At 47.7% G+C, this 72,089-nt stretch overlaps 1 protein-coding gene across 2 annotated transcripts; it reads left to right on the forward strand.

Moving 5' to 3' along the window:
- The first annotated feature begins 19,599 nt into the window (after positions 1-19,599).
- On the forward strand, positions 19,600-42,692 carry LOC144155095 (uncharacterized). Of its 2 annotated transcripts, none has more exons than XM_077686343.1 (2): positions 19,600-19,934; positions 40,584-42,692. In XM_077686343.1, the coding sequence occupies exon 2, from the start codon at positions 40,601-40,603 to the stop codon at positions 40,868-40,870; it is 270 nt and encodes an 89-aa protein (XP_077542469.1). In that variant the 5' UTR covers positions 19,600-19,934; positions 40,584-40,600; the 3' UTR covers positions 40,871-42,692. The 2 variants fall into 2 exon arrangements, with proteins under 2 accessions (XP_077542469.1, XP_077542470.1); XM_077686344.1 differs by lacking the exon at positions 19,600-19,934 and adding an exon at positions 19,955-20,141.
- Positions 42,693-72,089: the final 29,397 nt, after the last annotated feature.

Below are 72,089 nucleotides of genomic sequence, written 5' to 3' on the forward strand. Positions count from 1 at the left end.
GGCCTCCAGGTCCTTTTACACAAGGCCCGCTTCGGCACAGCGGTCACTCCTGACGTCCGCGACCGATGTACCTGGTACCGACGTTTCGGCAGAAAGAGACCAGATGGCTCCACACCTGTTCCCCCTCCTACCCTTCCCTGCCCCCTGTGCGATGCCAACCGACCCACCATACACCACCTTCTCTGGGACTGTGCCGGACTCTCCGAGGAACGCCGTATATAGGTGCCTACCTCCTCACGTCACGTCCCTTCAAGAATGGATAACGCCTTCGAGCGACATGAACGAAACTTTAATGACCCTGTGGACATTTGCTGGACGTAGACGTCTGGTTAAAATGACCTAAATCGAGTGGTCTGTGTGCGGGGCGGTCACGTGTTCTAAGTGAACCACACCCCCGCTGGTTTATTTCCCCTCCTCTTCTTCCCCTTCCCCCGCACGAGGCGTTCGACCTCTCCCTTCTAAATAAATTCATTCATTTATTCATTTGCTTCTTCTTCGTCGTTGTAGCAACAATGATGGAGTAAAGGTCGCTGCGGCAGCGAAGAAGAAGCAAATAAGGCTGCAATCGTGGACTTTAACCGTCGCGATGGCCATGAAGGTTGCGTGTACCTTCGCTACCTTCAAGTCTTAAGCGGTAACGTGAGCTTCCTTCATTTTTCTTCGCCTTTCTTAGCCTCCATTTTATGTTCTGATGTGGCTACATGCAACTACCACGCCTGATGCTTGCAATCATTATCAGCAATACTTCTGATGCGAAGGAGCAAACAGGTCATATATACTATGTGTATGTACTGTGACTACGACATGAGGGGAAGGATATAGTATCCTCTCCAAGGTGAGTTGAGCAGCGGTCGGCACAACCTGCATTTTTATTCAATTAACAGCCAAAACAATGATTTAGCTATACCACAAGAACTGTATTCGATCTCGCATCGGTTAATAAGCAGTACAGTTTCTTTTCGAACGAAAGAAATCCCGCCGTCGTTCCAACGTATTGCATTAACAGCCAAAACAATGGTTTAGCTGTATCACAAGAACAGAATACGATCTCACATCGGTTAATACGCAGTACAGTTTTTATTGAATAAAATAAATGCCGCTGTGTTTCCAATGTATTGAATTACCAGCCGAAACAATGATTTAGCTATCACAAGAACTGTATACGATCTCGTATCGGTTAATATGCAGTACAGTTTTTCGAATGAAAAAAATTCCCACTTCGTTTCCAAACCCTATCAGCACTACTGCATCCACCTTAGCACTCTCTTTCCTCTTCCCATCCTCGTCTCTCTCATCTATTCCCGTCATTCCCTTCTCCTACTCTCCCTCCTCCCCTTGCTCTCCCGCCACGCTTCTCTTTCCCTCTTCCTCTCCGCCGTAACATCTGTCTCCCTCTATGCTACTCCCTGTCCCTTCCCAGCCCCGCTCCCTTGCCCCCATTGCGTGATACTGCCTTTACCTAACAGGCCACTGCCTGAAATCGCCACGGGCTCCTTTTTTTCATAACGTTTACATAGTCTGATATTGGCCCACGACAGCGCAAGAGAATTAAAGTTTCGGACGAACTGTTGTTAGGTATGCTAAATCTTCTACAGAAGGAGGAGCAACGTGTGGTTTACTCAACGCTTTGAAATTCATGGCTGCCCATACCACCGCTCTTCCCACTCCACAAAGATAGTCTCGATCGACTAAACCTACGAGTCAAAGACCCACAGTCTACAAGCTTTCCTCAGAACACTCGTAACACTCGGGAAGAAAAGTCAAATCACTCACACACCCGCCGCTGTGGCTCAGTGGCTAAGGCGTTGTACTGCCGAGCCCGAGGACGCGGGTTCGATTCCCGGCCACTGCGGCCGCTTTTCTGGTGGAAGCGAAAAGCAAAAATGCCCGTGTGTACGAGATTTCGGCGCACGTTAAATATCCCCAGGTGGTCAAAATTAATCCGGAGCCCTCCACTACGCCGCGCCTCATCGCCTGCGCTGCGTCGGTGCGTTAAACCCTACAATCAATCAATCAATCAATCAATCAATCAATCAATCAATCAATCAATCAATCAATCAATCAATCAATCAATCAATCAATCAATCAATCAATCAATCAATCAATCAATCAATCAATCAATCAAATCACTCACACTCGATACAGTCGTCACGTCCGCGAAGTTCATTCCGCCTGGGCCGACCAGGTTGCGACTGGACATTCGATGTTGGCCCGCATCTAGTAGCGTTAGTGGCGAGCATCCTGCGAGCGAAAATTGTTTCCCTTGGGACTTCAAGCAGCCTGAGGAAAACTTTTCACTCTATAGGGTTGCGACAAAGGTTACAAAATGAGTACAAAGTACAGAAGCATAGCAGCTCTCAAGCTCTGTCTAAAATTCACTGGCACTCTGCTCACAGCCTCGCCAGTATTTACAGGCGCAAATCCAACCGCCACAGTTTGCAGACGGCAGAAGAGAATTCAAACTGCATTTAAGTAAAATGCATTATGGAACTCCCAGCCGCGTTAGAAAAGCGCGGTTATTCACGCGCCATGACTGCGCGCATGTGTAAGACATCCTCTGGGCGCCACCATCTCCGCATGCCCTTGGTCGTAGTAAAATGTCCAATGAATGAATCTATAAACTTTTATTCAAACGGAGGAATTTTGTTGTCGCTGATGGGTTGCGTCTCTACTCTTAGTCCAGGACAGCACACCCGGACCAGGTTGACCACATGTCGCTGGTATTCCAGCCTCTATCTGGACAGGGCTGCCTCCCATAGGTAAACTTTTAACTGGATAGCGTTATTAGGCTCATTGTTCAATTTTCCTGTCGCTGCCAACCATAGGCCGTGCTCATCAATGCTACGTCGTCGCTGCCAACCGAAAATTACGACTGAGGCAGCCAAATGCGCGGACTCGCCTGAATCTGAAATACGATGCTGCGGGAAGCGGAGTGTGGAAAGGATGACAATTATGACAATACTACGGTGGCGACGAAAGCAAGGGTATACACCCATCGTGGTGGCTCAGTGGCTATGGCGTTGTGCTGCTGATCACAAGGACGCGGGATCGATTCCCGGTCGTGGCGGCCGCTTTTCTGATGGAGGCGAAACGCGACAACGCCCGTGTGTACGAGATTTCGGCGCACGATAAAGATTCTCAGGTGGTTAAAATTAATTCCGAGCCCTCCACTACGGCCCGCCTCGTCATCTGTGAAGCGTCGACTCGTTCAACCCTACAATAAATAAAAGCAGGGATACGGGATTTCAGATGGCGCTGCGCCTGCGTAGTGAGGCAAAAAGTAAAAAAAGGGTAACAATATCAACGCCAATATATGAAAACCAAGGATGTCGTAGATTATGAGCAGAAACAAACTAAAATGCCTCCTTATTAGAACTAAAGTCGAGTATATAGCGTCTAATTACACGAATGTTCAAATTACATTTTCGAATTTCCCGCGGCTCTGTCACCACCGCAAGCTCTCTCTGGCAGATGATGGATGGCACCACATTGCCAAGTACTACTACTAAGGAAAATCACCCCAAAATAGGTTTGGACATCATTACTAGAGACCGGAACTTTAAGCACGAAAAAATGCAGGTTTTAGGCGCCTTAATTGGCACTAAAAAGGGCTATTTAGGCATTTGCACCAAATACTGTCGCTTAGGCACATGGCACATATAGGCTCAATTCCTCTTTACTCGAGCAGCATATTTTAAGCCATTTTTTTATATACAGTAACAAAAGCGCACTTGTCGTTTACGATTGGAAAGTAATTTTTTATTATTCGTGAAAATTAGCCACACAAGAGTTGCTCCTTTAACAGATTTACGTGAAATGCGGAACGACTTCAGGCGAACAGTCGTCGAACATTTCAAGTCCTTGGGAGAGCCCAATCATCAGCCTTGCGTCACAAAGGGACTTACGAGATCGGAGGCAACATTGCTGTACCGCATCCGAGCGGTTTCAGCGAAGACCCCAGCATTGCTATTCAGGGTTGGCCTCGTGCGATCGCCTCTGTGTTCATCATGTGCAGTTATAGGGGATGTACACCATATATGCAATGTGTTGCCCAGTGCATGATGTAGAGCGGACTGCAATGCTCTCAGCGATTCGAAAGTTGGCAGCCCCACACAACACCCTGGACCACATCGTCTTCTCAAGGGGTCATTGGATGCTGCGCGGAGTCGTGTCGCGCCTTCTACCAAGCATCCTTCAGGAGACAGAACTGGCAAACTCGTGGTGAAAGGACACTACCATTGACTAATTAGGAGGAGCTTGGGCGGAGCAATTGCCGGCATATCCAGCCAGGCTAACCCCGCCTGATCCTACACAACAACAACCACCACCACCACCACCACGGGGTGCTTCAACAACAAAAGGAAAGCTTAAAAACAATGATAAGCGAGACCCATCTCAATGATTTGCGGCTGGAAGTTGTACCTCAATTCAGTCGATAACTCTATGCGAAAAAAAAAACAACACTCAACGTTCACTGAAGTTCGGGGAGCGTGCTTGTACTTCAGGACGCTCCATGATCTGATTCCATCTGGCATATCAGAATATTTCGTGCGCGCAACCTTCGGCAGTTCTTTTAGCACAGAGAATCCAGTAATTTTATGTCAGACAGAATGGCAAATTGTCAGACAGGAATGGCTCTATGGGGAACCGGACCTTTGGGTATGGCGGCGGAACTGTCCTGGACCTTCGAAATCAGCCCATCATTCTAAGTCAGAGCAGCGCCCAAGCTCTTAGCGGCGGAAATGCTTTCTGGTAAGCTTGTGAAATAAGCCCACGGATGTGTGAAGTCACGCTGAAGTGTATGGTGGTGTAAATAATTTCGTCTGCGACGCTTTTGTCGTCTGCAATGCTGTTAGTACCACCGGTGAGTGTATTTGCAGAAGTTTTCCAACCTTATCCGAGTTTTTTCAGGGGTAACAACGGGCTCTGGCTCGAAGAGGCACAAACGGTAACTACTGCTTGAAGACGCAATTGCAGACGGAAAAAGATCTTAACTGCAGATATTATACAGGCCCGATGAATCACATGGATAGTAGTGGGAAGTGCAATAATTCTGTACAAATTACTGAGCTATTCTGTTCTTCAGAAGCAGATGACAAGGGAAGCTGCGGGAATAACACCATTCAGAAACTATGTCTATACACTGATTATCAATATTACACAGCGCGCAACATTCTTTGCAACTAATTTTCTTGTTGCTAGGTTTCCAAATCCCTTGAACGTTACCGGGCACGGCAAATGCCGCGGCAGGCTGTCACGACTGGATAACTTCAAAAGTGCCCAGATACCCGCCGCGGTGGCTCAGTGGCTAAGGCGTTGCGCTGCTGAGCACGAGGTCGCGGGTTCGATTCCCGGCCGCGGCGGCCGCTTTTCTGATGGAGGCGAAAAGCAAAAACGCCCGTGTGTACGAGATTTCAGCGCACGTTAAAGATCCCCAGGTGGTCAAAATTAATCCGGAGCCCTCCACTACGGCGCGCCTCATCGCCTGCGTTGCTTCGGCGCGTTAAACCCTACAATCAATCAAAAGTGCCCAGATGCTCATCCCTACAAGCTGCGCTTCTCGTTGCTTGTTCACCCTGCACGTGCTTCATTTTGCCGTCCGGCGGTGTACCCGTGATCGGCGGATGACTCTGCACCACGGTGTAGTGCTCTGCGCGTGTTCGTAGCGTCACCTTAAACAATTGACGTGTGAGATTTGCACGTCGTTTTCACCTAGGAGGCGTCTTTGACTTTGAGTGGCATGTACGCGGCCGTGTCACGTTCATTTTTTTTTTTTTCATTTTTTATTGCGTTATTAATGAATAGGGCACATGGGCAAACGTTTTCGCCGTTAGTCCGCGGACACAGCGCGTCAGAAGGACATAGAACAGAACCGCTCGTGTGGACAGGGGTGACATCGGGGAGGTTGGCTGCGGTGTCGCTGCGTAGGGGACTCTGGAGGCTCGCCCGATGTGGCGAGGTCGATGTGGTGGTGGCTCGTGCATGGTTTGCGTTTCTCGGCTTGTTTGGCACGGCTGGCGGATTTTTCTTGCCAACGGGGTGCGACGAACAACCCGATGCGGGCTTCTGAAGCGAGAACAGTCCTTGCAGACCATCGACTCGAAAAACCAAAAACGACATATCGAACACAAAAAGTCATTTTTAGGGGCTAAAAAGCCCATATAGGCCCATATAGCCAAATTAGGCCATAAAAAGACCATATAGTCAACATAGGCATATATGGACACAATAAACTATTGCTTAGAATGCCATGCTCCCTTCCCTTAGTTCATGCTTATATGTTAAATATGCTTGATAGGAACTCAAGGGAAAAATAGGTGTTTTGCCTAAATTTCCGGTCTCTAATCATCCCACAGAACAGTTACGTAAGAATCCTCGCAACAACCCAGCATAGAAGCGACAGAGCCGATATCACTACCGCCAAATTACAGAAAATCTTTAAGCGATTCGCCTACATTTTAAATACCTAACTAAGGGAAGGAAAGGAATGAGAAAAGAACAAATGATAAGGCTCGTGCAGGCACTCATCATGAGCCTCATATAGCACGGACTGCCGTGCGATATGACTCACACACGCACTGACTCACACACGCACAAAAAAAACCATAAATAATCACCATCACCAAGACAAACTCCCGATTTCCACGGTCAACGAAAAGGTCCTCAAAGTGGGTCTTTATAGCGCCTCTAAAAAATCAGATAAATCAGTCTTCTAGCACAAAGGGTGCAGCTTGGGACAACAAAATGGGGATGTACCATCGTACGGACGATAGGAACCCTCTGGAGAAGAAACTACTGGGCGACATGCTGGGCATGTCAGCTACGCAGTGACTCCTGTTACATTCGGGAACGCGTTCGCGAACAGGGTTCCGATGCGTGGTAGCGTGATGGCGTGGTGGTCGAGCGTGGTAGCGTGGTGGTCGAACGGCCCGCTAAAGTTGCTGCCTTGGTGATGACGACAATTACGAAGCCGAAGGCAAACTCATGCGTGGTAGCGTGGTGGTCGAGCGACCAGCTAAAGTTGCTGCCTTGGTGATGACGACAAGAAGCCGACGGCAAACTCAACCGGTTTACTGCATGGCGGAAGATTAGCCGAAGCAAAACAGTAACAATGCCCTTCCCGGCGAGCTTACAGCATGTCTCGACAAGGCGACAGCATGGATTCGCGGCTGCAAAACGAACTGAATCTATCCACCAAGAGGGTGGGTTTTATACACAGAAGCCGTAATGGCTGTGGGCCTATCCCAGTGCTTCTGCTTACACGGCCCGAAAATAATGCAGACACACACAACACTCTTTCCCGAGTTCGTGACGGCCGGCAGTAGCGGCGCCCGTTGAGTCTGAGAGAGAGGGGAGAGATCTCAGCTGCGGCGCCCGCTTTGCAGGTGCACGTCTGGAAACGAAGAACAGTGTGTTTTGGGTTTTGCAACAGCCGCGGCTGGCGTTATCGCTGGCGGGGCCTGTGTCAACACGTTTTTTTGTGGAATGCGGGCTTTCCGCAAGGCACAGGTGCACTACACGAAGCTTGCAGCGCGCGTGAAAAGGGTAGCGGCGCACTGGATTGTAACATTCCCCATAAAAACTCTCCCGAACAGAAAAACATTCAGAAGCGTAAGCGGAAAGCCAGGATGAAATTCCTTCAAGGGAAGTTTCAAAACCATTGAAACACAGTATGCAGAAGACGCTGGGACCTACTTATTCAGTAGCAAGGCAAGCAATGGGGCTGGCGATTACGACACTCCCTAATGCGAAATTTGTGAGCCTTACTTAGCAAGCGAACTGAGTCTTAGGAAGCGAACGCACATCATCGCTGAGGCAGCACTAACTCGCGGGTTCTCTCGACGACAGCGCTTGTGAGCCTCTGCGTAAGCGGCGCGAAGTGCGACTCAGGAAGGGACCGTGAACTGCGTCTTAGGAAATGAACGCACGTCATCGTCACGCGTACGCCTCCCCTTCACCCTTTCGCCAAGCGTCGCACAGACAAGCGTCTCATGCGAGCACAGCATACTGGCCTCCTTCGAACCCTTTCGACACACTTTCCTTTGCAGTTCTCTTTCTGTCGTCGCTCGCTCGGTTACAACGCCGTCGCCGTGCCCGTGCCCGTGGCCGTGTCCGCCGCCATCGCCACCACCAACCTGCAGTAGCGGCGGCCAAAATCCTGCGCACTGGAATTGTAGTTGACTACTCTGGCAATCTTCGCGCCTGCGTGACCCTCTTACACACTGGAACGGAAGAAGTAAAGTTACAGTCATCCTTTAGGCAATTCAACTAGCGGGACTATCCACTAGAAGCATAAACATCATTACAGACCCTCAAAAGGTCAGACTGTTGGCTGCAGGCAGAATATCTAAAAGTTCCACAAAGATTCTCCCAACCACAATGAAGAAAGTTCACAGGGTCACATAGACACCGGGACACTATGGTGTTGAAGGAAACGAAGCAGCCGAACAAGAAGCACGCGAACTCACATACCGTGCTAACTGCAGCCGCAACTACCACAAGATTTTCTTTCTCAGTGCTTCTAAAGCGGGCGTCCCCGTGTATGTGTCACGAGGTGAAGTGAAAACGATAATGAAGATGCCCTCTACGGGATATGCTCCAAACTCCCCGAACATCATCATCGGCGTCTCCAACATCATCATCGTCGTCTTGCCAAGCATCGAATGAGAAGATGTCAGCAACTACGGAGGGGATGCGGTGACGGGGAAGAAGAAGAGGTGTGTGGGATGCTGCGGAGATACATGGCTGTCGGGCGTTCGGACCCGAGCGTGTAGCGGCGAGCATCGACGAGTGACATCCGCACCTACCATCCGCCTGTCATCAACTCCAGCATCGGGAGGGGTCGACCGTGCGTCCACGAGGGCCGCGTTCTCTTCAACCGCGAGAGCCTGGAACACGGTGCACCACAGGGGGCGTCCATACGTGATCGGGCCCCCACCAACAACCCATGCCGCGACTGGCCCACACCGACGCCGCCACGCCTTACCCGGACTGACCGTGCGACGGGACTCATGAAACTGTAAGCCGTGCGCTGTGTTCGAACTTTTGTATAGTCTCTTCCGGATGGTTAAGCTGTGCTCTTTTTGGTGATACGTGTCTTTGTTCCGTGTGTCTGCCGTCGGTTGACCGGTACGTAAACGCAGTTATTCCTGGTCCTTTTCTCTATTACTTCGCTTCGACTAAGAACCTGACAGTATGCTTGACCACGCTCCCCCCGTCCCCTGATAAATTTTGAGAACGGTCCAAAACGGTCCTTCCCCGTGCTAAAACGGAGTCTCAATGCCGAAGAATCGCAAACCCTGCGCAAGATAAACCAGCACGTATGTCTACAAATCTCATCGGGCGAAGATGTTTGGTGGTAAAAATCACGTTAACTTGAAAACGTGCTGAATGCGGTGGAAAATCCACCCTCATCCACGCAAGCTCACCATCTCCAAGGGTATACTTAGGGAGAACAACCTAAACATTACACATTCCCCTTCTATAGAGACATGGGAGGCAGATTTTAACAGCTCGGTACGTCAAGATCAGCGTGACCTGATTGAGAGGGCAAGAAAAAGAGCTGCACATCTGGGGCCCTGGACCTTTCGTTACACCTTTGAGCTCCCTACCATGTGTTTACCCCTTTTTCCAAACTCCCCCTATTTGTCACTCGACAAAGGTATCGCTCTCTCTGCTGGTATTCAGTGCTTAGAAAGCGAAAATAGCAAATGCAGCAAGCGGCATCTCCATTCCAAAGACTCCCTGGGCGTCGAAGTAACGTAGATTTTTTTTCTTGCGCTCTCAATCAGCTCTGGTCGTCTGGTGCTTTGTATGTATGCCAGTTTCTGTAACCCTCCCATATGATGTGGTATAGTGTATAGTGGAGGACTGCTGCTGGGCGTTGAACATTTTAACCTTCTAAGCAGACGTTTCCAGGGTACATGAGGATATATATCTCTGGAGGTTTTGGGAAGTATTTGTATCTGTCTTCAAGATGCATTTGTGTGAAGGATGCGGATGTGTGTAGAATGGCTTCCATTGCGTTTAGTTCGTTGTGAAGGGACGAGTATAGTGCCCTGGCTGACCTGGGCGCTTCTAAGTCTTTCCCCGCAGCCATCGAGAAGTCGGGAGCAAGAGAGAGAGAGAGAGAGAGAGAGAGAGAGAGGAAATACCTTACTCTGATTGGAAACGGAAAGGGAAAGTGGGTGGCCGTAGGCTTAAGAGCCTCCTCATTACAGGCATCTCATGGTGGCCGTCATGATGAGGCGCGCCAGGCTCCTGCTTCTCCAAATTGCTTGCAGGTTTTGCCAAAACCAGCAAGCAACTTGGTCAGCCACTCTCTAGTGTGGTGTGCTCTAAATGGCTAGCTGTTTGGGCAGTCAACAGAATATGGGTTTGATCCTGCGGTACTGCACAGCATGCACAGTTTGGGAGGGGTGTCTTTATTGTTTCTTGATTGATTGTGGGGTTTAATGCGCCGACGCTACACAGGCGATGAAGCGCGATGTAGTTGAGGGCTCCGGATTAATTTTCACCATCTGGGCATCTTTAACGTGCGCCGCAATCTCGGAACACACGGGTGTTTTCTCTTTTCGCCTCCTTCGGAAAAGCGGCCGCCGCAGCCGGGAATCCAACCCGCGTCCTTGGTCTCAGCAGCAGAACGCCTTAGCCACTGGGCCACAGCGGCGGGTCTTTATTGTTTCTGCTGTTATGAAGTCTAACTGGCATTAGGAGCGTGTTTGTCTGTGTTTGTCGAAGGGCTCCTTGTTCCTTCCGGGTCAGTCTGGGGTGAAGTGACGACAAAGCCTCGTATCGTATAAATGGGTCCTGAATGTGAGGGAAGCAGGATTAGGGTCCTGGACTTGCTGAATGATGTCGGGAGCCTGAAGAAGTGCTTCGTGGGCGAACAGGTCAACTCCTGTATTCCACGAATATCAGTGTGCCCAGGAATACAGTGCGCCCTAACTGGTTCTTTGATGGCAGAAGAAAGCGGTAGGGCGCTTGGATGGCTGGTGTTTTGGCCCAAAAGAAGGCGTGCTTTTTTCTAATCGGTGTAAATATTGGTGACTCTACTAGGGTAGATTCTGCGATGGCTATGGCGAGAATGTCTGTCTTCTCCATTGTGTGGCAGTTCTGGAGATCAGTGTTTTCTTCGCCTTTGGTGGTCACGTTAGCAATCCCACATGTGTTGCCGTTCTTGGCTGCGTCGATGAAAACATGCTTCTTGTCCGGTTCCCTTGCGATCTTTTCGCAATAACAGCGGGGTTAGAATTTTTCGGCATGTGAGGTTCTTTTCCACGTCAATTTGCCGTGGGATGACAAGTCGGGTGACGAGCTGCGTGGTGTCACCCGCCCGGTTTGCCAACTTACAGGCAGGGGTGTTAGCCGCTTCGTTTCCCACAAGTTCTCCGTGCCCGGGAGTCCAGATCAACCAGCGGGTTTAATCAGGTCTTCCCTTGACCTTGTTCCGCAAGTTTGCTGCCATTCGTGGTATTCTTACTGTAACGAAGTCGTAGCGTGCTTGTTTAGACTCCGTAATTATGTGTAGACTCTATTTTTGCATCTCTACTAAAGCAAAGCTGGGGCTATTGTTCCGGCCTCCGCTTCCTGGGAATTCGTGTGCTTGATAGTCGAACAATCTATTATGTTATCCATGTTAGAGTCTATGACAGTTGTCCAAGCATTGCGGTTGTTTTCCTGCATTGCTGCGTCAGTGTAGACTGTGTTAGGGTCTTATTGAAGTTTTCTTTCTAGATATCCAATTCTTGCTTTTCTTCTTCTTTGGTAGGCTGCCTTGTCCACGTGTCTTGGTACTGGTGATTAAATATCTTTCTGTATATTTATTTGTCCAGGTACACTTAGCTTCTGATGTTGGTTTTACCAGCGGGCATACCTACTCTGTCCGCTTCTTGGTCGCAGGTGGAGAGGCGTTGTTTCCGCCGCTGCGCAACAATAATCACTTTGCGCTCGAACGCGTGAATCAGCGGCGCGTAAATGAGGCACATAACAGCTGATTTGTAGTAATACCTAAAGGAACAGTCAAAATGTTTTGGGGGCACATAAGGTTTCTTTCATGTGAGAGTGTGTGAGTTGTGAAAGCGAATGTGTACGTGTGGGTATTTTGACTTTGCAACCAATGGGAATTGCGGAATCGACCACGAACCTCTGACAACTGCTCTCATCATCACTGGCCGATCCCCCTGAGTGTGTAAATGAGAAATGTTTGTTGGCATCTTAACGTCGCAGCCAAATTAAAACTGTGAATTGGCTGTTATATTTTCAAAGCAGTTGTCATTGACCAATTCCCTTGAGTATGGTGCATATGAGAATTGTTGTTGGATATATTGTTGATGTCACATCAAAATGGGAATTGATGAATTGGCCATGAGCTTCTTATGGCTGCTGTCGTCGTCGCTGACAAATCCAGCGTAATGTTCCTGTTTTAGGCCTATATTTAGCATTAACGTCGGTGACCTTACGTGTTGAGCCAAACAGCGTGCTAAGCAACTTCAGACCAATTGCACGTCAAGCTGCGGGCACCGGCTAGCAACGTTAGACCTGATGGCGTGACGTTAGGCTCAAAGGAGCCATGAAGAGAAAACAAAAGTTTGTTTTATTCGAAAGATTAGGTGTTTCATAGTACCCTAAGCGCTTTCCCGGAAGCAAATCATGCTTTATTCACTGAGAAATAAGGCAATTTAATCCAAAATTTTAAATCTCCCGCTAAATTGCACATTTCGTGACGTGAACAATGGCGTCATACGAGCCGGTCCATGAAACAGATACTTAGTATGTCGACTCCATACAGCACCCACACGCGGGAATCAAACAGGAACCGGAAACCGAGACGGCGGTCATTTTAAAAATACTAGTAAAACCTAGTGCACCCGCAGCCCTAGTCATGGAATCGCCTGATCCGGACAACAAAACTCTCGCCGAGAAGCTCGGGCTTGCATTTAACAACCTCACACCACTTGAACGCTCAATGCTTCTAAGTGCACGAGCGGCAGGAGTTGTGGGATACGCGGATGGACCGGAAAGCGACCATTCCGCGATAGCCACAACAGACGAACGCCCAGCCGTCGGCACCGCTGCCTCGTCAGCCCCGTCGCGACGGACGAATACAGACTGGTACGTATGTGCCGTATTTTTATTACGGTTAATAATAGTTCAATTTCAGTAGCAGTATCGCTTATGCCAGTTGGCCGGTGTCGTGTATGGAAAGCCGTTCGCGCGAGCTCTCTGCTCCGACCAGAAAGATACGAGCGTCAATGCGCGGTGTGTACGGCATTTTTTCCCCCAAGGTCAGAGCGCTTTGACGGCGATTTGACGAAGTCGGCTACGAGCGCCAGCATGTCCCAGGAGTGAGCTAACGTAAGGGTCCCTGCCGTAATCACTTCTTCGGAAATGAAGCGAGCACACTCGTACTTCCTTTAGCTCTCTTTCTCCTCCGTTTCCAAATTCACAAAACGTAGCCACTTGCTTCGCCGAGGTTCGTCGTTGGGCAGCACATGAAAGGAGATCTCCTCAACGGCGGGGATGTCGCTCTCCCTCGACGATTTCCCCGTACTACATGGGCATTTCAAAACGCAGCAACTAAATTTCATTGTAAAGTACTCGAACAAACTGAAGTTTTCAGTGGTTGTAAACTGGAAACGAGCTCGTAACGACAGCAGCAAGCCAACACCATTCCGAAACTTCTGCGACGACTGTGACTATCTCGTCGCTGCTTGCGGTTCCTTACTCCCCTCGTTTCTATTTTTACCTTTGCTGGCTGGCGATATGACGGCCAACCTCCTGTGAAGGGATTACGATACCAAGCAAGGTCGCGGCTGTGCGTGCTGGGACGGTTCGTTGGCCCCGAAGAGCCTCGAACCCGGAAATTCGTCTGCGCGACGGTGGCGACCATAGAGTTTCTCACTAGAAACTCTATGGCGGCGACCGCGAGATGTCGAGTTCGGCTAGCGGTAGTTTTGTACGCATTGGCATACACGCTTGCGTTTTTATTCGGAACTTCAACCGTTTACTCCACCGTTCTTAGTGTCATAAAAGGAATGTGCAGTATGTTTAACGGGCATATAGCTCACTATGCAAACTGGTAAGCCGTGCCTAACTTGCGTTTGCTTTTGCCGGCCTCCGCCAATCGCAGAGCATTCTCGTGTGACATCATAGGTTCTGTTGCGGGAAATGAGCTGGTGGGTCGCATGGTCATTCCCTTTTTTCCTAATTATGTAGCTCATTTGAGCGAAGTTTGTGTTAAAAGTGGTGTCAGTATGGTTCTAACGAGGCAATCTTTCGAATGAACCAAACTTGTGTTTTCTCTTCATGGCTCCTTTAACGACGGGGTTTTGCGTACACAATTGAGACGTCATGCCGTCGCACGCCGTTCGGAACGTCAGGCCACCGCATATCCCTGCTCGCAGGCACTGGGTATTTCTGGGAACAAGTTTCTGGCTGCATGCAGCCAATTCTAATTTTGATGACAGGTACCTGGCTACATGCACGCAATTGGAATTTTCTTAACAGATTCTGGCCAAGTGAGCCAAGTAATGCGTGGGTGATGCTCACACGCTAAAAATTGTAACTTTTTGAATACTTTGTGCTGAGGTGAGATGAGTGCGTAACTGCTTTATAAGCACAACTAATATTACCCAAAGATTCCTTTCGGAAACATTGTATTACTTTATGAGTACAGCCTGGTAACCGCAGTACCACCTGCAAATAAGCAAGAACAAATTTCAGTGTTGTTGAATCCTTTCAGCAGTATTGCTTAATGTCATACCTTTACCGCGAGCACTGGTTTATGTGGATCATTATTGGTTTATTAACAATAAAGCTAACCGATCATCGTACCGATTCGTACCGATTCGACAATCGTTCAGTTATCAATTTCTAGTGGTTAATTTCGCCTTCCCCAATAGGATGAAAACCTTGCAACCTCTGGCAGCGCCTCTGTTGGCAAGACGACATGCAGCGGTGGTGAACATGCAATGTTCCGTTTAAAATAATTTGGTCATCAACTGTAGCGGCGAGACAGACAGGGGCAAAACATGTTTATTAAGAGTATGCGAAGGGGGAGGCACTCCCTGTCTTCTCCCGTTCCTACGGTACCAAATGATAAGGACTCCATACATTCGACACCTATAGAAACCTAAGGCGACATGAATCTCATTATAGTTTATAAGTTCCGGGTGTGGCCTAGTCGTCTTTCTTCCCTGTTATTTTTTCTGCCGAATAAACTTGTTTATTGTAACCACGAAATTTGGCCAATAACTGCCGCTACGGTAGCATAATGGTCGAGCGGTGAAGCAGCCGAGACGTTGAAGAAGTTTTAAGGTTAACTGATTTAATTTACTGATGACATTGGCAGATCTTTAACACATACAAATTTGAACGAATACATTTATTACATCAAATAAGAAAAAAAAAAGAAGAAACCTCAGCTGGCGTCGCCTAAAGGGCAGCGCGCTACAGCGCCACACGCGAGGAGATTAGAAATGAACTTCACTATTTTCAATTATTCTATTCATTCAAACTATACCATTTGGCCCTCCCAAGCTTCTTGTGTCTATGTACAAAAACATCCCCCTCGCGAGGGGCACGGTCAAATGCAGAGCATTTTCGGGGGGCGCACATACCCGATTTTATCTGGTTCGAAAGAAATTGACAGCGAGAGCGAACGCCGAGAACCGCCCCATCACGGCACGACCGCGCCACGACCACGTCACGACTACGTCACGATCACGCCACAACTGTTGTTGCTCCCGCGCCAAACTACGACGCATGCGCGCCCCACCTTTGGCTGAACGCGATCCGAGCACGCAGAGAACACGCGAGGAGCAGCGGAGAGCAGGCGAGGAGGAGTGGGGGAGAGGGCGCACCTGGAACGGCTGTTGCGGACGCCGAGGCACGCCAACGCCGGGTGACATCGTGAGTTAAAGAAATGCTCTGCATTTAAAATAAAGAAAACAAGAATACTTAACGGGGCATGGCTGACTGGATCGCAGTCTCCCGGCGAAAGGGCCTGAGACAGGCGGCAGCGTTTCTCGAGTGAGTCTCTGGTGCAGGCCGCCATCCTAACAGCCAGCTGAGCGGCGTTATACCCCTGTCACACGGGCACTTTCAATCCGGATTGAAGCGAAGCGCGATTGACTTTTCGAGCGCGCTCGATGCACCGCCGCTGTGACACGGTACGTTTCAATCCCGATTTTGAAGTTTTACCGGTTGCACTCACGTATGCCAGATGGCGCCAAAAATGTACTTCGCGGCCGGCGTCTGGTAACATTGCGCGGTCGTAGGTATACGTAACTATATAAATGTTACTGCACGCTTATTTGGGTCAAGTTATTTTGATACAATTTGTGGCGTTAGTTGAAATTTTCACCTTCTGTGCCATTACTCAGCGGGGACGACAGTATCACCGCTTTCGTTCGATCGCGCTTGGAAGCCTCAATCGCGCTTGGGGAACCAGGATTGAGTTCGAGCAGGATCGGGCTCGTTCGCGATTGAAACTGCCGTGTACCAGCGCCCGATCTGGGTTGAGCTCAATCCGAATCAACGCAATCGCGATTGAAAGTGCCCGTGTGACAGCGGTATTATATTCCCCTCAATAGGACTCGTGGGAAACAAAGCGCATTCTGGCCCCACTTTCTGCAGCCAATCGGGGAGACGCTTCTTAACTCATGCAGTCAGCCATGTTCCCGCCAAAGAGAAAAGGACCAATTACACGCAGACAGAAAGTTCGAGCTTGAAAACGCTCGCTTGGAGAATTGTTCACGTTAAGAAAGTAGTTCAGACAAAACACACTAACGTAAACAGTGGAAAGGACAGAAAGGTCGTTTGAACTACAGCGAGGGCCCGGAGCCCGAAAGCGGCCAGTGCAGACGCCTCGGGAGGCATGGAATGCCGCTGCCGCGCTGTAACCCAACCGGACCGATGGCTTACCATAACAGCCGCGTCTACCGTTCGGTCGGCACGCCAAAGGAGCAGAACAACGGGGCCTTGGCGACCGACGGAGTAGTTGAAAAAGAAAAAAGCAAATTCAACGGAGCTTCGCGACATTATGGCGTATTTCAGATTTGCTCATTCAATACAACATACTTATTACGAGCACGTTTTCACATCAGTAATAATTAAATTGTTGTGCTGGAATTTCGGCGACTAGGAATAATATTTCGTACTTCCGAATTAAAAACGAAAGACTGGATGTTTCACACGACAGACACGGACAGGCGATACTGGGACGCAGTGTGACGGAACGCGACGCATCCAGCTTCTCTTTTTAGGTGCGGAGTACCTTAGGACCGCACATTGTCCGTCCGCGTCCGTGCGCATAGCATTTACAATCGCAAAAAATCACACAGGCACCGGCAAGATTCGAGCCCGTGCCTGGTAGATCAGACAGAGTTAGTGTCAGTCGTTTTACCAATTGGGCTACGACCGTGAGTCGCAACCCGAGAGTCAAACGGCTCACTCCCTCGCCTGTAACGGTGCGGAGTACCTTAGGACCTCCCAATGTCCGTCCGCGTCCATCCGTGCGCACACCACCATCAAGCGAAAAACAAGCGAAATTCGATTTGAGCCGTGAGTCGCAGTTTAATTTAGGGAATAATCAAGGTGCAACTCATGGCTCAACTCGAATGACGGTCGGGGCGCAAATCGGATGTCACTCGGGGCGCAACTTGGATGTCATTTCGAGTCCCCGTACTGCGCACCCTCGCCATCATCCACGGAGTGGAGGTACTGCCGTTTTTTGTACTTCTTAAGGGCTAGTATATGGATATATAGACACTCAGATAACATCAATGCCATTTAAAGAGCGTCTAGACATGTTTGCCCAGCGTCGTATTTCCCTAGATGACATTTACAGGTAGAATTTGATGCACCCAGAGGAGTGTTTTGAAAGTGACTACGTGGTTCTAACTGACTTTAGGGGCTCACATCAGAAATGAGGTCTTGTCCAGACGTACTGTCGAACATCAAAACTGCCTGATTAACACGCCCAGCGGCGTACGTAGGATTTCTTTTCTGGTGGGGCCAGGCCTTCCCAAAAAGAAAGGGGGAAAAAAGGAAAAACGAAATATTAACAAACTTGAGCGCGTTCAAAGGAAAGCTGTTCGGTTTATATATTCAAAATACTTACCGTCGGATTCACCTTCCGTGCTGATGTCTGCAAACGACATTCAGACCCTTGAATCACGCAGACGCGAACAACGCCTGGATTTCCTTCAGTTATTACTTAATGGTAAACTCGCCTTCGATTCATCGCCTTACTTATCTTTTCTATCAAGAAGGAACACACGACATCATCATCCCCATTTCCTAACCCCATTTTTTGCGAGAACCGACGCCTTTATGTATTCTTTTTTTCCGCGAACAGTGTCGGACTGGAACAAGTTATGCGAACCTCGTTTATTGTAACGTATGTAGAATGAAGTGTACAGTTTTTGTTTGGCGTAAGTTACTACTTGTGTTGTACAACAAAGTGTAATGTAGTGTTGTATAACCAGGTGAGTTGTTGCAACGCATAGCGAAGTTTATTGTATTGTATAGAACGAAGCGCATTGTTGTTACATAACGAACTGTATTGTAGCATGTAAAACAAAGTGTCATTTGCGTATGATGTACGGCAATACTTTTGTGGTATGCGTGACGTGCCCTTCATGCTTGGACCCCTTAGGGTCCGCAGTATGTATTAAATAAATAAATAAATAATTAAGAAAAAAAAAACGAAAATCCAAGGGGAAAAAGACGTCTCGGAACGGGCCATTTAAAAATAAAAATAAATATTTAATATGCTGCGATCGTAACCTACGGGACCTCGTGTTCGTTTTTGTTCATTTTTCGTCTTCTCTAGGGGCCTTGCAAAATGGTTCATCCTTGTTGTGAGCCGACGCCGAAGCTGCGTGAGCTTATAGGTTGCCACTATTTTTATTATTATGAGTACTCGTTATTTGATAACAGGCAGAGTCAAGGGCCCCGTCCGATCAACCCCCCCACCCCCTTCCCCAGAGGTAAAAAATATCGGTTTGGGGGGGGGACTGCGGCCTCCTCGCCCCTCTCTTTCAATGCCAGTGAACAGGCTTAGCTACTGAGTTACCGCGTAGGTTCGGGCTTATTTACGGCGGAATTGATTTTATGGCGGAAGTTTGGTTACGGTCAAGTTAGTAACTGAGTCCTCGAGAACATGTGATTCATACTTGCCGGAGCAGTCCTTCTCGAAGGCAATGCCCGTTGATCCAATATTTTCTGTGCCCGTGGCGAAACGTTACGGTTTAGCCCGTCTGTAGTGTTTTTTTTTTATTTTCCGTATTGTTTCCCTTTTCACGCGGTTGTGCGCTAATGCATAGATACACGAGCTGCGAAATGGCATTCAGTTGGAACTTGGCAATGGCTGGCAGAGCCCATGCTGTCCGACGCGCGGTTCGCAGCGCGAAGAGGCCGGCTTATCCGCCGGCGCCAGCAGGCTGTGGACCGGGCGAACCTTGCCCCCCGTAAGCGGCCGCCATTCACCTCGCTATCAAGAGTTGCGCGTTCAAACGGTTCAACAAAGGGGGGGAGCGGCTCGGTGCTGCCCTCTGGCGTTGTATAACTTCCTCCAACTGGTAACGCAAGTTCTTCTCTCTACCCGGCGCGCCGCCTCTCGCCCTATCCCGGTCCGCCGCGCGGGCGCTTTTCAGTTGTTTATAGCACCGGCACTTGTTTCCGCGCCAGCTTCCCACATCCTGCAAAAAGGGGGGAGGGCCCCTCGGGCTCGTTGCTGGCGGCAGGCACTCGGGCCGACTGTTTTCTTCCGAGACTGCCACGCGGGCGTGGCTGGCGGTACGCGCCTCCACAGCTGCCTCGACCACGCCGGCCACAGCAGCGTCACAGCAGCTCGGCTTGCATCGGTGACCGGCGTACGAGTGCAGCGGCGGCACCTTTTTCCTCCAAGTAGCCGCCCTTTGCCGCAGGTGGGTGAACGACGCAGGGCCACGCATCTGGGCGAGCCCCACTTGCACAGCTGTGTGGGCCGCGGCGTTTCTTGGAACCTTGAGACGAGGCACCTTTACAGGATCTTGTCTGACTGTACGCCACCGAGCGTTCGAAGTTATATCATTAGGAAGGACAACCGGCGTTATTCGTGTCTTCCTTCATTTGTACTCTACAAGCTTTATTACGTGAGTGCATTTTGCTAGTTTCTCGGGCTTGGAGTGTGCTTGCGGGGCTGGAAATGACTTTCCGCTTGAGTGTAATGTTCGTGCTCACAACAGGTGCGAGCGGCATTCCGTTCTAGTTGATTCTGGCGTATCGCACCTGTCCGCAAAGGGCAGAGCAATAAATTGGTTGCTACGGGAACTATTCACGAGTTGAATTATACCATTATGTCACTCTGGGTAGCTCCTGACTGATGCAAGAACAATAGGACATTGTGTGGGGAGCATTTGTCTGGGCGCTTCTTTGGAATGCACTGGGGGTAGTGGCTGGGGATCTTTTTAGGTCTTGGCTGTGCGAGTTTTTTTAAAGATTGCTGTATATATCACGCAACAAGTTTAAAGCTACCTTAAGATTGCAACCTTGTTTTACAAGTTCAATAAATATGCATCTTAACACCCAGCATTTGGTACACACCGGGAAAATGTTCTGAATGCTGTGCGTTTTGTTATTCAAATGCATGTAAGGCATGCCACCCCCCCCCCCCCCCAATTCCCCTTCCTCCCCATCAAAAATACAAACCCGAACTGTGCAAAAAGTGCGGAGGTGTTCGATAAGCATATTTTACAAACTTATTCTCCTTGTTTTTTTATAAATAAAGTTAAACCTGCTCACTGCATTTTAATGAACATGCCCTGGTGTAAAAGTACAGCTTTATACTAAGTAGGAGGGCTAGTACATTTTGCCGTCTAAGGGTAGATGCTAGGCCAAAAGGGGTTATGCAGGATTATTTTCCTACATAACTCATTGTATTCTGAGGCTGGCAACCGTTACCTGCATTCGTACACACATTTACAAACTGCCTGCGCGGTCTGCATGGTAAAACAAAAAAAATCTTGGCTGTGTCAGAAGAACTAGTTCGTAATGTCCCCCTTTGGTAAACAAAGTGAAGATTGCTACACACGACGGGACTTGCATTTGCATGTGACGCCCGCTCGGACGTGCCAGTCGCTCCCTCCCCCTTCTATTTCCCTTCCATCGTCGGTTTTCCTTTTTTTTTTTTTTCTCTTGTACACACATATATCCGTCCAACTTCTAGACAGGACAGGTTGCTCGCTTCACTATGGGTTGCTGCATTTGGCTATCGCGACTTGCATGCGCCTCCTGTGTCATACCAGACAGCAACTTTTGACGCTTACTTTACGAAACCGAGTTTTAGGTTGCGACATCTATTTTTGCTGCTGTTAAATTCGCGCATAGCGGTGGCAGAGCGTTGGAGCGAGCGAAAATTCCCGCATCACGCAATCCGCTAGCTCGTCGCCACGTCATTCGGTCGGGCACTAGGCGGTCTCGTATTCGAACGTGCTCCGACGAGCGTCTATGGCGTCTATGTCGGACCGAGGCCCCCGAGCCCGACGGCTGAGCGCGGTGCGCCCTGCTAGCGGCGGCCTCACTGCAGACGCATCTTTTTTTTAGGAGCACGAAAAGGGAAAGCGCCGAGGGCGACGCCTTCCTTGCGTTTGTTTTCAGTTTCGCGGTTGGCGGATGTGGCGCGCAAGCTGCCAGCAGCGGAGGCTAGCCTTGTCGCCTGCCCTCCTTGCGCGCCAAGCACAATGCAAACCGTAGGATGCATTGTCGCCCGAAAACGGCCTGAAGCGAGGGCAGAGTGGAACGTCAAATCATGAACAACTTGACTGAACAAACGAGGACATTTGACGGATGAATGATTCTGACTGACGCATCAAGGCGGGTTAACGAAGCGTTGACTGCTGAGTCTGTAGTCTACCGGAAGGGGTCCATTAATGTAACGGTGCGATTCCGGCAGACCTTGGCTGCATCCCCCCCCCCACCCCCCTTCCCCTTCTGTTTTGTCCAGGAGTGCAGGTGTATGAGCTGCAAACCGCGCATTTGAAGCAAAATATTTGCAAACGAGAACTGGATTTGCAAACTGGATATTGCAGTTACATTTCGAACTTTAGAGATGCTGAAGTGATTAGGCTCAGCTAATTGCAAGGCGTACATACAGTATTATAACAGACAAGAATGCATAAAAGGTTAAGCACGTCCTCGTTTTCCGAGGGCGCAACTTGTGATAGAGAAGCTGAAGTATTAATTTGACGGGTTTTAATACACTGGCCAGCTAACGGAATTACCACTCTGCACCGCATGGCACCGTCGACGTTCGTAAGCAGCACAGCAGCTCATGGTTGAGTTCCAAATTCCAGCTGTGCTTGTTAACAGCAGAGCTTCTTGAATCTAACGAATGGTGGAGTAAGTATTGCAAAAGCTACGCTCTGACAGATTCGTAATCCTTTCGAACTATCGGTATCTTGCGTACGCAAAAAAAAAAAAAAAAAAGGAGAAAAGAGCTTGATATAGGCAGCCGTTCTCTTTTTCTCTTCAACTCTCGTCATGTATAAACAATAGCGTCACTTCCTTCTGCATTCTCAAGCAATTACACACGCAATTGCGTTTTGGAGTTCTGTAGTGGAGTGGAGGTCTGGAATGCTGCCTGGTACGGCCGTAATAACTTCGGTTCCCTGTGAGGTTACTGGGTATACGTGCAACCTACGGGGAGAAAACTATACACCGTCACCAGAACGGGATTTGGAAACCATGGTGTATTAATGGGAGCGGCCTTTGTCAGGCAGTGGAATGAATGAATGAATGAATGAATGAATGAATGAATGAATGAATGAATGATACTCCTACACTATTCCTTTCGGATTGTTATGAACATTTCACCTGAAGTTTCTGTTAATTTCCGTGGACTGAAAACTTCGTTGAGCCACACCCCACAAGGTCACTCCAACTTTTTTCCTCTAACGCCGTTTTCATTTATTGCCCGTAATTATATAAACAACAACAACAAAAAAACAAATATTACTCCGTTCTTCGCCTCGGCTCAGGCGATGCAGTACTGAGCACGAGGTCCAGGGCTCGATTTCCTGACTGCGGCGGCTTCTTTTCTGATACAGGAGAAAAACGCTAATATCCTCGTCTACCAGATTCCACAGAACATAAGCGATTCCCAGGCGGTCTGTATTCTACCGTAGCCTCAGCGCATCTCATCCGACAGTGTATACCGTGGGGAGCAAAACTCTGAATTTTAGTTACTTCCGCGTATCAATGTCCCGGAGACACGACTTTTCAACCCAAGGTAGTGTGCAGAGAATCCTCCAGTGCCATCAAATCGTCTTCCATTAGAGCACTAACCAAATCGTTTACTAGGGAATCCTCTCCGCCCTTAATGCATTGTCTTTAAATTCTATTAGCGTTCGGGCACTCCACGCAGCTTTTTTGGCGTGTTTGTATTCTCTGTCTAACTGTTTTAATCTCTCGGTATCTGTCTAGCCATTTTCTCGAGGTAGGGCCCAATTTGATTTTCATACGGAAGAGGGTAGAGAGAGTGTAGGTACTGGAGGGAAGGGGAGGGAGAGGTTGAAGGGGAAATTTTACCTTCAGATTTAAGAGGGCGGGGGAAGAATTGAAGAGACTGGAGGACGGGGAGGGAAAGAAAAAATAGGAAATTCGGCAGCACGAATCTTACCCACAACTCGAAGAATCTTAATGGCATCACATTAACAATCATCCGAGATGACTTTTTGCTGATTTTTTTTTTGTTTACACAAATCCGCGGTAGCTTGAATTTTGTTTTAATTTGTGGTGAAATCACATCTTATAAGTCAAGTGAAGTTTTATTATCGGCCTCCTCTTCTTGGTTTAGGACAGGAACACACCAGTTTAGCAATTAGCTAAATAGCTAATAGCTGCTTATGCACCACCATCTCGTAATCTTATGAAGTTTGCGGCCGCTATAGTACTGCTTCATTAGCCTTTTTGCTGGTAATCGAGACAGTTATTAAGTATTTTTAGGCGGACCCTGCATATAGAGGAGATTTATTTTTCTATGTTCGTGCACATATCCCAATCTTTCCATCTATATAAGTTAAAAACTTATCGGGAATATTAAATAAGTATTATTTGCTGTCTCATCCCCAAAGAACACTAAAACGGGACAAGGTGTAAAGGCTCAAATAGTTAGCTTATAAGCGGCGATTTAATGTTCCTGTAGGCTAACATTTATAAAAGGTTTTTTTTTTCTTATTGCTTTTCAGCAATATTGTTCTTTGCTGCTCGCTCCTGGCCGCTTTCCGTTTCGCGTGCCCTCGTTCATAGGAACCGCTGCCAAAAGTTCTGCCATTATAGAGTGATTCGTCTTCCTGTACTCACCAGATTGCTTGAGCGATCGTCCATCATCCAGGTTTCAGGAGGCCTTTCCCAATGAACACCTAAGGGCAACGCTGACGGAGCAGAGATATTATTCCACCGAACATAACTCGCCTGGTTCTCTAAATTTATTTCAGAAGGAGCGCGAAAGCGAAGCTAGTCACCGTATAGCGCTGGATAACGACAGAACATTTGCTAAATGTAGGTGGCGTCTGAAGGGTTTTACGCGAATCTTCAAGTGATCGCACTAAGAATATTGAGTTCTTTCGGAGTTTGTTTTTCGTTTTAACTTCCAAAAATTGTAAAAACTTTATTGAGAATTGTCATGCAGGGCATAACAATTTACAGGGTATCACCTCCGCACATGCACTACTACGTATGTTTGCCTTGAAGGCCCTGGGGCGTTTTATTATAAATAAAGAGCATTGTACTAATAAAAGACCGGGACCGTTTAAGAAGTTCCCCGAATGACCCATGTGTAGCTATAGAGGGCGTCGTGACTCGCGTTATGGACGGACGGACGGACACATTACTGTGGGGGGCCACCTAACAATGCTTATTCACTGACATTCCGGGATTCTTCGTTCAAGGAGCCATGAAGAGAAAATGCAAGTTGGTTTTATTCGAAAGATTTCGTGTTTTATAGTGCCCCCAGCGCTTGTCCGGATACAAACGATGCTTTATTCACTGAGAAATTTAAGTTAAAATTTTGATTTTCCCGCTAAATCGTTTGTCTTCGGGGTCTGCAATGACATCACAGGAACCGACCGCTCTGCAGCCTAGAGTACCTTCATTCACGCATCCGCCGTACAGGGTAGAGACACGTATACGCTGGCGCCGCCATTTTGGGTTGCTCGCTCGCCGCCGAAGAAAGTCATTGTGTCAAAACCGCGCTAAAATTATCGCCGCAACGCGGTTTACTGAAGAAGTTTGAATCATATTGTCTGTTTCGCGTTGCTAGGTCTCGTGGGAAACGAAAAGAATAACGCGTTGAGCCCGTTGGCCCAATTGCGGCGGCACGGGACCGTTCAAAGGTTGTCTCCACTTGTACAGCGGTGTTGGTTTGTTCCCGCGTTTCTTTACGTTACCCGAACCTAGATGGCGCCACCATACCGTGGCAAGCGTTTGGTTTGTTTTTGCCCGCATATAAACCTGGCTTGTTTTTGTTCTGGGAGAAAATATTCGTTCCCTGAAACAGTGCTCGCTCGACAAATGGGGTCACGTAAGACACCGTTGCTTGCGTCAATCGGCCAGTGTCGTCTGAGACAACCCCAAGCCCCGTAGTGCTGTGCAGCTAAACCACACATGCTGTGCGCAGTACGAACAGCAGAACGCATCAGTACTTCTATGTTTACATGTGCTTTCGTAACTTCCACTGTTTGTCCCATCATTCTTATTGCTTTGTAAAGAATGTGCCCTAAATTTAAGCACAAATCGCTCGTTCGTCTAGTTTGTAAGCTCTACCTAATTTGCGTCATGCTTCTGCCAGCCTCCGCCAATCGCAGAGCTTAGCTCATGTGACATCACAGGGTCTGTTGCGGGAAATGAGCTGGTGGGTCGCATGACCATTCCCGTTTTTCCTAATTATGTAGCTTATTTGAGCGAAGTTTACGTTAAAAGTGGTGTCAGTATGATTCTAACGAGACAACCTTTTGAATGAACCAAACTTGTGTTTTCTCTTCATGGCTCCTTTCAATCGGTCGCGAAGGGGAGAGTGTGAGATCCAAACTTATTCAAGGTGTGGGTTACCAAAGTCTTAACTCGCTAGGGAGAAATTCCGCGAACCAATTACTCGCCCGCTTTGTTATGCGGATGTTAGTTTTCATGGCCTCGACCGCAGTTGTTTTCCGCAAACATACATCACTGAAGTGTGGATCATAAAGTTCTTCCCACGTGATGCGGGCGCGCATTGGCGGCAGGTGGCGAGATAACGACACGAGCGGCTGTAGGTTATGCTTATCATGATGGGCGAGGCGTGCCCGTACTGTATCCAGCTGTCCCCCGTCGTTCTGTTTTAAGAAAAAGAAAAGAGCGCACAGAGTACAACGACTTTAGAGACACGACACAGCGCTGAATACCAATGACGATTTTTTTTCTTGCAGCTCAGCCACCATTTATACCCGCCGACTTCATTAAAGAGCAGGAGTACAGCCCGACGCGTATGCGCGACGGCGTCCGGAAGGCATTTCATGGTAGCAACTGCGAGCTGCACTGTGCTTAGCAGGGGTCCAGATCAGTTCTACTTGAGGTGGAGGGGGATTTTGGGAGAGAATTTTGAGTCGCCGCAGGCACTCAAAGTTCTCTCTCAAAATCACGCCGGGCTGGGAGGTAATGAGGCGGCCCATTCTGCTGCTCGAGAGTTCTCTTTCCGAGCCGGCCCCAGCCTCGTCCACTCGCAAGGTGCCAAATAAGCTAGAGATAGCCTGCTCAGCTATCACGACATAGCGACACATTTCCGCCTCGCCCGCCGTGTATATCCCCCTGCTCACGTTAGCCTTGACAACGTGCAAGAACGTACGTGGCGCCTACTGCAGACAGGTATACAGCCTCCCATTTCGCGCGCTGCTCCATCGCATTCACCCGTCTTTATTTCCCTCCCCGAACTGCCCATCATGCGGCATTCCCGCCACCTTATCCCACACCATGTGGGATTGTCCCAATGATCCTTTTCCCTCCATCACCTGCGACGAGCACTGGGAAAGGGCGCTGGGCAGCTCCGATCCGGAGGTTCAAAACTCTCTGACCAGTCGGGCTGCCATTGTCGCCGCCAGGCTAAAGCCAGCGGCCACCACGTCCCCGTAACAGAGCTTGTATCAATAAAGTTTCTCTCTCTCTCTCTCTCTCTCTCTCTCTCTCTCGGAGGTATAAGATCCAGCCGACCTGTAGCGAAATGCATCGCCGTGCTTATAATCCAATATTTCGTAAGCACACGGTCCTCCTCCATTTTGCAAAAATAGCTGCACTATCTCGGCTGGGAAATGCCATATTCTGATTTTCTGTGCAGCCGCGCACACATGTCAGAACTTCGTCGGAAGTCTCTGCTCTGCAGTGTGTCAGCAGACCATCGGCCTTTACACGCTGTGTTTTATCTCAGAGGGCAATGTACTCGCACCGAGCAAACACTTACCTCCATAGGCATAAATCATCCTCTTTGAAACTTCTTGCTGAGAAAACCGCTCGTTCGACTGGGCCAAAACTTTGCACGAGGCTTCACAGTTTATAGTCTATTCTGTACAACACCAAAATCGGTGACGGCACACTTAATTTATAAGTAGAATAAAAAACCATGAGCCATTCCACTCCGTGAACCTGGATGATCAGTTAGGCGTTTTAGCACACGACACTCCACTGATCTTGAAAATGGTACCTATTGATAACTAATGTACTCCAGATGCATATCCAATTGATGAGACGTATCAGCTAGATGTTTAAGTCATTTTTATCTTAAAAATGGGGCCTGTTATTAACTAATCTACTCTAGATGCATATCCAAGTGATGAGACGTAAATAAGCTTGAGGTACAAATCTTGTCTTGAACGGCGTGCTACTTTGGTGGTGACCGCGTGCCAATAGCACACACACCGGGGCCTTCGCTTTCAAACGCCGCTCGCGCTGCATATAGCCTTGAAGCCTTGGGATTTTTTGCTTTTGGTCATCAAAAGTACATGGCTTCGCTTAAAAACACAAGAGAATGAAGTTACAATATACAGCGCGGCCGAAATAACGCCTTCGCAATACTACATAACGAAACGCTGGCGGACATAGATATTAGAGAAAATTCCATACACGCCTTTATTACAGGTGAAAACCCTGGAGTCCAGATATCTTGAAACCTAAATGGTTTCATAATTTGTACATTCTGAGCGCCATAGTGGCCGGTGCATTGGCTGAGGCGTCTGCTGATATAACCGCAACGACGCGAATAAATATCCCGGCCGAGCGGGAATATGTTTACATTAAGGCCACATAGGAACTCGTCAATGTCTGCCACATCTGGCACACGTTACATGACACCTGAAATTAACCTGTCAGATTGAATTACACCATATTGGAATTTTAGTAACGCAGAAAAACATGTATGTGTACGTTGATATTTCTCAAGCTGAGCGGAATTCAATATTTTTGCACCTTTCGACCTCGTGTCACATGACATATTGAGAATTTGGACCTGTCTGCATCACGCTCAGATGGCGGTGCATCAACGTCGCCGAATGCGCGTCGCGGGGAACGTCACCTGCGCTCGATGTCTCAAAATAAATCCATCGCGTGGGCCGGAAAGCGTCACCGTGACAAGTGTTGTTCGGCCCTGGTTGCGAAAGTGGTGAGGACGAGCGCTGCATTGGCTGTGTCAGAAGCTTCCATTTCATGCTTTCCAAACGTTAAGCAGAGCGCGACTGACGCCTAGCAAGCGTGAGTTTTCAGTGCGAGAATACACGGCGCTTGGAATGTGCGTTCAGTTCACGCTTCTTAAGCGTGAAATGTTGCAGTATAGGGCTATAGGTTCACAAATATGGTATAGCTGTGCTCATCAAACCGCAAAGTTGGATTGCAAATGGATTTGGATTTCGTAGTGGTTCTGAAATATAGCTTAAGCCTTCCACATTTCCCACTTCATCGTCTTCTCAGTGGGCTGGTGATTCTTGAAATTAGTATGGGCTGCTTTGACGCCCTGCGTCTGTTTTTCTTTTCTTTCCTTTGGAAGCATGTGCACTTGATTCAGAAGTTTGAACTCACAACGGCCAGAGCAACGACTGCTTCATGATACGCGCTGTTATGGTATCGCACAAAATTACATAGAAACCTGTAACCCGCACAAAACACGTTTATTTCAGCTTTACGTGTTCGTCGAATGAACGGCCGCCGCGTCCGGGAAGGCAACTACCGATTTAGTTGTCACCTCCGTAATTGCATTATGTAACACACTTGATAAATATTTTACTGCATAAATACGACAGTCATCCAGTTTGTTGGAAGTTGATTTATAAACGGCATGCACATATAGACAGAAAGGAAAATACAACATGCTCCGATCAAAGGGTCTAGAGAGCGCATTACTTCGGGAGCAGGTTGGTCAGTGCAAAAAAAAAAAAAAGAAAAACATTATTCAGTTGGTCATTATAATCGCGCCTTTAATGTAACATTTGTGATTACTTTGAAAAAATGCTTCAGACGCAGCCACCTGCAGTAGAGGCGAAATTGAAATCTTCCAGACGTCATTATGCATATAAGTAGGGTTGTTCGTGTTCGGGTTTTATATATATTTCTTTATATATATCGGGGGTAAACATCCTGTGCTATTTTTAAAACTGATAATCGGGGAGAAATTGTTTTTTTTTTGTAACACCATTCCGAAATTCGGGTTTTCTTAGGTTAAATATAAACTCAGTTTGTTTTATCAGAAGGTATCATGAGCTTCCTAACTATTACGCGTTAAAATCGGTGTTTCTTTCAAGCTGGTAACCGGGAGGGGGAGGGGGGGAGGGGACATCCGGGTTTTCTGGCAAATACTCTCGGAAATTAGGTGTTTCTTCCAAAATGAATCAGTAATAATCAGTAAAGAACATTGATAACTTTTAAGAAACGAATAATTTTATTGACAAAAAGCTGATCATTGCTTTTTTACACATCCTTGTTTACATACACTATCAACTGCATGCGCAACATGTCGGTCTTCATTTGAGACCCGTCCGATCGTTGAACGCATCTCAGCCGGTTATAAAGTTATCTCGACATCACACTTGCCATTATCTAGGCACAACAATGTCAGTGCAGCATTTTGCAGCCTGGGATAGCGAGCGCTAGAGGCATGCCAATACTCAACGAGTTCGAAAGCTGTGTTTGTTGGGCGTGCTTCCAGCAAGCACTGGGTGAAAACAGTCCACCGTCAGCCCACAGTGTTGCAGATTGCTACTTTGAGAAGGTCCATTCGGGTGAGAAATCGGGTTTAACCCGATTTTTCTGAGACATGTTACGGGTGTAAAAATCGAGTAAAATCGGGCTTTACCCGAAGGCGAACAACCCTGCATGAGCAGCGGAATCCAGAAAAAAAAAATAAAGAACGAGGGCACACAAACGCGTCGATGGCCGCCTACTTCAACCCACTCTTTTCGTCTCTGCTCGCATGTTCCTCGAACCTATAGACTTCATTTATTTTGGGGCCAGGAAGAAAAACATACATACAGAATAAGGGGAAAAAAACCCCAAACCCGTGCCTACTTCTGTATAACGGGTGAATGTGGCACAGTCATTGCACATAGATTGCTCACTAAAACAAAATGAAACTCTAGCCCCCGAGACACGTCGGCCAGCTTGCGCTACGCACAGGTGCTCGGAGAGACGCCTGGAACAGCGCTTTTGACGAAAGCCAGGCTGCTTTACGGCCGCGAATTGAGGGGCTCCATGGCATGAAACGCGGGCGGAGCGGCGGCCGATAAGCGGAATTCCAGCAGACTCCGCCAAAGGGAGGCGAGTGGCGTGTGCACGATACTGCGGCGCGTCGAAGAGCGTGCGCTGCGCCAGCTGCCGCTGTGGAGCGAGCTCTCCTTTCGCGCGGACGTGCTCGCGACAAGTGGTGGGCGCACGCGTTGGTTCGCGTACTTTGGCACCGCGAGACACGGTGGCTCTGGCCCCGCGCTCTGCGTTGAGGCGACAACCGTAGCACGCCTCGGATTCATGTCCCTTACTAGGGCTCGTCTGTGCAGCTGTCGGTCAGGCTGGACGCACGCACGCGTCACGTACCGTAATCGGTGAACACTGATCGCTCTCTCGAATGTTTTAAACGCAAGGCCCGGAGACTGGCGCGCCATCATCAGCCGTGTGGATTTTACTGTTCTTCTCTGAGCGTCCCAGATTAAAAAAAAAAAAAAGAGAAGTGAAATAAGCGTCCTGCTTCATAGGTCTTTTCGCACAACTTAACAACATCGCTTCAGCTTGCTTGCCTAATGAAGTTTCGCACTGACTATTTACCTTCTTCCGATCGACATTACTGAAAAAGAGGGCCGCCGGAGTCTAACCAAAGGTGCTTCCAGGTCAACGTAGCCAACACTTTGATAAGGTAATTTGTCTTTGTCAAGGCTGCCGTGCCATCCTGGCGGTGGTTTTGAGGCAAACGCTTAGATGCGTAGAAGTATAACAACGACAACAACAAAAACGCACTACGGGAAATAAATGAAGCCGGCCTCCCCCATACCAGGTTGGTTATAGGAGGGAAATGGAAAGACAGCCCTGCTAATATAAACCATGGTGAGCCTTGTACGGAAAATTGAAATTTATACGTAATAAGCGGAGAGTGTTATGAGTTCTAAAAAAAGGAAATAAAATGTTGGCAGCACTGTAAAAATAGACAGCTGGGGCAGCAGGCCGTCACAACTATATTATGCCGCGGAATAGTTTGACTCACCAGACTGACGATCAAACTTATGAGGAATGAAAGCACCCGCTGTTATCTAATGCGCTTGCCTGGCTTGTTGTCTGAAGGTTTATACATAGGGTGAAGCGGGCAGAGCAACCAAAAACGAGCAAGGATAGAGGGACGGAAGAAAAATAAACCACAATAGGAATTGGTTGAAAGCCCAACGTGGCCTGTAAGTTAGCACATCCGCGCCAAGAGACCGGTCAACAAGGGCAGAAATTTTGTTTACCATCCAGCCACCCTTCTCTCGAGTTTCCCGGATCCCAGGGGCGACAGGTCAAGACAAGTCGGGTTAGACATATCCCGTTCATTGCTTAGTAGCTGTGTACTATCCGACTGCCATCCGCGCATACAAGATGCGGCTTGAACCTACCACCGTGTCCTGAGCCCCCTTCCCCATCCCCGTTCTTGTTGTACTCCCGGGTACTGTCGTATCTACTGGTAATTTCTTTTCTTTCCAAACTCATCCCCGAATGTGGAATAAGCGTGTAACGTTGTCGGTATAGCGCATTTGATTGTCGTCCGCGGCAGACTGGTGTGGTTCCAACAAACAGGCGTTTTTAGGGTTTTTTTTTTCTTCTTCTCTGGATTCGACTGTATGATTGAGCGTTTTAAAAACTAAGGTGCGCAGCCCAGCCGCGTATCCTCGCGTGCTGTTGCTGTGCCCAGTGCCCCATCCTTCGTAAAATACGGACATGAACAGTCGCCTCTCGTATTTATGTATATAAGCGGAGGATAGCAAACCGTTTCGAACAGAATAGAGCGGTGTTCATTGCGAGGTGTTGGTTTCTAGGTAAACAGTTCTAACAAGGAGTAAAAGAGTTACCGCGTGATGTGGAAAAAACTGCGTCAGCTTGTTTCTAAGCTTTAAAATAAACCAAACCATAACACTCCTTTTTTTTTTGTTATTCCGTTGAAGATAAGTTAGCACAAGGTCTGAGTTTGTGAGTCTCAGCAGTTCTTTTTTTTTTTTTAGTGTGGTCGTGTTTGTTTCTGATTGAAACTGGTGTAACTGTGTATTCAATTGAGCATATGAAGGTTTAATTCGAAGGCGTAATTATTATTTAGATTCTCTGCTATCTTTTGTTGGCTGCCTGTGTCGTTTTTTTAATTGTTTATTTCATATGACCGGCTCAAATCGATTCATTTTTCCCGAATATTTTTTATTTATAAAGAACTTCACGTTGTCAAATTCTATACCAATAGATCAGGGAATGATAAGATTTGGTACGGTGGTGCATCCTACACTATAGTTGCTACCTACCGTTGCATGGCACTTTAGAGTAACGCGCAAAAATGTTACTGTATAAATTTCACCTTACTTTTCATAAAAAGCGTACAAATCATTATAATAAGGTTCTACACTTTGCCGTTGGAAAATTCTTGTTTAGGGGGAAATCAGTCTACGGGTTTAAACACTGAGTACATGAAACTCGACAGCGTTTCTGGCTGAATCATGATTTTCGAGTGTTACGAAAAAAAATGTACTGCTTTCTTGCGTAAATAATTTTGAATGGCTTTGTAGGCAAAACATATTTTTAGCGCATAACTTCCATAAAAAATGCAGAGAGATAAAAAAAACGAAACGTTTATATTACGAAGATTCTTCATACTATAGTTGATGACAGGGTAAGAGTGCAGCTCCGCCCACAAGCGTTGTTTGGCCGCTAGCTGACTCTCCGCGGTTAGAAAAAATAGTTCGTTATATTGCAGCTGTTTATACCCATGATTACTAATATGAGCGGCTGACAGTATAACCATCCGATTATGATGTCGTTTATATATGTTTCATTCCGAAGAATGAATGATTTTCACAGGAAAAAGAAAAAGTCATCCTCATTGAAAACTGGCTCAGGAGAAAAAAAAAATTACTAAAACAAGGGTTATTCTTGATAGAAACTATTCCCGGTGTATTTTATGCTTAAATCAAAGCTATCTGTGATTGTTTTACTGTTAGACAACAGAAATAAACATATAAACAACGCGCACACGATTTTTTGGGTCTGAATAGTTCGAATTTCGACCGCTGCACGTCGCTTAGCCGTCGTCTGCTTGGAGAAACGTCGTTATATTTTGTCGGGCTCGTCGCAGTTCGACTATTTCTTCACTTCGCGTGTGCAATCGTTGTCAAGAAATGTAGTCGGTACAATATCTTCCACAGCCATCATCACCGCTAAATCAAGCGTCGTAAACGCAGGGTGGAAGAAGGGGCGGTTCGTCGCCGCAATGGCTGGATGCAGTGCACGGACTGTGTAAGCCCAGGGTGAAAAGGAAACCAGCGGCGAAAATTCATCAGTGTCTTTCAGAAATCGGCCGCGATATCAACGGGCCATGGTTCTATGCGACTGTTTCGAACGTAGTGACGCACTGCAAACACCTATCGCGGCGGCGCACGCAACCGTGGAGGTCGCGATGCCGCATAAGGTGTCCTGCCTTGCGAAATCAGCTGTAGGTGCGAAGAAACAAGCGTTATTTTATTCCGCTTAAACGAGACGACAACACCGTATGGCGCGAGCAGAGAACTGCGGGATGTGAAACGTTACAAGACTAATCATTTATACTTCACGAGACACGCGAGTGGCGAGACGCTCTACGTCAGTTGGTTAGATTGACAGTATACAGTGTCATGCTTTCAATCCAGGCGACCATTTCTGAGGTGTTTCCCGGCGATGTAATAAAAGAGCTGCCGGCGTTTCTTCAGTGTCATATCACCACCGCGCAGTTTACAGTGGAATGATAACGCAGAGAACCCCAACTGACGGTGAAAATTGATAGAAAAACACCCTTAAGCACTAGCAGCCGCCTAAAAAAATTACTGTTGCGAGCTTTTATGGAAAAAAACGAATAGTGACCTACAAATGCATCCGTCCGAAGTTTGTTTCCAAGTTGTGCTACATTCAACTTTCATTGGCTTTACACTGATGTGCAGCAGCCTACCCTGAAGATATTTTTATTGTTGATGAGGCTTTTGAAATAGCATACATAAAGAAAATATTCGGTTCAACATGTAGTTGCTTTGCAGCCATGTCATGTCAAGCTTTTGTGGAAGCATTTTAATTTCTGATAATCTTCCCGAAGCCAATAACCTTCCCCTATGTACACCAAACAGTGACGTCGAACACTGACTGCCCCATACGAAACCTGAGCGAACAGTTATACAAGTGCACTCAATTCTTACTGCACCTATTTAGACAACCACACTCAACAGGCCCAATGATATGAGTATGAACGTGAGATCTAAGTGAATTATTTAAAAATGTGCCGACATCTCCATGCAAGCATTTCCATTTTATCCACTTCTGCAACCAATCAGAGCACCAAACTGGAACAGGGAGAAGAAATATTTAATTCTCACAGCCCCTTGTCAAGGTGTCATGGGCATTTTCTATTCTTACCACACTTTCCAGCCAGCAGCAGCAAAGTGGCACCCTGAAAGCCTGACATTGGATCCATTTTGATTTGCTGCACCAGTGTTTTCAATGCATAATGCAGCTTTAAAGCCAAAAGCAACAGTGTGTACGTGAAAAGCAGTGACTTCACAGCGTGAAGGTGTGGCATGAATTCATTCTAACATACTACATAAGCATCTTCAACTCTCACCCCAACTTCATGGCCAGAAACTGCAATGTGTGTGCGAGAGAAGCAGCGCTTTCATAGCCTGAAAGTGTGGCATGAATTTATTCTAACGTACTATGTAAGTGTCTTCAACCCTCACCACAACTTCATGGCTAGAAGCTACAATGTGTGCATAAAAAGCAGCGACATCACAGCACAGCTTGAAGGCCTGGCATACACACATTCCAACGTATTTTATTAGAGCTTTCACTTCTTACCATAGCTTTCTAGTCATAAGAAACAGTTCAACCTTGCAAAGGAGTTACATAGCATCTTGAAGAAGTGACGTAAAATCGTTGCGACCTGCTGAGTAAGTTTTTCCAATTTTGACTGCGTCTGAACCAGCCGGAAGCAACAGTGCGCACAGAAAGAAGCGACATGACACTCTGGAGGCCTGAAGTCGAACCATTTTGATATGCCGCATCACTGCTTTCTATTATTCTTGCAGCTGTATAACCAGAATCAACAGTGCATGCTTGAAAAGTATGAACATAGCATTCTGAAGGGGTGACATACCTCATTTCTACCTGATACACAAGTGTTAGCAATTATTACTGCAGCTCTTCAACCTGAACCACCTTCAGGCAGTGTTTGAAGGCTCTCCACAGTAGCTGGAACAATAACAACATCTAGAAGTGGGAAGCGGTGTTGAATCTAAATTAAAGTATGCTCCAAGATAAGACGCTCAAACATGTCCTCCACTCTGTATAATAACAGTCTATCATGACAGAGACACTGGAAATCTGAATGTCTGCCAATACACTGTAACCCCTTTGTTGAAACTGAAACTGCACAAGCACCAAAATGCAATCATTAAACTACAGCCATCCCTATGAAACACAGCTTTTTATAACTCATAAAGCCCATCACACAAACTGCATGAAAATAAAGGGAAGATAAACTATTGGTTCATTCCTACTAGACGCATTCAGCTATTTCAAAACAACTTTAAAAGCTCACAACACTTATGAGAAATTCCACACTGCACACGAGATACGCAGCCTCAGTACATGCATAGTCAGTTTCTCTGATGCCACTTAGTGTAGCGATGGGAACATACGCACCATAAGCTTAGCAGGCATAATAAAAAGCTGCGCGCGTGTGTATTTTTGGCAATGTATAAAAAACTACGTGGTCATGTTGCGGGGCCACACATTTCCGGCTTCCTTCAACGACGTGGTTCAAAATCCACTAATCATGCAGTTTCGATGTTTATTTAGCCCTCTTATACGTTTCAAAAATGCTACTGATGATTACGACCAACCAATGACAGTCAAGAAACGAAACGCAACCACATTTGATTACCTCAACAATACTCGCACTCGTTCATTCTTTTGTATGTTCGATAATGTGCCCATTGGCACAAACAGAACGCCATAGGCACCCGTCTCTCGCAGGAAGGCAGGTTCATACCGATTTTCTTAAATCTACCCAACCCAATCTCGGATAATTGTGCACGAACGTTTACTTCTTCGCGAGTCTCTGCAATAATGGTTTAATCATACCTGTTTACACCAGGGGGAAAAAAACGCCACACCGCTGCTCCGTTCGTACCCCGGCAGGCTAAAGCAATGCGCGAATCGGCAAGGAAAGATACCTTACATTGTAAGATTTGGCAATCGTCTTAATAACGTGTTCGGCTGTACGAGCGGCCGTATCCGGCCAAAAAACACGCCGCACACGTTTGCACGATCCGCGTCGGGCCGGACGGACACCACGTAGGCCTACGCTCAACATCGGGCGCAGCCTACGCTCACAGCAACAAACGAAAACGCTTGCAACTTGTCACCGCTACTGCCGTAGACGAAAGCAAATCGCATTATTTCTTCACAAAGGTTGCGTTACACCGACACAATTTCCACAATCACACCAGCAACAGATGCAGCTTCGACGCTTTGCCGTTCTCAGATCGAGTTCGTTGACGACGTTCCGAGTACGTAAAACAGCCCACCAGTGCCGCCACGATTTCCTCACGTACGTACAAACCCCGACGCGGCAAGACACACACGGGACAGGTGACGATAAGCGGCTTCTTGATGCACTACAGCACATTCGTAACACAAATCGCCTACAGAGCTGTTGGTTCTCGGCAACCTCGTTGTCGCTCGACAGTGCAGCAGCGGTGGGGAAGCGAGCGCGGCCATATTAGAAGTAGTTCTCTTTTCAAACGTAAGTCGCAGGCGTCACACAAACGGCGAGACGCCATTGGTTGCGGATGAACACAAAATCCCTTTGATCTTGAAAAGCCGCTGCAGAGTTAAGCTGTCACCAACTATACTATCTTAATTTCCTGTCATCGCTGACATTAGAACGCGCTATTTACATTACAACTCTAGAGTTGGAACCCGCTCTATAGGGTAATTTTTAGATGCAATATTTTGCTACCTCGCTTTTTAAATGCAGAACCTAAGTAGAGCATATTTCACGACAAAGGAGTGGCTGGTTCCCCTAACAGGCAGGACGTCACACTTTTACGGATTTAATAATAATAAAAAAAACGAACCATAACTTCCGCAGACTTAATTCAAGTGTAATTTCGGGCCTTCGTGAAGGCGCTGTTCCCCGAATTGCTGCCCCAGTTAACGCTTCCGTTTCGCCAAGGTGCCCTTTCTAAACGTGCTTTGAGAGGCAAGCTGCCGGGGTTGGCCAAGCGCCCAGACGGGAGGCGCGAACTGCGTGGCCACACCACTGGGAATATATAAAAAAAAAGCGAGCCTGGCTTGCTCTCAAGCTTTTCGCACTTCAATCTCTGTATTGCTAGTTCTGGTGGTAAAGCATATTTGTGCGAAGTGCGAAGAAGTGCGTGTCTCTCTATATATTTTTTCTCCACTTTCTTTCTTTCTTTCCAAATTCGTTATCGGTTTCAATGACCTACCACATCCTCCCCTTTGCTTTCCGAGGTTTTCTTGACTGCCAACCCTTATTTCTGTCTTATTTCAACGACCCCCTCATTTCCTATTCATATATATATATATATATATATATATATATATATATATATATATATATATATATATATATATATATATATATATATATATATACATTGATTGATTGATTGATTGATTGATTGATTGTAGGGTTTAACACGCCGACGCAACGCAGGCGATGAGGCGCGCCGTAGTGGGGGGCTCCGGATTAATTTTGACCACCTGGGGATCGTTAACGTGCGCCGAAATCTCGTACACACGGGCGTTTTTGCTTTTCGCCTCCATCAGAAAAGCGGTCGCCGCGGCCGGGCCTACTTTTCACTGATATACAGTTCGCCTCAGACCAAGGCATATATAGCTTCGGGGATTAACGCGGCAATATTTTTCGGAATATGGGTTTCTGCTGGAACACAAGAAGAAAAGGTCCATCCTTTTGCTTTAAATTATTCTGTGCGGGGCTCATACACGAATAATTTCTGCTCCTTTTTGCTGCCTTCAGCCACTAAATAAGCACAAAACTGAGAGGTAACGGCATAGCTGTTCAGGTGGAGCTTTCGCCATCCGTCGCACCAAAAAACCTCGAAGCCTCACGAAAACAATGTGGTTAGGGAGGTCCAGGCATTCGAACTCCGGTCTTTTACGTCGTGAAACCGGCACGCTAACAACTGGGCCACCCCAAATACTTGAGGTGTACAGGATTAGCAGCTGAGGGGAACACTAACATGTGCGGGCAATCGTAATACGCGTCTGGTGCAATGACGCGTATTCTGGAGGTCGTGGGTTCGAATCCCACCCGACGGGCATTTTTTCTTCACTTTATTTCTGTCTTTCAAAATTCTTCATCTGTTTCAATGACCTACTGCATTCTCTCCTTTGCTTTCCGACGCGTTCTTGACTGCCGACCCTTATTTGTCTCGTAATTCAACGAGCCCCTCATTTCCCATTTTTACTCTCTCTCTCTCTCTCTCTCTCTCTCTCTATATATATATATATATATATATATATATATATATATATATATATATATATATATATATTTTGTAGCGAGAATAATGGGCCCATGATACCATCAGGGTATGTGCCGTGCGCAGGCATCACCCATGTGGACAAGTAGTCCAATCTACCCGTGAGGGTATGCACCCACGCCGGTGTGAGCGGAAGAAGCACCGCTGACGGCGCTTTTGCTCGTGAGATCGGCCACCGCCCAGACGCTCAAATCTACTCTCGTCTTAACTCTCGCCTATAAAGAAATCGCCTGAACCAACTACGTGAGCCTCAGATATCTCCCTTACAATAGATATCTATATATACAACACTTTCGACAAGGGGCAGCCTCAACGTTTCTGGAACGAGCTCGTCAGACCAACTATGTGTATACGGTCATTGTCGACACGTCTTATTAGACGACAGGTTATCCTCCAGAGGGTTGGAAAGAGATGAGCCAAAGCCTAGTTCGAGAGGAGGTTCTTTTCAGCTTAAGGCGTAGGAGCGGTGGGAGCGGGGTGTAGGGTTGGTGGTGCAGGCAATGTTGTTCGGGGCAGCCGTATGACCTCAAGGGAACGTGTAAAGAAGGGCCGGCCACGCAGGCTGTCCAGCCAGGTCGTGAGGAAATTTCTTGGTAGTGCTTTATTATAAAGGAAAAGAAAAAAAGTGCACACATCTAGCAGCACTTGCGCGCAAAAAAAAAAAATGCTTCCTGGAGCACGCGTCCTTGTAAGGGCAATCACCAGGGTAGAAAAAAATGTCAGAACCAAATATATCACGCGATAAAAGGTGCTGAAAAGTACAAAAAATACGAAACGCTTGGTCCGGAGAGGTGTCAACCCATACACAGCTCGCCGTGAAAAAAAAAAAAAAAAAAAAGGCGGGGGGACTACGGCGCTAAGAAGGGAGGTAGCTGCGTGTGCAGTGAGTTTTTGCACCGGTCTGGCGGGTTCACCGGTCTGGCGGGTGCACCGGTCATTAATTCTGGCGGGTTAAGGCGTTGAATTTGTGACTTAAATACGACTCTGGGCACTTTCGGTCTTCGGAAGGATTTAAGTTTGACTGCACTTTATGTAACTTGAGTGCATGAAGAATGTGCCGGAATGGTTGAAATGTCGTGCGACTGCTGCTTAGACTTGATTCTCCAGCATACTGATTTTCCTAATAAGCAATTCAACATGTACGCATATAAGCAATTGCAGAGGAAGTTCAAGTAGGACCTGAAGTAATGTTATGGACGTAGCTACTGGCTGTGTTTAGGGGTATTTAGCTGATGTTTGGCACCTTATCCGTCGCAGGGCCCGGTCGAGTGGCGATGGCGGGCTCCGGGGGAGCTAAGGTGTGCTGGATGCTGGTGTGGCTGCTGCTCCTCATCTTCGCCGCCTTCTGGGTGGCTTCATTCGCCGCCTTCTGGTACATCATAGTGTACGTGCTGGTGCCCTGCGTTCCGGCCGCAAAGGACGTGGCCGCACTACTACACCGAGGCGTGCTGTTGCCGTACTTCTGCTCTGACAACATGGTCAACGGCAGGGACCTGAACAGCGGCGTCCAGTTCATATGCTCCGGCGGCACGGTGCCCACCTGAGCACGGTGGCCACTGACTTCTTGCATCTACTGTGCCTGCTCGGGGTGCCGCGCCTACATTGCAAAACATTTGAGCCTGCCAACAAGAAAGCAAAAACAGACCATAGGAACGTGCTTTTCATGTGCTTATCCAGAGTCTTCCAATGTAGCACTCTTACAACATAACGCTGACTGGCCGTACATTTGATGGCACTGTTCAAGTAAACGGCGACAAGTTGATTCTTGCGATTTCGTTCGCGTCCCACCTGCAACAGGCATTATGAATCACCGCGGGTCTTTCATGGTTTGCAATTACGGAAACCCGGGGTTTTGGAGATCGGCCATGGGTGCAAAACGCGTCGATGTCATCGCATCTCGTAGACGTCGTATCTTGAGGCAAACAGAAAGATAGCCACCAGGGACCAAAACCTGGGGCCGAAATATTATCTTCCAGAACAAAGATTGCGTAGTTACGCAACCTGTGTTACATATTTTTGGCCAAAAACTGGTACTCTATCTGTACTGTATCCCATTACGCTCGAAAGCCGAGGCCAGCCGTAACCGCACTGCATGCAATGGATGGTGAAAAAGAAGCTGGTTGTTGATGTTGACGGGAGAGTCTCTACCGAAACAACGAGTGTGAACGACAAACGCGTTGAAATGTCTCTTACGGAACTTTTGGACAATACAACAAAACTTCTAAAAGTTCTTTAATGCCAGTTCTATGTTTAGTTTCCCCGCATGATCTTATTTCGCTGTAAATTACGAAGGTATGTTCCTGATAGTGTTAAAAAAGCTTTGTTCCTGAAATGACCGATTATGGTCGGCAGCTTCTGCCTCCTTTTTCCTATATGTGCATCTGATGTTTTCCTGGGAGTTTGGCAGATGCTCATTTGGGCCGGGAGTGTGCATATACGATTTAAGCTTTCACCACGAGGGAACTCCCATTTGAGTTTAAGATGCCTCCAGCTTTTCAGTAAACGATGGCCAACAGCCACTGTTCCTTGGGTACAGTTTCATATGGCGATCACTCGGATTTTTTTACAGCATCCCGTTAGTATAACACTACCGACCCAAGGAACAACTAACATTACAGCTCGCTTGTTTGAAGTTGGGTCACCAAAGACGTACAACTGGGCGATAAAACTGCTACTGAAAGTTACGTCGCAAATGACATCTTCGAGACTGAAGGCGCTGAAACCTAATGCACCTCTCGTCTTGAGGACGGCGTTTTGCTGAAAATAAAAGAATACCAAAAAAGTATTTTAATAACTTGCGTGACTCCAGTATAGCTTGTTCAAGCTTGTATCAACTCTACTGAAAGCATAGGGTGCCACCTGATGTTATACTGAAAAAATAAAGAGACATACTTAGTGTCACAAATGGTTGTACCGTTGCTCACGCAAAAGTTCCTTCATAATGTCCCGTGTTTGTCAATTCGGGACATTTTTTTCCTGGTGAACTTTTCAAGAGTTCCTGAGTGTGCTGCGATGTTTTCTTCGTTTTTAATCGCTTTGAGGGTGAGAATTTCTTTGTGTGCAATATTAAGTTTCAGGGGTGGTTCTTGCCAGGCTTGAGTGAGGTGTAAGCCTCCAGGCACAAATTTGAGCAGCAATTTTCGACGACTAATAACGTGAAAGTCCTGAAGATTTCTGCAAAGTTTTCTTGCTAAGTTAGTATGCAATGCAAATGCTTGTTGTGTGCGAACCATCCTATTTATCAAACAGGCCTGCTGGGCTCCTGAGAGGAGCACTCAATGTCCACAGCGGTGTGTCTGGTGTGTCTGGGTTTCAAGGTATCACGGGATTGTGTAAGTGAAGCCAGAATTAAACAATTGTTGCCTACTTTTGTCCTTTCTTTCACTGCCTCCGCGCTACGTAGGAAGTAAAAACACTAGTAATGCAGTACTTCGCCTGCAAGCAACTGACCGGCTTTAAAGTAAATTGCGTCCTGCATGACTAAGTACACAATTTACCTCAGGCGATTAGCTTTCCTGCTTATCGGTCTGATACAAAGCATCTCTGACACCAAAATATTGTGGCCTAGGTGGTTCGATGTACGATGAACCCATGTTTTTCGCCCGTTTTGACGGTGGTAGGCCGGCAAGAAGGCAGCGGGCAGCGCATGTCCAATGAGCGGCTCTTTTCGTCATTGCAGATAATTTTCCCAATTTCGTTTCTCGTCGTAGACAAGGTTAGCCTATCTCACTAGTAAAGATAATCAGCTGGTGTAGTACTGCCATTTTCCGCCTTTAATAAAGGCTTAATTGTTTGCGCAGGTAGCCCGAGCTACGAGCTGTCCCTGTGGGATATCAGAGATGTTTTTTTTATTTCGTATTCACTTATGCGTTTACTCATAAAAAAGGGGTAGAAGCATACCGTGGATCTTGATTTTATAATATATGTATTCACACGGCCTTTTTTTAGCGTGCTATAGAGTTACACCGCGCACGTGTCACTGCATTCCTGTGTTAAGGTACTTGAAGGTTTATGCAGCCACTTGGTTTATCGTAACGAGAATAAAAATCGAAGTAAATCGCCGCAGCGGTTGTGGAGAGTTGCGTGCCGATCGAAGTGAGTTGAGGTACTGCTTTGTGGGGATGGGTTTAGGTTTGTTGAGGTCATAGGAGTTTCTGGGATTTAATGCGTTTTGTTCGGCTTCCTTGTTCGCTTTCCTGCTTCCCACTCTCGTTTCAAGAAACTCTCCACTACCACTATGATTATTTGCTTTATTTTTTACTTGGTCTTGCTTTTGGAGCAATTTCTCCAAAATTTTGGAGCAATATTTGGAGCTTGCCTCGCTCATGCCTGTATCGTAAAAAGCGTGTTCGCACCAGGCCAAGGGTCTGTTGATTCTGGCCTGTGCCCACTGCCCGCAAGCAGTCGGTGCTTATGGCAACAGCACGCCAACGAGAACTCGCTAGCGCGCCAGTGCCAGCCTGCGCGAGTTCTGTGGACTAGTTCGTGGAGCAATGAACGTTGCGGCCAAAAAAAAGGTGAACCCAGTATAGAAAACATCGGCGAAATACAAAAAAAGTGAACTCATAAAAAAAAAAAAAAAGCATGTACCCGCGGCGGTTCGAACTTGTGACTGGCAAAACACTCGGGATGACATACCTAGCACCCCAGATGACTAGTCCACAGGAAGGCCGCTGGCGGCGATGGAAAAGATAAGGTATATAATGTATAACCAGTTTACACTTTTATTTAGTTTTAGCATTTTAAGCAGCTTAGGTGACTATTTGTTGTATTGCGCTCGTGCAGTAAGCGTCCCCCGAGTTTCCACAATAGCTCACGTCTAGCAATTGCATTTCGTAGACGGGAAAGCGTTCGCAGATGCCTAGTCGTGCTGCTGACCGCTCTGCTTGTTCGCCCAGCGCAAAAAAGTGCTTCCCGCATCCTAGTTTTACGCTGTACGGTAAAAATATCAGTTGATTTTATTTCTTTAGTACCTATATTGACTTCGCTGACTCTTCTCCCGCCTTCAAGAGGCCTTATATTTTCCTACTGGCGTACCAATCAGCGAAGCGTCGCATGTGCGCTTGTGCAGCGCTAGTGTGAAGCGACCTTGACTTGGAGCTAGATACAGTGTACAAACTAACGAAGTAAATAAAGGCGCATTCTTCCATTCCCAAACGTGTTCTGGCTTAATTTCAACTGATCGAGCGAATTGCGACGACCCGTTGGCGGCCGGCGGACTAAACGGTGGGCCGACTGACTCGGTCGCGGAAGGTCGGCGAGCCGTGCAGTAGCGCAGCCAATTGTCAGCTCCTCTCCTGCTGACGTCACACGAAAACGCCACAGAAAATGGGCGAGCGTAAAGAGAGGAGGACAGCATTTTCGAATTGATTTTTCTACTAAATAAATTCGCGTAAACGCTCACAGAGTGGTCGAAACAGGGCCCAGGGACTCCGGACTACAGTTTGCGCTCGTAATCCCGCATTGTTTACAAATCACTTCAGTGTCCCTTTAACCGCTGCCCAAGGCCACATGCCGGATGATACTTGAAACGGATACAGCGCTGAAAATGTGACGCCGTTCTAGCAAGCTCCCGCGATGTCGCCTTCCCGGCGCAGTTAGCGGTGCGGCAGTGAAATGCGATCAGTTGCGACCGCGCTCTACGCTTCCAGCAGTCGGTCTCGATTAGCTGACAGCGACGACGTCTTTTTGTACGTTCGTTGAATAAACCGCTGGCAACATATTACGGCCTGCGAACATTACATTCGAGTAGTCCTGCCCGGCTCCTCCCGGCCCAAGCGTAGAGCTGTGCGGCGTTTATGAATTGCCAACAGCGGTTTGCGGCGAACGGATGATTACAAGAGAGAGAGAGTATAAACTTTATTGAGAAAAAAAAAATAAAATGGAGTCTTCGGGGTGGTTTCCTTAGTCCAGGGTACCTTGAGCTCGGGCCGCGTCCACAGCCCTCTCGACCAGCCGACGCTGATCTTCGAGGGTGGTGCTGGCCAAGGCTCTCTCTCAAAGCTCATGTGTGGGGTAGGGATTGAGGCCGAGAAGCGTGGCTTGGATGGGGGGAAACACGTAGGAGCCAAAATGTGACTTCTGGTGAGGTGGGGGAAAGTGTTCTCTTTACCTTTCACGGGAGATAAGGTTATAATCGGGCGCGGGCACGTACTAGTACCAATAGCCACATCGGCACGCAGAGGACGGAAGATTAAAAGCTCCAGCAGGTCGCTTAGACATTTTGCTCCTTTTGCCGCTTCCTGCCGGGGTTATTGCTTGCGGAAGTTCGGGCATTCACCATTGTAGATGTTTGACTCCTCTAATTGCGCACCAACCACGTCGTTCCCAAAACGAAACCGAAAAAATGGTGGCCGGCTCTGAAGCGTTAGGGAAGCAGCCTGCCTCTTAGTGTATAAATGCTGTCGTCTGTGCTTTTTAAATAAAATGAACTCGCGTGAAGTTTTGATTTACATTTATTTTACGTGCTCAACCACCGAAGCCCTGTTTATTTGAGGAAAACATTTATAGATGCTTCTCCAGTGAGCTGTCGCCGTTTACCACTTCTGTGGCGTCACAAACCATGGTACCCAAAAGGGTACGGGGCGTCGACAACCGTTTTCATGTTTCTGGAGTTTTCTCCCGTATGAAAGAACTGCTAGTCGCAAGATTGGTGTATTTATATTCCCGGCACCATAATCTATCGATACAGGCCAACTTCTTTTTACCCTTTAGTGTCATTTTAACTGGCTCCAAAAATTGTTTGAAGAATGCAAAGCAGAACCACAGCAGTTTTCTTTTTTTCTTTCCTGCTTTCTCTCTTTGTTTCGTGAGTGAGTGAGTGAGTGAGTGAGTGAGTGAGTGAGTGAGTGAGTGAGTGAGTGAGTGAGTGAGTGAGTGAGTGAGTGAGTGAGTGAGTGAGTGAGTGAGCGAGCGAGTGAGTGAGTGAGTGAGTGAGTGAGTGAGTGAGTGAGTGAGTGAGTGAGTGAGTGAGTGAGTGAGTGAGTGAGTGAGTGAGTGAGTGAGTGAGTGAGTGAAAACATGGCTGTACCCGGTGTGCAAGCCCTGTACCCGGTGTGTAATTATAATGCAGACTGCTGCCTTTCGGCAATTTTCCCAGTAAGGTGGAAGAATAAATGCAAAAGGCACGGTTAGTACTTGCAATGCCTAGCGGCAGTACTTGCTCGAAAAGTACTGAGTATGGTGTAAATTTCATCGCAATAGGCAGGAAAGTTTAGGTTTTTTTAAAGAATAAGATATAGCGGAAAAGACACAACACCGCTTACGTTTAGGGAGGTGAAATCATAATAGTCCCGCAGGTGAAATGTTTCGAGTAATGCTTCGACATGTAATGATCAGACGTGTGCGAATTAAATGACTGGAGACCTAAGGCTACCGTCCTGCGGAAGTTACAAGTGTATCCAAGCTGCAGCCACCTCCCCCCCCCCCCAAAAAAAAAAAAAAAATCACTTTGATCATTGTACTTAAGACCACGTCATTATATAGAGCGGAACGCTCAATCCGATGAACACTAACAAGTGACAGGCAAGTAAAGTCGAGGTAAAAGTAGAATTCGCTGCAAAATATTTTGGTTATAGATAGACACGCTAACGTATCGGTGTAAAGGGTGAAAATGAACGCGTAGATGCAACAAAAAAGCAACATACTGTCGCGCTCATCGATTAAAACGTTCACGGAGAAGAAAAGACAGAAAAAAAAAACAATTCACATCAAATAAAAATGTTTTGCAGTGTTGCAAAATACTGAGCGCGAAATTAACGCTTACAAGGCACGCCCTCATCTTGCAACAATACGCTGAAAATGTATCGTTCAGGTAGAATACCCGTCCAGTAGTTGAAAAGAAAATATAAACACCTAGTGTCACTAGGTATTTAGTGACACTAGGAACACCTAAGCAATTTTTACGACGCGCAAATATGGAGCATTACTTGTCGCGTGTGTGCCGCTGAGTTTAGTGCTTTGGCGGAACGTTGATGAGTTCAGTTCAGCTTCCTGCTGCCATCACTGCCGCCTTTACGCGGCTTCTCGCCCTCGTAATTCCGTGGTTCCCCTGCCGCCTTGCTCACCGCAGCGATGTTAACACCGGACACGATATTAACGGCAGCTGCATCCACTACGTTTTCTTTTTTTCTTTTTTTGGGGGGGCGGGGGGGGGGGAGATGCTTTCGTAACCTGAACACAGCCACTGTCAATAAATCATGAATAAACGCACGACACATCCTTCTAAGGCTATCGATTAAGATTCTACTGCTCCAAAATAGTGCAGTAATCATCGGAACAACTCGCAGTTCCAGCAAACGCGAAGTGACGTCGCATTGATTCTTCAGTGATTGATGACATAATTCTGAACAAGTGAACCCATCCCTCGGGAGTGTTGATTTTTAGGGGTTTCGACTCCTGGTTGGTTATCGCAGAATTCCTTCCTTCGTATGGGCGTTTCCGGCTTTTAGGATGAGTCTTTGCGCTTTTTCTATTGGAGATGTGCCATTTTGCAGTGGAGTCACCGGTGCGTGCACATACGTCTCGGCTCCGCCAGTGCGCAGTTTGAAACTGTGAGGGGGCCAAGCTGCCTCTTCTTACGACGTGTTTCCCCCTGCGTATACTGCTTTTAATGCATGAACATCGCTCAAACAATATTTGCCTTATTTGGTGATATCCGTGTAATCAAAAAGTGAAACCAGAATCTTACGGCAAAATTCCCATCGGTTCCGCGTAACACGAATCAGTCGGCGAAATTTTTATTTACTGTGAACACGAGTACGTGCTGGCTGGCGTCCCAATTCGCTGTGGCGCGTCTTGTGTCTGAAGGAAAACGGGTGTTGATTGGTTGCGCGCCCGCCTGAACGGGACTGCTGGACAGGAGAACTAAGAGAGGGGGGGCACGTATGCGACGCCCGAACGCTAGGCCTACCGTCATGCTTTGGGGTCTAACGCCGTATACAATAGTGGAGCTTGATGTAAACTATGTTTTATGTTGCTCGGCAGGTCGTTAGGATCAACGATAAGGCCTAACCACAATGACTGATCAGGTCCTTCAGTCGTAGGATGATAAAAAGTAAAAAACTCGGAGCCATCACTCAGCGAGAAGCGATGCTTACGTATTTCCACATCATGAGAGAAAGCTTAGGGGCCCTCATAGTTTTACTTTGTCTTACGCTCGTTTTTTCTCTTAGGACAACGTGTTTTGAGCATTATGTTTCACTGCCTAACCAAACATCTTGTGCGAAAAGGCTGTAACACCATGCAGGAGTAGCCGCAGCTGAAGCACGCCGTCTTTCTTACACACTTTTTTCTGACCCGCCAAGTGCTTCCCAGAACAACCATTTATCAGGAAGAAAGATAACGGCCCGAACAAGCCAACCGAAGAGAAGAAACCCAAACTAGAACGATACGGGTACGAAGCCCAACAGGACACCGGAAGAATCAGCGGTCTGAGAAGGTCTTTCCGGCGTGGCAGGGCAACATTCGTGTGAAAGCCGCCGCCTTCAGATTTTATTTTTATTTCCGAGCAAACATCATTTTTCAGTGGAACCCACGGCTGCTCCGCTTGTATTTAGAGCTTCCAAGTGAAGTGGAGAGAGACACGGAGATGGGGCTTTAATGGAAACTGAAGCGGTCAGCCCAGCTTAATGCGGCGGTTTCCTCCTTTGATGAGAGGCATTGCACGAAGTGAGAGACAAGCCTGGGGAATAGCGTAAACCAGGAGATATCGAATAAATGAAGCTGCGAGACGTATATCACGTGTTGTTAACGAAGTTGTGCGAACATTTACTACCCACGCGACACAAGTGCCGGTCCAGTAAGGGCCATGCAGACAAAATACAAGTTTGTTTTATTCGAGAGATTTCGTGTCTTATAGTGCCCCCAGCGCTTGTCCGGCTACAAAAGATGCCGTATTCATTGTGAAATTAATCAATCTAGGTTAAAATTTTGATTCTTTCGCTAAATCGTATGTTTTTGTGACGTTTGCCATGAAGTCACAAGGGCGGGTATTCAAATGAAATTCCAATGCCTCATTGGGCTCTGCAGCCTTGCTTACAGTCAGTCCCCCCAGATGGCGCTACCATAATGAGCCGCGGACCGTTGTCCGCCGTTGCTTTGTTTTTGACCGTATTTGCACCTGACTTGTTTTCGTTAAGGTAAAAAGTAATCGTTTCTTGAAACTTGTTGTGTGCTGGACAAACAGGGTTACGTAAGACAACATCGCTTAGGCAAATCGATCAGTGTCCTGTAAGACAACTCGAAAGCGGCGGACTGCTGTGCAGCTAAAACAGGCACAGTGTACCCAGCACCAAAAGCAGTACGCATCGGTACTTATATGCTTACGTACATTTTCATTGTTGGCGAAAAGCGAAAACGCCCGTTTATTCTAGATTTAGGCGCACGTTAAGGATCCCCAGGGGGTCAAAATTTATTCGGAGCCTTTCACTACGGGGCGCCTCACCGCTTGTGTAGCGTCGGCGCATTAAACCCCTCAATCAATCAATCAATCAATCAATCAATCAATCAATCAATCAATCAATCAATCAATCAATCAATCAATCAATCAATCAATCAATCAATCAATCAATCAATCAATCAATCAACTTTCATTTTTTATCCCACCATTCTTACTGCTGTAAACGAATATTCATTAAATTTAAGCGCAATTAGCTCGTTCGGCAAGCTTATGAGCCCTGCCTAATTTGCGTTTGCTTTTTGCCGGCCTCAGCTAATCGCACAGATGGGCATATGACATCATAGGATCTGTTGCGGGAAATGAGCTAGTGGGTCGCACGGCAATTCCCATTTTTATAATTATATAGCTTATTTGGCGAAGTGTGCGTTCAAAGTTGTGTGAACCAAACTTGTGGTTTTTCTGCATGGCCCCTTTAAAGGCGCCCTGAAAGCGGTTTTGCCGATACATGGGTGTTGGCATTTTCAGGTAAATCAATGTCCTAGTAATCACCTCCTTCAAGAATTTTGTTAAAGCGATGAGTATTAGTGGAATTATTATAAATCAATACATCGCATTTTCGACCACGCCGCGATTCTCCCTCGTTTCGACCCCCGTATTTGCCAAGCACATCTGCCCCACGGTTTACCCGACCGACCACTGTCAACACTGCAACGCAGCCAGGGCTACAACACCACATCTTTTATGGGACTGCAGGCCCCCAGAAGACACCCAAGACCCAATGCCACCAAGCATGGCACTCGCCATAAGAAGCGACGACATCGGCCATCAACGCGGCACGGTCCGGCAGGTGATGGACATCCTCGCGCGGCAACGGCCGAAAACGCCGTCTCCACCGAGACGCGCAGTGAGTAGGCGGCCGTAGCGGGGAGGTCCACCACACACCTCGCCGCCCCATCCCTTCTTTCCCCACCCCACTACTGCTGGACATGATAAGAAATGTTTTACCTCTCTCTCTCGTCCACCTCTTAGCACCACGCGAGCGTGGCTGCCCACGATGCCTCGCTTCCTGGTGACGTCTGCAAGAACACCCAATAGCGGGCGTCGTCTGCTACTGCGATATTCTGCGCCTCAGCATCGCTCTTAGACGGGGCCGTCTGACTTTCTGCGTTCCGTTTGGGCCGTTTTTTTTACAATGTTGCTTATGAATCCTGCACTCCGCTCACGGCTGGAAGAGCTGATGGAAGGAATGGGGCGGGCCTTTTACGCTTCCACACCACGACGAAAGATCTCGGAAAAAAGAGAACAACCCTGTCACCACGCGTTTGCGGCGTCGACATGTCTTGGTACATACGGGAGTATAAAATATGCGAGCGAACGACTAAGGAATCACCTCAAAATTTGTTAGAGTGAACACGTACATGCGTTCCTACCGGGCGTCGGTTTATATATTGCTTAATTGGCCGCTACTTCACACCAATGTCGAGCTTGGTCGTGTTGTGGTGACGCCATGCACGCGCGTACACATGCAGTTGTAGCATTCCATTCCGTCATTCAGATCGGTTCTAAACATTTATAACCGTACTAAAAGCAGTCGAAGGGTTGCACGGTACGGCACAGGGACTTTTCTTACAGTGTGTAGTAGATTTCATTCCCCCCTCCCTCCCCCCTTACTTTTCAGGAAACCCCTAGGCAACCCTGTGTTTATCAACTACTAGACAAGTCCACCGTAACAGATATTAGCTGTCTCAGAAGAGTAGTGTGAGTTTTGGGGCCGTGCGCGCCTGCCTTTTTGTTCGACTGTGCATATGATCGCACAAAACAATTATTCCAACCGCGCTTTTCCCGCTTTCTCTCTACAAAGGCTGTTGGTTCATTTTTTACGTGCTCAGTGCTGCCAGTTGCGATATGTGGAAGGTTTGGTTGACGGCTGCGGCCCAATATTCCCCTCCCCCCCCCCCCCCAGCCCCCCCCCCCCCAGCCCCCCCCCCCCCCCGCAAGCCTACCTTTTGTCTTGTTTAAGTGGTTGGAGGAAACTATGTTTACTCTATATAAAGACGTACCAATTTGGCAAAATACACACATCAGTACTTCGTCCTGTGAAAGTACAGTTGCCTTTTTATATATATACAAACCATGAGTTAAATCGGAACAAATCGTGCCAAAACGTTTTGTTTTGGATTCACAAATACTATTCGGAAGCCATGCCACTCAGAAGGCAGAAAAAAATAAAGAAAAATTTCGCGAAAACTTACATCTTTGGTTGTTGGTACTCAAAAATCCCCGGCCATCTCCACCTACGTGAAACCTTAGGCGGAGCGAAGCATGCAATGTATAAGTGTATTCTTGGCGCCTTGGCGTTTTTGCCAACGGGGATGAAACCGTTGGGGGGTAGAGGTATACTGCTTTGCTGTAAAAGTCTCTTGTCTTTGAAGCACGAAGCTTTCTAGCGCGAGGCGTAAACGAGTGACCGGTGTTTTTTTTAGTACGCGTTACGTTCTAGTGCGAGACGTAAACGAGTTTCCCGGTGTTTTAGTACCGTGGCTACGTGAGATGACGATTACGACGACGATTGCAACGACGACGACGACAGGAGATGCCAACAGCCCCAGCCCGCAATAAGGTTCCATTAAGCCCCCATTACAGCTGACCTCCAGCAACAACACTGTTTCGGCTGCGACTGCAATTTCGCTTTGCGGGAATAGTGCTCGCCGTGCTTTTGTTTTACGTTTTACGCTAAAAACTTTGGTCTTTAATAGGAAGTTTTAGCTCCCCGTATGCTCCATCTATTCCATGGTTACCGTGTTGACCGGGACCTGACTGCACCTGCGCTCCCAGGAACGGCGAGGGGGACTCACCCCACCGTAACGAATGCGCGGGCATGGCGCGGGCATGGCCAGCGGAACTAATCCACCCTACCAGAACGAATGCGCAAGCGCCTAGACGGGTCCCGGTCAACACGGTACGCATGTAAAACACGGAACATACGGAGTGATAAAACTCTCAATTGATTCCTTATTACCTAATAAACCTTCCGTAACTCCTCTTCTGCTCTTAACTGAGCTGATATTTTTTACAAGCGTTGCTGGCCGCACACGAATATGCAGTTTGCAACTCCGGGAATCGAATTGTCGCCAAAGCCAATTGCCGAAGCGTCGTGAGCTGATATACGGATCGCATTAGCGCTAGTATTGAGTTGTATGGGCCTCATGGACCTTAACATAAATTTATTACTGCCTAGGAACTAACAGAACCGAGTCGCATTCATTGCGGCACGAATGCTGTCGGGGCGCAGTTTTCGCTTCTCGGTCGATTCCCCGCAACCGTTCGGCTGATCGGAATTGTCGGCGTCTTCGGTCAGCGAGCCAGTCACATCACGCAGACTTTCGGTCAGCCGACGTGTTCGTGTCGCTGTCGTGTGACAAGGTGGTCTGCCAACTCGGAAGTCGGCGTCGCCGCCGTGTCGACGTCGTGTCGGCCTAGCCAACGCGCCTTAATGAGAAGCGTGGTAACAGACTAAAAGAGATAAATATAGACAAACACGATATCGTTAAGCATGCTGCAGGAAGCGCTAATTAACCAAAGGCACCGCCGCGACCCGTCGACGCTGAGCAGACGACCCTTCTCTTCGTTCGAAGTGTGAGAAAAAGCTGTCTAATTGCAAGGTTTCGTGACGCACATGGGAGAATTGATGGCGCACATGCAGGAAGATGGTGGAGCCCAAAAACACTGAGGAAAGGATTGGAACACGGCAACAAACTTTGCGACGAAAGTGTGAGGTTTCCGCGGCGCGTACAAATATCATACTTGGCCCAGATGACGTTGACCATCCAACCTAACGATTTCGCATTCAGTGTGCTCGAAACGCCTTTCAGGACCCGTTTAATTGACTGCTAGTCGCAGAGGGCTATACCTGCGTTCGTCATCTGATGTTCTCGCGTCACTTTCACAACTTGACAAATTTCCTCATGTGACAGCCAGTTAGCATGCAAATTCCCATAGAATAACTTATCGCATCGGGCTCGCGGCGCCGTGTGCCATCTCATGTGGTACCATCACTTTCATCATCTCCTGGTGGGGTTAGGTCCCGGGTTAGTGAAGAGAATTATCTTGTTTTCACGGTTTCGCCATATTTTATAGTCAAAAAGCTCAAAGAGCCAAAACTGCACTAGGTCACGTGATGTCACCGTCATACGTTCTACGCGTCAAGACATACATCCGCCATTACCGTCGGGAGGGCGCCCCCGAACCGGGCTCCGTCGCCTCCGCCATGCGTGTGGTAGCGTGGCGAAGAGCGGCCAGCAAAAGTTGCTGCCTTGGTGATGACGACAAGAAGCGGAAGGCAAACTTAACTGGTTTACTGTTGACGAGAGATGAGCCGAAGCAATATAGAAACAATACCCTTCCGTGCGAGCTCACAGAATACTCGAACAGAGCGGCAGCATTGATTCGCTGCTGCAAAACGAATGAGAACTATCCACCGAGATGGTGGTTTTGTACACAACAGCCGTAATGTCTCTGCGGCTTTGACAATGCTACTGCGCACACGGCTCGAAAACACAACAGACACACACGACGCTCTTTCCAGAGTTCGTGAAGGGCTGGCAGAAGCGGCGCTTGTTGAGCCCGAGAGAAGGGGGAAAAGGGGGGGGGGAGAGATCTCGGCTGGCTACTTGCAGATACGTTGGCTGTCGCTGCAACGGTTTGAGTCACCGACAGCGAGGCGCGCAGGCGGAAGGCGCACGTAGTGGTAGGCTTTGCCACCAAGCAAAGGAGCATTTTGCAAAGCTTGCAGTACGTGCGAAGAGAATAGGCCTGGCTGCCTCAACGCTGAGAGGCAGCCAAGCCTAGATCTAAACGGAGAACCTACGGACGTAACTGAGAGCGTTGACAGAAGCCATTTAAGTGGAAAAAATGGAGCAAACAATTCTGTAAAAGACAAAAACAGACCCCGTAAGCGGAAAGGGAAAAACAAATGCAATAAATATTTAGTCAGCTACATAAATATGCAGGGAGGCAGAAAGCCAGATAAGTGGGTGGAAATTCAAAAGCAACTTGAACGGGAAGGAATAGACATGTACGCTTTAGCCGAGACTCACCTCCGGGACCTGGAAGCCCCACCTATCATAGACAATTATGTCTGGGAAGGTTGCAACAGGACCACAGGAATGAAGAAAGGGGGAGGTGTAGGCATGCTCATTAAACAAGGGACCGACTGGCAGAGAGTGCATGAAAGTTGTAAAGAGCATCTATGGGTTAGAGGCACCATAGAGGGGAAAAATACATGGTTAGGAGTGGTGTATCTGTGGACCGGAAGTAGTGCTAGGGAGGAAAATGAGGAAATCGTAAACTGTTTGAGAAGAGATATTAACGAGTTCAAAGATTCGGGCGAAATAATCATAGTTGGAGATATGAATGCCCATATAGAAGGTTTGGATGGATTCACAGACCACAACGGTTCTCTAGTGATAGATCTATGCCAGGAAAACCGGCTCGTAATAGTAAACACGGAAAGCAAGTGTGACGGACAAATAACGTGGGAAAGCGGTAACAGACAGTCCAGCATCGACTACAGTTTAGTATCCGAGACAGTATACGGAAGGCTGCGGGAAATGAGGATAGATGAAAATGGAACAGACAGCTTAGGAAGCGACCACAAGCGGTTTAGCTTGCACTTTGGAGGCGCAACCCGGACAAATGCAGAAATAGGTACAATAGGAGGAAATAATTTGAATAATGAGCAGTTAAAGATCATCGCTGATAGATTGGAAGATGAAATCAATAAATACCCAGGCAAAAATTGGGATTACGACGAAATGATTGCGTTCATAAAGGGTAAGGTGAATGAAGCAAAGGAACGAAACCGATGGAAAGGAAAGAGAAAGCCGAGAAGCTGGTGGAATAAGGAAATAAAAGAGGCTATTGACCAGCGAAGAAAGGCGTCGAGAGAACATAGAGAAGCAAAAAGAACTGGTATGGAACCAGAGGTAGTGAAGGAAAAGTGGGATGTCTACCGTAGGAAAAAACTAGAAGTGCAGAAAATGGTGCAAGCAAAGATCAAGCAGAAAAGCGAACAATGGATGGCAGAAATACGGAAGAAGGACAAAAGCGCATCCAAGAAGTTTTGGAACTATGTAAATCACTAAGCTCAAAAAACGATAACCATAAAAAATTCCTGATTGATGAGGAGGGGGAACATTTAGAAGGAGAGCACGCGTTGGTGCATATTCATCGAGTGATTAGTGAGAAGTTTAGGACAATAGTGGTAGGGAAACCTGCACCGATAACATCAGTGCCACAAAAGACTGCGGAAAGGGAAATAAGTTTGAGCAACCTTGATTGGAAAAAAGCAGAGCAAAAGGTTTCCCCCCAGACAGCAGTGGGCCCGGACGGAATACCAATGCAACTGATAAACCTACTTGGACCTAAAAGTAAAAAATCGTTTAGGAGGGCAATAGATAAGGTGATAGAAACCAAACAAATACCAGAGGACTGGTTAGAAAGTAGGATGAATTTAATATATAAAGGCAGAGGAGACAAAGCCAGTATTGACTCATACAGACCACTCACAGTAACGTCAGTGGTGTATAGATTCGTAATGCAGGCGATAAAATCAGAAATTCAAGCATGGATGGAAGAAAATGAAATACTTGGGGAACTGCACAATGGATTCAGACAAGACAGGCGACTGGATGACAATCTGTTCGTGATAACGCAATGCATTGAAATTGCGAAAGCACAGAATAGACCACTATGGATTACGTTCTTGGACATTAAAGGGGCATATGACAACGTAAACAGAGAACGGCTGTGGAGAATGCTGAAACTCCAGGGATTAGATGACGAGTTAGTACAGTTCCTTATAGCAATCTATAAAGACTATAGAGTGCACCTTACTTGGGAAGGACAGAAATGCTCCCAGCAGGTCAACATCCATCGGGGACTGAAACAGGGATGCCCTTTGAGCCCAATACTGTTCATGCTTTACATGGCAGGGTTAGAAAAGAAACTGGAAGAAAGTCAAGTAGGGTTTAGCCTAACCCATATGCTGCAAGGCGAAGTGGTACAACAGCATATTCCGGGAATGTTATACGCAGACGACATTGTTCTTTTAGCTGATAACCAAACCGATATGCAGCGGCTAATAAATATTTGCGGCCAGGAAGCCACTGACCTCGGGTTAAATTTCAGTGCAGAAAAATCAGGAATAATGGTTTTCAATGACGCTACCACCGACGTAGTGTCTATCCAGCAAGGCGAATTACCTAGAGTGAAGGAATATAAATATTTGGGAGTGTGGATAAACGAAGGGGATAACTACTTAAGTACTCACGAGGAGCAACTTAAGGTTAAGGGAAAACCCGCCGCGGTGGCTCAGTGGCTAAGGCGTTGCGCTGCTGAGCACGAGGTCGCGGGTTCGATTCCCGGCCGCGGCGGCCGCTTTTCTGATGGAGGCGAAAAGCAAAAACGCCCGTGTGTACGAGATTTCGGCGCACGATAAAGATCCCCAGGTGGTCAAAATTAATCCGGAGCCCTCCACCACGGCGCGCCTCATCGCCTGCGTTGCGTCGGCGCGTTAAACCCTACAATCAATCAATCAAGGTTAAGGGAAAGCGAAACGCAGCTATAATGAAGCATAGAGCTCTGTGGGGGTATAACAAATATGAAGTAGTAAGAGGAATGTGGAAAGGAATAATGGTTCCGGGTCTCACTTTTGCGAATGCTGTACTCTGCTTAAAATCAGACGTTCTATCAGGCCTTAAAGTAAACCAGAGAACGGTAGGACGTTTGGCCTTAGGCGCGCATGGAAAAACAACTAACGAAGCAGTTCAGGGAGATATGGGCTGGGCGTCGTTTGAAGTTAGAGAAGCTCAGAGTAAAATATGCTTTGAGGTGAGGTTGAGGGCAATGGATCAACGAAGGTGGGCAGCTAAGGTTTTTAGGTACCTATACTTGGAAAGCGTGGACACGCAGTGGTTACGAAAGACTAGAAGGCTAACGATGAAATACAGAAAGAACAGTGGGGAATAATCCAAAACAGCCAAGGTAACCAAAAAAGAGGCAAGGCAGATTGAAACGAATAAATGGAGGGAAAAAATGGAAGCTAAAACGTCGTTAGAGATGTACAGGGCTGAGAAGATGAACATCAGAAAGGAAAATTTCTACGATAATTCCCAGAGCAGCGCTTTGCTTTTTGAGGCTAGAGCAGGTTGCCTGCGAACTAAGAGTTTTGTGAGGAAGTATTCACAAAATGATGGGGTATGTGTCGTCTGCGGAAAAGAAACAGAAACTATGCGGCACATAGTGTTAGAATGTGAGGGTATCCATCCAAATCTACATGAAGGGAATATTGGGCTTTCAGAAGCCCTAGGATTTAAGGGTATCAGAGAGGAAGTTAACTTCAAGGCTGTCGAGGGGACGAAAAGAAGATTAGAATGCTGGTGGATGAAAAGCAGAGAGGGGAATATTGCCTAGGACAGTTACCACCTGTAACAGGGAAAAGAAAGTATTTCGGGCCTAATAAGCTTTAGTGCCTGCCCTAAGCAGCGCTAGTATTAAACCAAGAGTGTAAAACATGGTTATATTAGTCCTTTTCGGTAAGATGACATGTCATCACCCCGCTTCAAAGGGGAAACCAATAGGAATCATCATCATCATCAGAATAGCGGCACGCAGAATAGTGACACCGCGTAAAAGCACTCCCCCAGTGAAAACACCCATCGAGTAAAAACATCCAACACCGAGTATGAACATCCGTCGACTGGAATCGTCCAACAGGACAGGCAACCATCCAAGTGAGGACACCTAACCAGGCTGCCAAAATGTCCACCAGCGAAGCAACATTCATCGGTAAATGTAAATATCTACCTTCTGTGGAAGAAAAAGCACCGAGTGCCTTTTTCACACTGGTTCGCATTTTAATATGATAAATCGGTATTATCAGTTTTGTTTGGGCCTGTGATGGTTATTACCGCCTTGTTTTTATTCAGGAACGATTTCTGTTGGACGCAGGCGAGCTCATTCAGTGGAGATTCCGGTGATGCGGTCGTGTTTGGGTCGAAAGGTGCATAAATACATGCGACTGCTAAAGTGGCCCTCCTATACAGAGTAATCGAACGTCGCATTTGCTTCGTTGGTATTTAAATATCCTTTTGCGAGTTACCGCTTTTTTTTTTTGCGGACATTAGCTGCCACATCGACCAGATTTAGGGGAAATCCCCAAAGTGGAGTAGGTTTCTGCGAAGGAAAATTTGACATTCTTTTAAAATGCAGCCATACGGCTACAAAGGAAAGCTATACAGCGTTCTTGAAAACTTCGCAGTCGAAGAAAAATTCTTCGGGGTTCAGGATACGAACCCGGGACCACCACCTATCTAGGGCTGTCACTTTATCAACTGAGCTAACCAGGAGGCTAGCCGTTTGTAGCACGAGAGCGAATTGGCCAACAACTCGAAGTGAAAGAAGGTGTTAATCGATCAAGTTTTGGGGAAATAACCGAGGTGGAGTAAGTTTCGGCCAAGGAAAATCTGACGCCCACCTCAAATGCAGCATACGGCTACAAAGAAAGTAAAGAGGTGTGGGTGAGTGTGGCGGTTCGGTCGGGACGTTCGCGAGCACGGTCGTGCACCATCTCATTAGCACATACGCCTGTGTGGGCTTGTCCCAAAAACAGGGTCACGATGTCGGATGGAGGGTTGTTGGTGAGAATTTGCAGGCTAATGGAAGTGATATTACACCGAATACAGTTGCGGATGGCCTGCTGCGAGTCAGATAGGAGGAATCGGGGAGCAAGGCTCTGCGCGAGCGCATAGGCGATGGCTGCTTCCTCCATCGTGATTGTGCTGGTGGTGATGAGGGTGAAGAATCCTATATAAAACGCGAAGCGGAACCCAGAACCCGCTTTACTAGTAATTCCGAGACGAAGTTTAAAGGAGCCATGAAGACAAAACACGTTTGTGCTATTCGAAAGATTTCGTGTTTTATAGTGCCCCAATTGTCCGAATGCAAACGATGTTTTATTCACTGAGAAATTAATTAATTGAAGTTAAAATTTTGATTTTCCCGCTAAATAATGCATTTTTGTCGTCTGCAATGACATCACAGGGCCTTGTTTACCGTTAGTGAACTTAGATGGCGCCACTACACCGCGGAAAGCCGTTTTCTCTCTTTGGTTTGTTTGTGAATGTATTTGTACCTGGCTTGTTTTGTTCATGAAGATTATCGTTTCGTGGAACATGGTGCTCGCTCGACAAATACGGTCACGTAAGACATCGTCACTTGCGTCAATCGGCCAGTGTCGTCTGAAACAACCCCAAAGGCCCGCGGTCCTGTGCAGCTAAACCAAGCATAGTGCGCGCAGTACCAACAACAGTACACATCGGTACTTCTATGTTTACGTGTGCTTTCATAACTTCCACTGTTGGTCCCACCATTCTTAGGGCTTTAAAAAGAATGTGCCCTAAATTTAAGCGCAAATAGCTCGTTCGGCAAGCTTATAAGATCTGCCTAATTTGCGTTTGCTTTTGCTGCACTCCGCCAATCGCAGAGCTGTCTGGTATGGCATCATAGGTTCTGTTGCGGGAAATGAGCTAGTGTGTCGCATAGCCATTCCATTTTTTCCTAATTATGTAGCTTATTTGAGCGAAGTTTACGTTAAAAGTGGTGTCAGTATGATTCTAACGAGGCAATTTTTTGAATGAACCAAACTTGTGTTTTCTCTTCATGGCTCCTTTAAGTTTTGCAAAACGTAAGACTAGGCGTGTTCAACGTCACCGGGGAGGACCTTCAAATATTTCCTTCAATACAAGAACTCACTTCCACCAAGCAGCTTTATAGAGGCCTCTGTACGCGACAGTCTTAATACATTATAGCATATTAGGCACGTTGGCGATGTCCGTATCGTCAATTGAGCACAAATTCCCCAGCTGCAGCAATACGCGTGATGTAGCCTCAATGAGAGCAACAACAAAAGGCGGTCAACGAATCAGACCCTGGGTGCTGTGCACGAGCTCACTGCCCACGCCTACATGTTAGGCTACATGACGTTCTTGTCCTTTTCCTCTTGCGCTTTAACGTCCACAATGAATTGTGGACGTTAAAGAACCACAGATGGTCTAGAGAACTAAATTATTTCGGAGTCAACTGAGTGGTACCAAATTCTCCTAATTTATGGAGCAAAGAAATGTCTGGCTCTGCGCCGAGTTGATATAAAATGCTCTACATAAAAATGCTGTTTAAGGAAGGTCGAAACTGTGAGGCGGATGATTGATGGCAGGGAGGTGAATTATCTTGAGAGGACTTGTTTTGGCGTTTCTAAGTGAAGTCAATTTCAGTTATAACGAAAAGTGCGCCTACTTGCCCGTTGTTTGTCCATGGCTGTGCGACTGGCGTCCTCTGCCGGTTGTTAAGAGAACCCCTGTGCTCTGAAAGAGTTGGCGGCAAAAATGAACCTTCTAGAAGGATTCCGCTGGAAGGTTGTGGAATATGCCAGACTGCGAATAGCGCTTTTTCAATACCAAACTGAAGTCAAATAGAATAGCTTTGCTACCGAATCGAATGCGAATCGAATAGTTAAATAACCGCCGCGAATACTAAATGTTCCGCAAGTGAAGTTGCAAGTATGCGTATGGTGTCTATACCCAAGCAACCGCCGGACATCCGTCGAACGTCCGACGTATGTCCGCTCCGCCTCTAGCGTATGTCCGAAGGATGTCCGTTTGGGAGCCGACGGACATCCCCTGTACGTACGACGGACGTCCGGTTTTAACACTTCCGTACGTCCTATCGGACGTCCGGAATTGGATACGTCACCGGACGCATTTCGGATGTTGCGTACAATTTTACGGTATCATGCTCATTTACAATTTAAAACATACACAGCGTTTTGCAGCAGTTAAACTGCCATAAATTAACACTTTATTCGCCTCTAGCATCCAATTCACACATTATGACATCTTGCTTCGGCCATTTGTCCTGATTTTCTTGAAGCCAAAGAATGTCATATCCTGGAGTTGCTCTTGCTACAATCAAACATTTTTTGGGTGCCTGAGGAAGAAATTAAATGTGATGATAAGAGAACAAATACAAATGTTTCTTTGTAAAACAGTATACGTGCAACTCAGCCGTGTGCTTTTTAAATGACGGAAAGATATAGTATGTGTTTAGTGGAAAAACTAGCAGGGTAGGGGGTGGGCCGCATTTACCAGGATTTCAAAACAATCCATCCCTAGAAGAAAAAACACAGGCAAATTAGGCGCAGCAGAGTAGATCAGCTCAAGGAATTGAGGTTTGAACAGAGCAAAGTAGACACCATTCTGGAGGTGACTCCCATACCAGCAGCTGCAAAGTTGCCGTGAGGAGAAGACATTCCATAGCATTTCCACCTTTAGGGTTGCCGAACTTTCCACACCGTCCACCCAAGAGTCCGTTGTGCCACGGAGAGCTAAGAAAAAAGGAAATGAAAAGCACAGGTCATTCCAGCCAGAATAAAACAGTCAAAGGTTGCCGGTGGAATGAACCACTCACATGAAAATAACTGCCGGGTTGCAGTGGGCACGACGAATTCCACGAAAACCCACGATGTTCGGGCTCTCATTACTGTCTGCTCGGACTGGGACTGCAACACCACTGCACAGTGCAAACCTAGAAGAAAAAAAGACGGGCAAATGAGGTGCAGCAGAGTAGATCAGCTCAAGGAATTGAAGTTTGGACAGAGCAAAGTAGACACCATTCTGGAGGTGACTCCCATACCAGCAGCTGCAAAGTTGCCGTGAGGAGAAGACATTCCATAGCATTTCCACCTTTAGGGTTGCCGAACTTTCCACACCGTCCACCCAAGAGTCCGTTGTGCCACGGAGAGCTAAGAAAAAAGGAAATGAAAAGCACAGGTCATTCCAGCCAGAATAAAACAGTCAAAGGTTGCCGGTGGAATGAACCACTCACATGAAAATAACTGCCGGGTTGCAGTGGGCACGACGAATTCCACGAAAACCCACGATGTTCGGGCTCTCATTACTGTCTGCTCGGACTGGGACTGCAACACCACTGCACAGTGCAAACCTAGAAGAAAAAAAGACGGGCAAATGAGGTGCAGCAGAGTAGATCAGCTCAAGGAATTGAAGTTTGGACAGAGCAAAGTAGACACCATTCTGGAGGTGACTCCCATACCAGCAGCTGCAAAGTTGCCGTGAGGAGAAGACATTCCATAGCATTTCCACCTTTAGGGTGGCCGAACTTTCCACACCGTCCACCCAAGAGTCTGTTGTGCCACGGAGCGCTAAGAAAAACGGAAATGAAAAGCACAGGTCATTCCAGCCAGAATAAAACAGTCAAAGGTTGCCAGGGGAATGAAACACTCACATGAAAATAACTGCCGGGTTGCAGTGGGCACGACGAATTCCACGAAAACCCACGATGTTCAGGCTCTCATTACTGTCTGCTCGGGCTGGGACTGCAACACCACTGCACAGTGCAAAGCTAGAAGAAAAGATATATGCCTGAAAATACATTGCAAGGCCAAGCAAAACAGTAAGTGGTTATGAAAAGATGAGCCACTCACATCTTAGATGCTGCCAGGTTGTCTTGCAGATGAGAAAATTTCTTCGAATAACCACCCACATGATATTCAGACTTTCACTGTTGGCTGCATTTCAATTTATTACAGGTGGCAATGGCAGTTGGCAGATTGACTCAGTTTAAAAGCGCACAGGGCAAGTTTGCCTGTCAGTGAAACGTATAGCCGAAGTATAGAAGCCATGAAAAACCCTGCACAGCGCCACTGTCAACTGTTTAGTTCTAACAGGTAGAGTGCCAAAAAAAACTAAGCCACTGAATCTAAGCCTTGCTACCTCGCCGTTTTACTGAGATCAGAAGCACTTGCCCTCTTCCGAAGACATAAAGCAGCTATAGTTGGGCACACTGGCCTGAGCTCATACTCATATGACAGGAATATTCAGCGAGGCGTATACGCGGATCTGTAAAGTGCTAAACTGTGTGCAGAAATGGAATAACAACTGATTGATTGTGCGAGGGAAGTCTGAAAAGTTTCTGCACATTCCTCATAGGCCAGAATCTTGTGCCAGAAAGTTGAGAAACAGCAAAGATGCCAATGGAGCTAGATGGAAATGGCCTTGTGTAGAAGTCTTTTTTGTCCGTGAACTCTCGGCCAACGATGCATGGTGCCTGTGTTGAAGTGGTACGAGCAAAGCTGTCTGCAATGATGATAGAATTGTCTACCACACAGCAGTTGTTGGGAGGGTTCACGGTAAGAGTGAAATCCCGAAATTCTGCACATCTGTACTGAGGGGGTGTCAATCCAGGTGGAAGCAAACAACCTTTATGCTCCTGTACAAGCTGAAAGATGTCTGATGATGAATTCCGTGCAGAAGAGGATGTGCGCGCAGCCAGTTTTCCTTCTCGTTCTTTAAGGCGGTTGTACAACTGTGCCAGTGGAGTGTTCTGACCTCTGAGAAGCCGCTTAAGAAACTGCATATTATTCTCAAATGGAAAAGCACTAAAAACAAGGTAAATATAACTGGTAGCGAAGCTTCCATAGAAGCCCATACGTTCAGAAAATGGCGGCTCTTAAAGCTGCTCATGGGGCTTAGCGCCATCTGTGTGAGGAGGGAACACTTCCGGCGGAACAAAAAATAAACAGGATGTGACGCAAGATCCGGTCAGAAAGTGACGTCATTTTGGTGGCATTAGCGGGAAAATTTGACTTCAAAATAGCCTTAGCAGGACTCTGATCGCTGAGGGCTCATGCCATTGCCATCTGATGCAAGTTGGCGAGCCCTTGGCATGTGTGCTTCAAGTCAACGCCAGCTTATACTCGTGACTAGAGAAACGCACTTTAGCATACTGTCGTATGATTCGCCTCGGTGTTTATAAAAGCATCTTGCATCTTCTCTGAACCTTTATTCTGTATTCATGCCTTCCACTGCTGTATAAAAGCAATCAGTTGTTTATTTTGATTGCAGCGGGTGGCAAACGTACACCCCCGCCCCCCCCCCCACCCCCCGACCGGAATTTTTTTTCTGCCTTGGGATACAGAGCCCAAAATGACACTTGACCACTCTCCCCGGCCCCCCTTTTATATAAAAAACGTGCCCACTCCTTACCTCGATACCAATTTCTACCAACGCCACTGCTAAGTTTAATTGCGTCGCACATACGCAGGTAGGCGTGCGTGCCTTAAGTATAGATCAAGGTTATATAATGCTTGCTCAGTTTGTGTACTTTTGTTCTAAGAGAAGAAATAACGCATAGTCTTGCTATAATCAAGACATTTGGATTTTATTCCAGGATGAACATAAAACAAATTTACCACACTGCACAAAATGAGCACGTATACATTAAGTACAAAATGTTCGTGGGCACTACATGCATTATGATTTTCCTTACGCGCCGAAAAATTGACTTTACCAGTAACACATAGCGTTATGAGAATGAAAGCGTCAACAGCACAACTTCTTCGAAACAATAGAAAAGAACTAGGCACTGCATCTTGACGTAGAAAACCGGGCCGCAGGAATGCCGATTCACGAAAGTGCAGCGAGCACACTGCAGCTGTCCCGGCGTCTTATCAAGTAGACAAGGGTTTCTACAGAAGTTCACTCAGCATTCACGCCTGCAATTTCCTGGTTGCATTATTAGGCAAGTGTCGCAACAGATAAGTAAAAAGAGGAAAAATGGATCAATGCAAACGAAAGCGACGGCAGTATGTAAAAGCACATAGCAGGAAAGATCTGGCAGCAGCGCAGAACGGAGCAGCACAACACAGTACTGCGATAAAAATAATGCTTGCGCATACAAGTGCGGGAAGCAACGAGCACTACAAGCGTTGTAATGCAATAGAGAAGACACTGAGATAGACAATTAAAGCGACTCGTTTAAATTCGAGTGGTACTACGCCAAGAAGTCCTAGAGTAATTGACACAACTTGCTCTGAGCCAGCCTGAGGTGAAATCAAGAGATAACTGTGACATAATGCTTTAGACCTATTTTTTTTCGAAGCACCACCACGTCCCCTTACACAACACCCGTGCACATAATACCAGTACAATAGTTTCGCGTTACCTGTGGAAATGAGAGGAAAATGGTGCAGTAAAACGCCAGGCGTACGGGAGTTGCTGTTGCAACCTTTACAGCACATCGTTTCCGTAGGTACCGAGGAAAGCGCTCCGCTCCAACCGTTGGCAGCATCGTCCCGTAGTTCACCGTGCCTGCCGGGCACGGTACTACACGTGTTCACCGACGATACAACGCACCTCGCAACTCCACGCACAGCAAAAATTAAGTGCACACCAAATTAACAAGGAAAAACGAATGCAAATGCGAACCACCAAAACACGCGAGGGGCGTTTCCTAGCAGACGAACTTTAGGAGCGCCTTTCCGATCACCACAGGGACTGCATCACAAAGCAATGACATGTGCCATTCTTCAGACGGCGCTACAAAAAAGGTTTTTCAGAATGAATGGCATTTTCATAAATTATTTATACACTGTGCCTAAATAAATGTGATTCAGAAATAAATATAGTTCGTAAAATATAATTGTTGTTTTATTGTTGAACAAAACTTGGTTTTTTGTTACTAGTGTTTGTTCCCTCCTCACCTAGTCGCGCTTCAATTGCCACTCCCATAAGCCCCCATGCTGATGTCGCTGGCAATACGTTCTGAACCGCTTTTTGCCCGAACCTTCGCTACCATTTATATTTACCTTGCTAAAAGCATCCACAGGACCAAACTTGCGTACATCATTTGCTAGGTGCAACACACAATGAACATTGTATGACACACGGTTAGTTCCATAGAGTATGGCAAATGTCTCAACAAAGTGCTTATAAAGAGACTCTGCATAATCAACATACTGAGTGCACAATGTCGGGCTCGACACCAAAAATGTTGCACAGTGCAAAGCAACAAAGTTTTTGTAACGGTCCGACCGAAGGACTGATTTCAAAACAACAGGCCCACTGTAAAGTAAAAAAAATCTGAGCTCTGTCGCCTTCCAGCGCTGTACTTCACTTGTACTCCTAGGCTTCCGCGCGAACTCTTTAGGTACATGTGGCCCCAAAGAGAGGGTCAACTTCGACAGCTGCTTTCGTTCATCTGGGCCAAAACGTACTTCAAAAGGCTTTTGATATGGGCCACGAAACCACAAATCGAGCAGTTTTTTTGTGACTCCAAGGCAGAGTAGGTGCATATAATCAAGAGGCGCAGTACTGACGATATCGATGGGAAGTGTGGTCATAGGTGACACACCGAGGTGGTTATCGTAATCTGTTTGAAGCCTGACCGATTCATCAGTACGCAGTGTGGAAATCACAGGCGGGAAATATGCTCTGTGGCTTAGGTTGTCCCCTTCAACTGTGCACTTGGGACACCCAAGGTGGGCCATGTGAGGCTTGATGCAGTACACAAAGGCCCGAGCCGGTGCGTCACAGATGAAGCTGTGCACAGAGACTTGGATCACGCGCCCATTAAAACTCATTCCATTTGTCATGAGTTGTTTCAGCTCAGTTAGAAATTGGGCTAAATATTCCTCTGCCGAATCTGGTTTTCCTGCACCAGCCCAGACACCAATGACGAAAGGCGCTGCATCATGGTGTTCAAGAATTCTGCACTGGATGGGCCACAATTCTTTTCTCGAGCTCTTGGAAATCGGCAGCCCGTCAAAGCTGAACTGGAGAGTAATGGATCCCCCTGGAGGAGCGTCAGCGAGGGCGAGGGCGTTTCTGAGCTGATGCTCCAGCCCTAAATGGCAGTAGTGCCCCGGGGGCATTATTGTCACTGCAGAACGCAGCGTATCTCTCGGCGTCCGCAACAATGTACGAGCGTCGCTGGGCAGACAAGATGCGTCGGACGGACAAGATTTCAGCACCTTAAGCAGCGAGGTTAGGGCGGCCTGCGTAATGTTCTCCCGCAGGGCCCACGCCCTTAGCCCTGCAGCTAAGTCGCTACAGTCAGGCCTTTGTTGTGCGTTAGCGGTGCATTGTAGGGTCAGTTCGAAGACTGGCTCAGAAGATAGAGGTGGCGAGTCCGGTACACCGTCTTCTTCACTTGACGTGTCTGTACACGTAGCTGGCATCTCCACGGCGCTGGCTTGCAGTGTCGCCGGTTCGTCACACAGCGTCGCTGGTTCATCAGAACTGTGAACGTCAGGTTTTGCTTCATCACCAAGACCGTGAACACAAGTTGGACACGCGCTGCCGGCACCACAGTTGTTGTCACCGCACGAAACGTCATTACGCTGTACTGCATCGGTCATACAACATGCTGCGGCTTCCTGGCAGATGGGTCGACCGTACCTCTCGAACAATGTTCTCGTTTCCCGCCAGGCTGTTAAACGCGTTTTGTCCCGGGCTTTCGGCATGACAATTAAGCTAACTTGGCGCAGGTCTCGCGGCTGGGCATGGGCAGGAGAACGTACAACTACATCCGGGACTTCTTATCGGAGAGGACCGTAATGATCCAGGCCGGAGACCTGGAACTACCGCTGAAAAAGACGGGCAGCGTCGGGACCCCCCAAGGCTCGGTGATCTCGCCGTTGCTGTTCAACATCGTCATGATCGGGGTGGCCAACCGGCTCTCGGAGATCCCGCAGGTCCGCTACACCATCTACGCGGACGACATCACCCTGTGGGTCCCCGGGGGCAGCGACGGCCACATCGAGTCGACTCTGCAGACGGCGGTGGAAGCTATCGAAGATCACCTGGGGGACACTGGCCTCGCGTGCTCCCCACAGAAGTCCGAACTACTGATCATCCCCCCGCCAGGCGCGTACCGCAAGAGGGCGGAAGAAGACTCCGCAGCAATCACGGTGCGGACGAAAGACGGCACGATCATCCCCAAAGTGAAGGCGCTCCGGGTACTCGGCATGATCATCGAGGGGAACCGGTACAACGGTGCCACGGTCGACCGAACGATCACAAAGCTCGGAGCCGCCACCCGCCTCATCAAGCGAGTGGCGACAAGGCACAACGGGATGAAGGAGGCGAGCCTGCTGAGGCTAGTCCAATCATTCGCCATCAGCCACGTGGCATACGTGGGGGCGTTCCATTTCTGGAAGACGCAAGAACGAGACAGGATAAATGCAGCCATACGGAAGACCTACAAGGCAGCGCTGGGCCTCCTGAACAGCGCCAGTACCGAGCGGCTACTGGAGCTCGGCATTCACAACACCCTAGAGGAGATCGGCGAGGCCCAGCGCGCGGCCCAGCTCGAGCGCCTCTCGACCACGAAGACCGGCCGTCACATCCTCGAACGGCTGGGACTCGGGGAACGGGCGGCTGCGGCGGCCGACTCGCGAAGCCTGCCGGCCGAAACCTTGCGAAGACTGAAGATCCCCCCGCTACCTCGGAACGTGAATCCGGAGCGAAACCAAGAACGCCGGGCCGCCCGGGCCAGGGTCCTCACGGAAACATACGCCGACGACACCGGCGCCCTGTTCGTGGACGCGGCCAGATACCCGGACAGACCCAACACCTACGCTGCGGTGGTGGTGAAAGCCACTAACGGTGAAGTGCACAGTGCGTGCAGCGTCCGCGTGCCGTCCGCGCGGCACGCGGAAGAAGTCGCGATCGCGCTCGCGCTAACGGACCCGCAATGCACAACGATACTGAGCGACTCCCGCTCGGCCATCATGAACTTCACCCGCAACAGAGTGTGTACCAGTGCAGTGCGCGTGGTGCAGTGTAGTGCAGTGAGAGACACGGTGCCGGCCACCCACCTGAGGTGGTTCCCGGCGCACACGGACACGCGGGAAGCAGGCAGCAGCGGCCACCCCAACCGCAACGAGACGGCGGACGCCGCCGCGCGCGCGCTCACCAACCGCGCGGCGGCTCGCCCGGTGGCCCCCTCCACCACCACCGGGATCCCCCCCGGCTCAGCGGCACCGAGGGACGGAGAACCGCAAGGCGATGACGGCTGCCAGGACATCGAACAGCAGGAGCCCCTCGTCGAGTATGCCGAGGTCCTGAGCTGGTATCGGCTCAAACGTCGGACTATGCCGCAACCCCACCCGGGACTGACGAGGGCGCAGGCAGTGCTCTTCCGGCAGTTGCAGACCAGATCGGTAATCACGCCGGCGCTCGCGCGCCACGTGTGCCCAGACATTTATGAAAGTGACGTGTGCAGTGTGTGCGCGAGTGCCAGAGCAACTCTGACCCACATCCTATGGGACTGTTCTCGCTACCCAACGGAAGTGGCCGCGCCACAGGGGCGGCTGCCGGATCCCATCGCACGAGCGGTTGCATCGTCGGACCTGACGGAGCAGCTGCAAGCCGTCCAGCAGCTCGAGGCGGCTCTCGCCAGGCAGAAGCCCGGGGAGGCGCCGACGGAGGCCTCGAGGGGACATCCCCGAAGGCCCCTCGCGCGCCGAACTGGCGGACGCCTGCGGGGCAATGCTTCGAGGACGCCCTAGGCAGCGTCGAGAGACGGGGTGGCTCCGCGGAGCCTTTCCTCGTCCCTCCTGCAGGCGAAAATTCAATAAAGTCTTTTCTCTCTCTCTCTCTCTCTTAAGCTAACTCAAACTGCACTGTGAAAACTTACTTGACCAACTCAAAGAAATGCATCCAGATGTCTTTGAAGTACGTAGTGCGCGCATAGAGTTCACATAACCACCGTAGCCAACGTTTTTGCCGTCAAGTAGGGAAGCATCCATGTTTGCCATAGCAGCGATGATAGCGATGTTGATGTCGACACCAGGCGACCAGGCCACCGCAGTGGCCGCAGCTTGCGCCACGGTGAATCCAAACAGTAAAAAACAAAAACTACAACAATATAACACGCTCTGCATCTTAGATTAAAGATAAAAAGCTTCTCGCGTTACACTGTGAACAGTTTACTTCTTTTTTTTTACTCTTCTCAGTTATTTGCCTTTGTTGCCAGCCAAAACATGCTAGAATGTGACAATTATTTTCATTAGAGATTTTTTTTTTGTCTGCATTATGTTTTAACTTTTACCGAAATGAAGTGACGTTTTTTCTCCTATTACAAGGCTGACTTCTAACAAAAAGAACGTACTACACATTTGGGTATTGGTATACCGAACACATTGTCTCAAATAGTTCAAATTCTCAAACTGCGGAACGCCGAGCTCGCAAAACGAAAAGCGTTTAGTGGTTTAAGTATTTAAGTACTTTTGTTTAGAGCATCCGTTACGCATGAACCGCAGAAAGTGTGTTTTTTTAATAATACGGATCTACGGCTCATACACCTATCCGTACCCGTATCCGTGCCTCCGTACCTCCCTACCTGAACCGCCTGAACCATAGAGGAACCAAGGTGAGCAGCAGAGTTTGAACGACAGCATTTGAGCGCACCTCTGCGATAGCAGCAAGTTGGACACCAGCATTGTTTTGACTCAACATCCCATTGTAAGTGGCCATTGCATGCAGTTCTACTCAAGCGAGCTCTTTTCCTTTCTCTTGTTCATCAATTGTAAATAAATGTTTGGTATTGCGTAAGAGTTACTTTTACAGTGCATAGTTAAGTGTACTTTTGAATTGTGGCTTGCGTGTTGCCGGTGGGTGCTTTTGCCGCTGGCTACGTTTGTCGGTTGGCCAGCATGCGTTTCTGGCGCACGTGTCTCAAACTTCACAAAATACGGTCAAGTCAACTGACTGATCGAGCTGTAGTTGGCACGAAATACCTAACGTCTGATCTGTTGAAATTACGCTCCCGATGGAGCCTTGCTCTGCCAAAGCTGTTGTGCGTAGCAGTCAGTGCCGTAACAAATGTGTGAGGCTACAGATTGATTTCAATTGCTTTTGCAATCGCGTGTGCGGCCATGACACGGAACGCGCGACTCCGTGCTAGCTGAACACTGACGTGACATGCATGCCGCTTTTTTTTTTTTTTGTAGCGGCTTGGCAGCCACTATTGACGGTTGATTTGATTTGTTTATTTGTGGTCAAGCTGCGGTCGCGAAAGACATTGATAAAAGAATAACAAGTGGCAAAAAAGTCCCTTTTTACAGTATCGGCTCCTCTCCCCCCGATGAGGCGCTACAATTAGTTCCTTGCGCATTTTGTTGCTTGAATTATCATTTGCCGCAGCCAGTTTGCGCCAAGTGTCGTAATCGCTTTTAATTTTTTTTCTTGTAGTACAGGGGTCAGATTTCAATTTTTTCATATGAACTGTGTGGTTGACTTTTAAATCTTATCTTTAAAAATGCTTTTTGCCCAAAAGCAGTTTTGAGAAGGTTTAGTTGACCACTGGTATGTTTGTTTTTTCACAAGTGATCCACAATGTGGTAGTGGGCCTCCTTGATTATCATGACATGTACTGCCAGGGTTGTCATGTAGAGCTCAAATTTGTAGAGCTCGTGCGGGGTCGTAGCCGGGCCGTTATAAATAATTTTT

Source organism: Haemaphysalis longicornis, unplaced genomic scaffold, assembly GCF_048455015.1.
Source record: "Haemaphysalis longicornis isolate Haplotype H1 unplaced genomic scaffold, Haemaphysalis longicornis Haplotype H1 scaffold_1, whole genome shotgun sequence".
In the NCBI taxonomy this organism is placed as follows: domain Eukaryota; kingdom Metazoa; phylum Arthropoda; class Arachnida; order Ixodida; family Ixodidae; genus Haemaphysalis; species Haemaphysalis longicornis.

Excerpts from the sequence above, each read along its gene's own strand:
- LOC144155095 (XM_077686343.1), top strand. The coding sequence starts at position 40,601 with ATGGCGGGCTCCGGGGGAGCTAAGGTGTGCTGGATGCTGGTGTGGCTG.